The sequence below is a fragment of the Anolis carolinensis genome, unplaced genomic scaffold (genome assembly GCF_035594765.1).
Source record: "Anolis carolinensis isolate JA03-04 unplaced genomic scaffold, rAnoCar3.1.pri scaffold_10, whole genome shotgun sequence".
In the NCBI taxonomy this organism is placed as follows: Eukaryota; Metazoa; Chordata; class Lepidosauria; order Squamata; family Dactyloidae; genus Anolis; species Anolis carolinensis.
Genome location: NW_026943821.1, coordinates 6,932,213 through 7,004,301, shown reverse-complemented (window position 1 = coordinate 7,004,301; position 72,089 = coordinate 6,932,213). Strand labels below are relative to the sequence as shown.

The window sequence follows — 72,089 nt, the reverse complement described above, 5'->3', positions numbered from 1 at the left end:
ATGAGGTCTCTTCCAACTCTACTATTCTATGATTCTATGATCCCTGTCTTTACTTAGAACCACAACAGACATGTTCCATAAGTACAACCTCCATGTTGAGAATCCCTTTTCTAAAATGTTTTGGATTCTGGATTCCCCGCCCTCAGATTTCGGCATACCTGTAATTGTATATCATGAGCAATATTGGAGATGGGAACCAAGTCCAAACATGCAATTAATTTATGCTCTTTAGTAAAGATAAAGGTTTTCCCCTGAAGTTAAGTCCAGTCGTGTCTGACTCTGGGGGTTGGTGCTGATCTCCACCTCTAAGCCAAAGAGCTGGCATTGTCCATAGACACCTCCAAGGTCATGTGGCCGGCATGACTACATGGAGCACTGTTACCTTCCCACCGGAGTGGTACCTATTGATCTACTCACATTTGCATGTTTTCGAACTGCTAGGTTGGCAGAAGCTGGGGCTAACAACGGGAGCTCATCCCGCTCTGGATTCGAACCTGCGACCTTTTGGTCCACAAGTTCAGCAGCTCAGCGCTTTAACACACTGCACCATCAGGGGCTCTTTTATGTTCCATAGACATCTTATACACGTACGCCAGGAGGTAGTTTTCCTTCCAAGTACTAACCAGGGCTGATGCTACTTAGCTTCTGTGATCAGATGGGATCTAGTGTTTTCAGGGTATTTTGCACAAGACAGTGATGGAAGCAGGAGGGAGACAGCCTGGAGATCGTGTTCCTTTTGCCAATTGAAAATGTCTTGCGTTTAATTATTAATTATGATGATTAATTATTGTAGGTTCGAACTATCTGCCCACTCAACAATAGGATACTTTGCCATTATTACCTTGCACTTTATTGACTACTTTAGCTGTGAAACTACCTCTCCCATTTTGAAATCTTCTGCATTTTGGCCCAGATCTGTGTTTTAGTCTCCCGTTTTTAAGATTTTATGCTGTATGTTGATTTTTTATGACTGTTTTATGATGTTGATGTTTTTATTATGGGATATTTGTTCATTGTTTTATTGCTGTTGTGTCGGGCAAGGCCCCATGTAAGCCGCTCCGAGTCCCTCTGGGGAGATGGGGTGGGGTATAAAAATAAAATTATTATTATTATTATTATTATTATTATTATTATTATTATTATTATTATTATTATTTAAGGAATTGGATCAATGGATATAAATCAACAGGAGAATTATTCACGCCTGTTTGTATTGATGTTGACCTCATCTTATCTCGACCTAAATGCTAAAAGGGGAAAGGAGCAGTTAGATATGCGAAGGCTGCTTGTTATTCTCACTGCGGAGCACAAAACGCTCTGTACGCGGCCAGAATATATTTCCAGAAGACAAACACCGTACTGCGTCTTATCTCCAGCCCTATTAAAATACCACGTTCCGCCTTCCAATTGAATATTCAGGGACGATTGGGGTCTCTTACCCTTTGCTTTCTGGGGGAATGAATCCTTCCAGCAGGACCCATGACTCCGGTGCAAGGCCCAGCGGAATAGGCCTGTTAAGTGGCAGCTCCTGCATTGGATAAAAATAAAACAGGTAGACACCTTCGCCCATTGAATTTCATGGCAACGTTTGAATCCATCTGGTTGAATCATCCGTCAAATCCACAGTAGGCTTTTTCCCCGGTGCTTAAATCAATTTGTCCCAAGTAACAGGCTTCGAAACACACTTGGCAAGACGGCCTTTTCACCTGTCAAGCAGGTATGATCATCCGTGTTTCCTAACCCAAGGTATCCATCCACCCCAGCCCAAGCTTGCATTCCCTGGATTGCACAAGGTTTTAAAACATCCATCATCGGATTTGGAAGGTTCTTTGAATCCCATGCCATCCCCGAAGTGACACATCAAGGCTATGTGACAGCTTGCAATTTTAGGAAGGTGTGGCCTTTCTGAGGAATACTTTGGATAATCTGTGATGGACTAGTTGGTTTTGGAAGAAAAAAATCTGATGAATAATTAAACAGTGCCAAATGGTTTCGGTTCCGCCAAAAATTCCCATTGAAAGGACACGCTCGTCCTGAATAAAGTCTTATTGTGGGATTTAAAGGCTAGTTAAAGTCAATTGATTACATTTTACTCTGTTTTTTAAACCTTAATCTACACCGAATTATGTAATTGTTACTGAATTTCTGTATTGCGCTTTTTCAAACTACAACCTGAGTGTGGGATTATTAGCCGCCTTGAGTCCCCATGAGGAGAAAGGCAAGGTCTAACATTAATAATAATAATAATAATAATAATAATAATAATAATAATAATAATAATAATAATAATAATAATATACTGTTGAAAGGAATGAATTTTGGAAGAAGTTTTGGCATGGTCTCTTGAAAGTTCAAAATGTTTTTGTTTTCCTTATGGAAGACTTTCCTGACATCCCATATTGTTAGTTTTGGCTGAAGCCTCTGCTCAAAGCACGTTGAACTGCTATTCCTTAGGGTAATATATAGGACTTATCCCTATTCCTGATATTTTGCCTTGGGTACCGTTTTCTGACTAAGAAGCATTGTTTAGGATTATATCTACATTATTTACTAAGGTGTTATCCCTAGAGTAATAACTAGTACCTGGTATGTGTAAGACCAAGCCTGAATTTCTTGATGGGAAAACTTAATTTGTTAGAGATGGCGGTAGTAGTGAATATACAAGGCCTGAGATTCCTATTTGTGTTTAATTCTTGGATTATAATTGCAATGGAGCCCCTGATGGTGCAGTGGATTAAACTGCTGAGCTGTTGAACTTACTGACCGAAAGGTTGGCAGTTCAAATCTGGGGAGCGAAGTGAGCTCCCCATGTTAGCCCCAGCTTCTGCCAACCTAGCAGTTCTAAAACATGCAAACGTGAGTAGATCAATAGTGAAGGGAAGGCGCTCCATGCAGTCACGCCGGCCACATGACCTTGGAGGTGTCTACGGACAACGCCGGCTCTTCAGCTTAGAAATTGAAATGAGCACCAACTCCCAAAGTTTGACACGAATAGACTTAATGTCAAGGGGAAATCTTAACCTTTACTATAATTGCAATAATCCCAGAATCAGTCAACATGGGCCGATAAATCTTGTACAAGCATCCCCAGGGTTTTGGGGGTAGGGGGTTGACAATTTGTTTTTGGACATTCCACTATTTTGACTGATTTACATTAGAGCCCTGTTCTGTTTTCTTCCCAGTCGTCTCGGCACCATCTAGTGTTCATTTTTGCATCTGCAAGCTAAACAAACTGGGTTCCACTCTTCAACCCATTCCAAGTTCACGTTCACTTTATTTATTTATTTACAGCATTTACATTCCGCCCTTCTCACCCCGAAGGGGACTCAGGGCGGATCACATTACACATATAAGGCAAACATTCAATGCCTTAACATAGAACAAAGACAAGACAAACACGGGGCTCCGAGCTGGCCTCGAACTCATGACCTCTTGGTCAGAGTGATTTGTTGCAGCTGGCTGCAGCTGACTGCTCACCAGCCTGCGCCACATCCCAGAGTGGTCAATGAACAGCTCGAGGGAAGAGGGACATAGTCCCGTACAAGCATATCAGAGTTAAGGGTTAAGAGATCTACAACTTTAAGTGTATCATTGTTAGGACATTAAGAGAATTAACTTAAGAATCTAAGCTAAAAGCCAAAGGTAAAGGTAAAGGTCTTCCCCTGACTTTAAGCCTAGTCGTGTCTGACTCATCTCCATTTCTAAGCCGAAGAGCCGGCATTGTCCGTAGACACCTCCAAGGTCATGTGGCCACTGGCATGACTGCATGGACTGCTGGTGCCTTCCTGCCAGAGCGGTACCTATTGATCTACTCACATTGTCATGTTTTCGAACTGTTCGGTTGGCAGAAGCTGGGGCTGACAGTGGGTGCTCACCCCGCTCCCTGGATTCGAATCTGCACCCTTTGGGTCCGTAAGTTCAGCAGCTCAGTGCTTTAACACACTGCGCCACCTAGGACTCCAACTAAGTAAAGGTAAAGGTAAAGGTTTCCCCTGATGTTAAGTCCAGTCATGTCTGACTCTGGGGGTTGGTGCTCATCTCCATTTCTAAGCCGAAGAGCCGGCGTTGTCCGTAGACACCTCCAAGGTCATGTGGCCGGCATGACTGCATGGAGCGCCCTTACCTTCCCATCGGAGTGGTATCTATTGATCTACTCACATTGGCATGTTTTCGAACTGCTAGGTTGGCAGAAGCTGGAGCAACAGCGGGCGTTCACTCTGCTCTCGGGGTTTGAACCTGGGGCCTTTCGGTCTGCAAGTTCAGCAGCTCAGCGCTTTAACACACTTTGCCACCGAGGCTCCAACTAAATATAATACTACTAATAATAATAATAATAATAATAATAATAATAATAATAATAATAAATTATCAATATACATTGACAAAATTACGATCTGCCAACTGCAAAAGGCCACCCTACTGGGATCTGCATGCATCATCCGAAAATACATCACACAGTCCTAGACACTTGGGAAGTGTTCGACTTGTGATTTTGTGATACGAAATCCAGCATATCTATCTTGTTTGCTGTGTCATACAATAAAATAATAATAATAATAACAACAACAACAAATTGGCTGTGATCAAACTGCTGTTGAAGAAGCCATCACTGGACCCCACTCAATTGGATAACTTTCGGCCTATTTCCAATCTCCCCTATTTGGGCAAGGTCATGGAACGTGTGGTGGCCGCACAACTCCAGTCATTCTTGGTAGACACTGATTTTCTGGATCCGGCACAGTCTGGCTTCAGGCCGGGACATGGTACCGAGACAGCCTTGGTTGCCTTAGTCGATGATCTACGCCGGGACCTGGACAGGGGGAGTATGTCCCTGCTGGTTCTGCTGGACCTCTCAGCGGCCTTCGATACCATCGATCACGATATCCTTCTGGGACACCTTGCGGGAATGGGTCTTGGAGGTACTGTTTTACAGTGGCTCCGGTCCTGGAGGGTAGTTCCCAGATGGTGTCATTGGGGGACAGCTGCTCGGCCCCACAACCGTTGTCTTGTGGGGTCCCACAGGGCTCTGTTTGTCTCCCATGTTGTTCAACATCTACATGAAGCTACTGGGAGAGATCATCAGGCGTTTCGGGTTGCGGTGTCATCTGTACGCAGATGATGTCCAGCTCTGTCACTCCTTCCCACCTGTCACTAAGGAGGCTGTTCAGGTCCTGAACCGGTGTCTGGCCGCTGTGTCAGACTGGATGGGGGCCAACAAATTGAAACTGAATACAGACAAGACAGAGGTCCTCCTTGGGTTACAGCCTGTGTTGGACGGGGTCGCACTCCCCCTGAAGACACAGGTTCGCAGTCTGGGGGTGATCCTGGACTCATCGCTGAGCCTGGAGCCCCAGGTCTCGACGGTGGCCAGGGGAGCATTTGCCCGTTCCTTGGGAGGTCTGACTTGGCCACGGTGGTCCACACTCTGGTTACATCCTGTTTGGACTACTGCAACGCGCTCTATGTGGGGCTGCCTTTGAAGACGGCCCGGAAGCTTCAATTGGTACAACGAGCGGCAGCCAGGCTTATAACTGGAGCGGCGTACAGGGAGCACACCACTCCTCTGTTGCGTCAGCTCCACTGGCTGCCAGTATGCTACCGAGCCCAATTCAAAGTGCTGGTCTTGGCCTACAAAGCCCTAAACGGTTCCGGTCCAACTTACCTATCTGAACGTATCTCCTCCTATGAGCCCATGAGAACTTTAAGATCATCCGGGGAGGCCCTGCTCTCGGTCCCACCTGCCTCACAGGCGCGGCTGGAGGGGACGAGAGATAGGGCCTTCTCGGTGGTGGCTCCTCGGCTGTGGAACTCCCTCCCAAGTGACATCCAGCAGGCTCCATCCCTTCTAAGTTTTAGAAAAAAGGTGAAGACCTGGCTTTGCGAACAAGCGTTTAATGAAGGAATTATGTTGGCTTTAACTCGGTCCGGATTAAGGTTTACGTGCAAGGTTTATGTGGACGAACGGGTTAAGTATTTTTATTGTACTGTTTTAAATGTATTTATTGGATTATTTTAAATTGATTGTTTAATTGCTATGTTTTATTTTTGTACTGTATACAAATTTGCCAGATTTTGCCAGATTGTGAGCTGCCCTGAGTCCCTTCAGGTGAGAAGGGCGGCATAGAAATGATGGAAATAAATAAATAAATAAATAAAATAAGATTCCACCTGAACATCAGGAAGAACTTCCTCACTGTGAGAAAGGCTGTTCGACAGTGGAACTCTCTCCCCGGGGCCGTGGTGGAGGCTCCTTCCTTGGAGGCTTTTAAGCAGAGGCTGGATGGCCATCTGTCGGGGGTGCTTTGAATGCGATTTCCTGCTTCTTAGTGGGGGGTTGGACTGGATGGCCCATGTGGTCTCTTCCAACTCTACTATTCTATGATTCTATGATTCTATGAAAACAAATTTCTATATGAACACTGAAGGCCAAAATAACTTTTCAAAATATGTGGAAGGGAGCCATATATGTACCATCCTCACTGGCTTGGTAGAAATACATTTATCTCGATTGAGATACAAATATAACAACAATTCAGCCACTAAAATGAAAATAATATTTGTATCCACCTATTTGTTCTATTTTGACAGCTAGAGCTCACTCTGCTCCCCGGATTTGAACCACCAACCTTTCCATCAGCAAATTTAGCAGCTCAGCTAAATGTATCTATCCATCGTCCCCCAAGACCCTTTTTAAATGGTTCTCAATGGCCCTGAAGTCTAAGGATCTACCTGGCACCAAAGGGCAGTTAGGAAGTGCCGTATCTTTCGTACCCAGGACTTAGGTCCTTAGCCAAGGAACGGAGGAGTGGTTTGGAGAGATAGCAGTTTCTGATTCACCGCCCACCTTTCTCTGGGTATCATTTGGGACCTGCCCTTTGGTTTCCCTTCCTTTTGGAGGCAAAGAGGCTGCTCGGGTGCCCTCGTTGCGGTCCTTATGGGTGGCGTGCCCATATATTAGCACTGCAAACCAGTTTTGGAACCAGTTTCTCACTGCTCCCATAGCTGAGAAGAGCCTATGTTTGTATTGTTTTCCATAGAGAACAGGCCTGGGCAAACTTGGGCCCTTCAGTTGTTTTGGACTTCAATTCCCACAATTCCTAACAGCCAGCAGTTAGAATCATATTGAACTGCAACTCCCAGTATCCCCAGTTAGCATAAAGCAAAAGAATACTGGGTGGGCCTCTAATAACCTATGGACGGCTTCCTGTTTCCTATTTCCACCAATGCCTCCAGACCAAAAAAGTCAAAATGTCAATATCACCATTGCAATTACACTAAAGTCTCACTTATCCAACACTCGCTTATCCAACATTCTGGATTATCCAACGCATTTTTGTAGTCAATGTTTTCAATACATCATGATATTTTGGTGCTAAATTCGTAAATACAGTAATTACTACATAGCATTAATGTGTAATGAACTACTTTTTCTGTCCTTTAAAACTCTTTACGGCCAAGGCCCATCGTACCTTAGGGACCGTCTCTCCTTCTCCCATCATCGGAGGTCGCAACGACCATCCCAACAAGACTTACTTTATGCGTATTGAACTACAGTAGAGTCTCACTTATCCAACATAAATGGGCCGGAAGAATGTTGGATAAGTGAATATGTTGGATAATAAGGAGGCATTAAGAAAAAGCCTATTAAACATCAAATGTTATGATTTTACAAATGAAGCACCAAAACATCATGTTAGACAACAAATTTGGCAGAAAAAGTAGTTCAATACGCAGTAATGCTATGTAGTAATTACTGTATTTATGAATTTAGCACCAAAATATCACGATATATTGAAAACATTGACTGCAAAAATGCGTTGGATAATCCAGAACATTGGATAAGTGAGACTCTACTGTACTTTTTCTGTCAAATTTGTTGTATAACATGATGTCTTGGTGCTTAATTTGTAAAATCATAACCTAATTTGATGTTTAATAGGCTTTTCCTTAATGCCTCCTTATTATCCAACATATTTGCTTATCCAACATTCTGACGGCCCGTTTATGTTGGATAGATAAGTGAGACTCTACTGTATAGTATGACCCTCTCAGTCCAAAGCATCTCTACATTCACTTCTGGTTGAAATTGTTCATTTCAATAAGAGTTCACCCTTATCCACATTTTCCTATTTCCACGGTTTCAGAAACATTCCCCATGGCTAGGATTGTATTTGATTATAATAAAATACTTAACTAAATCAGTGTAACAAATTAATATCTCTGCTGAGCACAACTCTCCGGTCAGTCCACCTTAAGATCCAGCAGCCAGACTGGGCAAAAGAGGTCCATTCAATTGAGCTGCAGGGAAAGGCTGGTCATAAAATTATTATTATTATTATTATTATTATTATTATTATTATTATTATTATTATTATTATTGACACAAAGACACAGTATGACACGGCAAATGAGATATATATGCTGGATTTCGTATCACAAAATCACAAGCTGAACGCCTCCCAAGTGTTTAGGACTGTGTGATGTATTTTCGGATTATTATTATTATTATTATTATTATTATTATTATTATAGCCCCCGGTGGCCCAGTGAGTTAAACTGCTGAGCTCCTGAACTTGCTGACCAGAAGGTTGGCGGTTCAAATCCGGGGAATGGGGTGAGCTCCCGCTATTAGCCCCAGCTTCTGCCAACCTAGCAGTTCGAAAACATGCAAATTTGAGTAGATCAATAGGTACCGCTTCAGTGGGAAGGTAACGGTACTCCATGCAGTCATGACCTTGGAGGTGTCTATGGACAATGCCGGCTTTTTAGTTTAGAAATGGAGATGAGCACCAACCCCCAGACTAGACATAATGTCAGGGGGAAACCTTTACCATTATTATTATTATTATTATTATTATTATTATTATTATTATTATTATTATTATATTGTATGACACAACAAACAAGATAGACATGCTGGATTTCGTATCACAAAATCACAAGTCGAACACTTCCCAAGTGTCTAGGACTGTGTGATGTATTTTTGGATGATGCGCTCAGATCCTAGTAGGGTGGCCTTTTGCGGTTGGCAGATCGTAATTTTGTCAATGTCTATTGTTTCCAAATGCTGGCTGAGATCTTTTGGGATGGCACCCAATGTGCCGATCACCACTGGGACCACCTGCACTGGTTTCTGCCAGAGTCTTTGCAGTTCAATCTTGAGGTCCTTATAGCGGCTGAGTTTTTCCTGTTGTTTTTCGTCAATGCGATTGTCACCTGGGATGGCGACATCAATGATCCAAACCTTTTTCTTTTCCACAACTGTTGTTGTTGTTGTTGTTGTTGTTATTATTATTTTATTATGACACAGCAAACAAAATAGACATGCTGGATTTCGTATCACAAAATCACAAGTCGAACACTTCCCAAGTGTCTAGGACTGTGTGATGTATTTTCGGATGATGCGCGCAGATCCCAGCAGGGTGGCCTTTTGCAGTTGGAAGATTGTGATTTTGTCAATGTCTATTGTTTCCAAATGCCGGCTGAGATCTTTTGGCACAGCACCCTATTATTATTATTATTATTATTATTATTATTATTATTATTATTATTATTATTATTATTATTATTACAGGCGTCTTTCTCCTATCATAAAGCCTTTAACAATCAGAAGAAGGATCCCAGTCTTCCATCCTTGTCATAGGCTTCTTTCTTGTAAAAAAGGAGGACTGAAACAATGTGCACTGATGGGAAGTTAGAGCTGACCTTCATCCAATGCAGAAGCTGAAGCTATTAGGGAGGCATTAATATAAATTCCCTATGAGACGATGTACACAAACCAGTTGTGGATCCATAGCTCTAGGTGACATATCTGCATGTGTTCGGCATTGAACCCCAGCCTCCCTCCTCCTCTCTCATACTCACCAGTGACTCCCATACTATCGACATCTCTGTTGTGCCTTGGCAGGAGGAGGAGACACCCACAAACCAGCATCTCCAGTGGGGCGGCAATGCCTTTTTATAGAGGTTGAGAGGCCACGGCGTGGCTTGTGGGCCACCGTCCAAGCCACTCCACCCTCGGGAGCTGAGTCAGGCCTCCCCATGTGCCTGATGTCACCAATGCATCTCCAGGGAAATACCGCATCCTCAGCATCACGGCAAGGCACGTCTCCATCTCTCCTCTGTGGTGAGCCAATACCCAGAGGCAGATCGGTTGGGCAACAAAGGGAAGTGCAATGGGTCAGGATGTGTTTCTTCAGAAATTTCAGGGAGTCTTCTTCTTCAAAGGAATGCTAGACTCAGTTCAACGGAACTCAAGCAACGGGCATAATTATTATTATTATTATTATTATTATTATTATTATTATTATTATTATAGAGGGAGACTCATTGTCCCCTCTGCTTTTTATTATTGCCATGATCCCTTTGTCAACAATCTTACAAAAAACAAATCTCGGCTATCAAACATCTAAGAATTCTCACAAAATTTCCCATCTGATGTACATGGATGACCTGAAGCTGTATGGGAAAACAGAAACTGAAATCCAGTCTCTGACCAACACTGTCCGGATTTTTAGCACTGATATCAGCATGGAGTTTGGTTTGGACAAATGTTCGACAGTGGCATTGAAGAAGGAAAAATCATTGAAAGTGAGGGCATAAATATGCCCAATGGCCAAAACGATAAAGTGTCACCAGCCAGAGGCCTATAAATATTTGGGCATACTACAGCTGGACAACATCAAGCATGAACATGTGAAGACTGTGTTCAGTAAAGAATACACACAAAGGGTCAGAAAAATTCTCAAAAGCAAGCTCAATGGAGGCAACACCATCAAGGCCATAAACACCTGGGCCATACCTGTCATAAGATATACTGCTGGCATCATAAACTGGACTCAGGCGAACTGGACAATTTGGACAGAAAAACAAGAAAACTCATGACCATTCATCATTCCCTGCACCCTCGCAGTGATGTTGACCAGCTATATCTGCCTAGAAGATCAGGTGGCAGAGGACTCTTACAAGACAAGCAAGCAGTCAAAGAAGAAGAACATGCCCTGGCAGAATATGTAAAGCAAAGTGAAGAACCTGCTTTGATTGAAGTAAAAAATCAGAAACTTCTCAAACCACAGCAGACAAAAAACCAGTACAAGAAAACCGCACTACAAACTAGAGCTGACAGCTGGCACAACAAAACATTGCATGGAAAGTTCCTTGACAAAATTGAAGGAAAAGCTGATAAGGAGAAGACCTGGCTCTGGCTCACGAATGGGACCCTGAAGAAGGAGACAGAAGGCCTGATCCTTGCAGCCCAGGAGCAAGACATCAGAACAAAGGCAATTAAGGCCAAGATCGAAAAATCAGCTGATGACCCCAAATGCAGACTCTGCAAGGAAACCGACGAAACCATTGATCATATCCTCAGCTGCTGTAAGAAAATCGCACAGACAGACTACAAACAGAGGCACAAGTATGTGGCCCAAATGATTCATTGGAACTTATGCCTCAAGTACCACCTCCCAGCAGTAAAGAACTGGTGGGATCACAAACCTGCAAAAGTATTGGAAAATGAGCACGCAAAGATACTGTGGGACTTCCGAATCCAGACTGACAAAGTTCTGGAGCACAACATACCAGACATCACAGTTGTGGAAAAGAAAAAGGTTTGGATCATTGATGTCGCCATCCCAGGTGACAGTCGCATTGACGAAAAACAACAGGAAAAACTCAGCCGCTATCAGGACCTCAAGATTGAACTTCAAAGACTCTGGCAGAAACCAGTGCAGGTGGTCCTGGTGGGTGCCGTGCCTAAAGATCTCAGCCGGCATTTGGAAACAATAGACATTGACAAAATTACGATCTGCCAACTGCAAAAGGCCACCCTGCTGGGATCTGCGCGCATCATCCGAAAATACATCACACGGTCCTAGATACTTGGGAAGTGTTCGACTTGTGATTTTGTGAAACGAAATCCAGCATATCTAACTTGTTTGCTGTGTCATCATAAAATAATAATAATAATACCTTTAAAATTGAAATCACAAAAATTTTAAAAGAAAAAACATGAAAGTAGGAAAGGATTAAGGGAGAGGCAGTGGGAATTCCACATCAATGGAGAGAGTAAGAAACACTGGGATGTCTGTGGTGGAGGAAACACACTAAATCTAGGATGAATGTGTCCCCATGTGAAAGCCTTCACTTATTCTCTATGAATTGACACTCAAAAGTGTCTAACACTAAAAACTATAATAATGTGTGAATTAAAACCTAACACATAAACGTTAACATAGAATTATATTACAAATACGTATTTAGGTCTATTTTTAATAGTAACTCTCAAGCAACCAGAAATACATTTATCCATTTGCCAATGCCCGTCAGTGCCGATTAATTGAGGGTGTATCCACACTGTAAAATGAATGCAGTTTGAAACCACTTTCACTCGATGCTATGGAATCACGGGAGTTATAGTTTTACAAACTACATTATTTCTAGAGCGTGGATTCACCCTGTTGCTTCCATACTCTCCCACCGCCTTGGATGGGAATGGTCTCAATTAACCCTTTGTCGTCCCATTTCTTCAGCCGCTTTTAAAATGTCCCGGTTTCCCTCTTTGCCTCCCACCTTCCCGCTTTGTTGTTTCCGTCCTTCAACTGCTGCAAACTGAATTCAAAATGTCAAATCGCCTTTTGAATTGAGCTCAGCAAAAGGGCATTGAAGGTAAGGCTGGGAGGTGGCGAGATCGGGTCCTGACCCATGAATCACTTACAGTTCTTGTTCAAAGTAGTAGCTCATTACTTGTGAAATAAAGGAATCTATTTATTTATTTGTGGATTAACCTGTTTACTCAGAAGAGCAAGATAATGGGCGTCTGTTATGATATATTGATTAATGTCCTGACAGGGAATATTGCGTAGGAGCCAACACATCGGTTAAGAAGTCACTGGTTGAGATCTTGCCCTGAATGCCTTCAATGAGCCATTCAATGAGCTGTCCAGCAATGGAATAGGCTGCCTATGAGTTTGGCAGAATCTGCTTCTCTGGATGGACATCTGTTGGGAGGGATCAAGTTGTGTTTTTCCCACCTGGCAGCATGGGGTTGGACTGGATGGCCTTTGGGGGTCTCTTCCCACTCTAGGATTCTATCGCTCCATCTTATTATTATTATTATTATTATTATTATTATTATTATTATTATTATTAGGTAGAGACTGGATAGCCATCTGTTGGGAGGGCTTTGATTGTGCTTCTCCTGCCTGGCAGAACGGGGTTGGACTGGATGGCCTTTGGGGATCTCTCCCAACTCCAGGATTCTATGGCTCCATATTGTTATTGTTGTTGTTGTTGTTATTGTTTCTGTTGTTGTTAGGCAGACTGGATAGCCATCTGTCGGGAGGGCTTTGATTGTGCTTCTACTGCCTGGCAGAAGGGGGTTGGACTGGATGGCCTTTGGAGATCTCTTCCAACTCTAGGATTCTATCGCTCCATCATCATCATCATATTATTATTATTATTAATAATAATAATAATAATAATAATAATAATAATAGGCAGAGACTGGATGGCCATCTGTTGGGAGGGCTTTGATTGTGCTTTTCCTGCCTGGCAGAAGGGGGTTGGACTGGATGGCCTTTGGGGGTCTCTCCCAACTTCAGGATTCTATGGCCCCATATTGTTGTTGTTGTTATTGTTGCCGTTGTTGTTAGGCAGACTGGATGGCCATCTGTTGGGAGGGCTTTGATTGTGCTTCTACTGCCTGGCAGAAGGGGGTTGGACTGGATGGCCTTTGGGGATCTCTTCCAACTCTAGGATTCTATCGCTCCTTATTATTATTATTATTATTATTATTATTATTATTATTATTAGGCAGAGACTGGATGGCTATCTGTTGGGAGGGCTTTGATTGTGCTTTTCCTGCCTGGTAGAAGGGGATTGGACTGGATGGCCTTTGGGGGTCTATTCTAACTCTAGGATTCTATGGTAACATATTGTTGTTGTTGTTTTTGCCGTTGTTGTTCGGCAGAAACTGGATGGCCATCTGTCAGGAGGGCTTTGTGCTTTTCCTGCCTGGCAGAAGAGTGTTGGACTGGATAGCCTTTGGGGGTCTATTCTAACTCTAGGATTCTATGGCTCCATATTGTTGTTGTTGTTGTTGCCGTTGTTGTTAGGCAAAGACTGGATGGCCATCTGTCGGGAGGGCTTTGGTTGTGCTTTTCCTGCCTGGCAGAAGGGGGTTGGACTGGATGGCCTTTGGGGGTCTCTTCCAACTCCAGGATTCTATGGCTCCATATTGTTGTTGTTGTAACTATTTATTATTATTATATAATAGGACTTAGACTGGGATTTTTGGGGAAAGTATTTGACTGGCAAATATTTCAGCAAGCTTTGCGGAGAGACAGGAGATATGTCTACACTGTAAAATTAATGCAGTTTGACACCGCTTTCACTGCCATGGTTCAGTGCTATGGAACCCAGTTAAAGTGGTGTCAAAACGCTATTAATTCTACAGTGTAGATGCACCCCAGGGCCTTGGGACATGGCATTTGGAAAGTCAGAGCAAACTTCTTCTCCCGGAAGGAAGATAAATGCTAAAGAGTTGTATAATTAAATGTATTTATTGCCAGGAAGGAGGTGAAATAGGGATCTGGCGCCTGGGAATTAAAGGGGAACTAGGTGTGTCCTGAAAAGGGAAGGGGAAGTTTATCATATTTGAACCTGACTACCTTGCAATTTTAGTTCTAAATGTCCTTGCCATGGGGCTTACAAAATATAATGAAGGAATCAGCCTTCTGTGAGCATGGAGAGAGACAAGATGTCTGCTGTAAGAGAGATACAGAGCTCCTGTTAACGGTCTTATCTAGCAATGTCGTTGTTTGAATAAGGTCTTTTTATAACTTTCAAAGCTTGACTTGCTCCTGAATTGCTTAGTAAGTACAATTACTCTACTGATGGAACTAGATTTCTTCTGATCTGGTAATAGTAGAGGGTAGTACAGTAGAGTCTCACTTATCCAACGTAAACGGGCCGGCAGAACATATAATACATATATCAATACACATAATATTGATAAAAAATATTATAATGTTATACAATATAATACTAATAACAATACCATATAATAATATTAATTATATGTTATATATTACATTATTTCCAAAAAAAGAGGTTGATTTATTTTTTTCCCTTTTCATCCTCTTTTCTTACTATAGAATTGGAAACGCAAAGGCGAAGATGAAAGTCAATTTATATATATATATACTAGCTGTGCCCGACCACGTGTTGCTGTGGCAAAGTATGGTGGTATGGGAAATAAAGTATTGAGGAATTGGTGGTCGTTAAGGTAAAGGGTAAACATTTTACCTTACATTAAGTCCATTATAAATGGGTTATATAGCTGTGTGGAAGGGCTTTGAGTCTACACTGCCATATAATCCAGTTCAAATCAGATAATCTGTATTTTATAGGCAACTAGCTGTGCCCAGCCACGCGTTGCTGTGGCAAAGTGGTGGTGGTATTGGTTAAAAATTGTTGTGTAATTTTTATTTGATGCTATTTGTATTTTTTAATTAATTTTATTGTAAGTTATCTTTTTATTTATTATATTTTATTATTTTCTTGTATTATTTTAGTTATTTTCTGTTATTATAGTATTTTATTGTATTTTTTATGTTTTTAATTATTTTTTTAGTATTTTTAATTATTTTTTATTGGGTTGCTAGGACACCAAGTTGGAGGAGCTTAGCCTTCTAACTGGCAGCAATTGGATAAAAGCAATTATTCCTCTCCCTCTAATTAGGACTTTGTTTTTCTTTTCTTTTTGTTGTATCAACCTAGAGCCGTGGATGATGGGTTGTGTTGTCAAATTTCGAGGTTGGGGGGCCTGTAGTTTTGTTGTTTTGTCTGGTGCCGCGATTCCATCACTCTTTTATATATATAGATGTGCAAGAGACCTAGGTGAGGCCTAACTCTGCCTGTCCCCTGGGCTGAGTGGGTTGCTAGGAGACCAAGTGGGCAGAGCTCAGCCTTCTAACTGGCAGCAATTGCATAAAAACAATTCTTCCTCTCCCTCTAATTAGGACTTTATTTATCTTTTCTTTTTGTTGTATGAACGTAGAGGCATGGATGAGGGGTTGTGCTGCCAAGTTTAGTGTTTCTGGGATGTGTAGTTTTGTTGTTTTGTCCTAGGCCGAAATTTCATTACCCGTTTATATATATACTAGCTGTGCCCGGCCACGCGTTGCTGTGTCTGAGTCTGGTGGTGTTGGTCAGTCTACATTAGGTTGTATTGATGCTGTGACCTCCACCCTTCTTCATACTCACATTAGTAGTAGTATTTGAAGTCTGTTACCTTCTTCAATTTTTGTGTTGATTGATAATTGCTTGAGATCCCTGTTGTCTTTGGTTTGTTGTTAATTGTAATGTCTGATTCTGCTGAGTGCGGTTTATATTTTTATTGTGGTACAATAGTCTTTTTTTTTTGTTTTGCCTGTGTAGGTGTTTATTATTATTGTTGTTGTAGTGATTGTGAAGGTTGGATGTTAGATGCTACTGTATTGTTTTTTGGAGGCCCAGTTTAGCACTGACTGGCCTCTCAGCCTCAGTGCCTGGCTGTTTCTTGCCTGTGATGGTGTTGATTCTTATTGTTGTTGTTGTTGTCATTGTTATTATTGTAATTGTTTTTTTGGAGGCCAAGTGTGAATGTAGGGATTGGGGAGGTGGATGAGTTGTGTTGTCAAATGTTGCATTTGTTATAGTCACAATGCGTTGTTGTGAGTTTTGTGGGTCTGGATTGTGGTTTTGTGGTGTGGTTGTGTTGTTACAACTGAGAGGCAAGGCTTTTGTGTTGCGAAGTTTTGTATTTCTGGGTCGTTTAGTTGTGTGCCAAGTTTTGTATTTCTGGGTCGTTTAGTTGTGTTGTTATAGTCACGATGCATTGTTGTGAGTTTTGTGGGTCCGGATTGTGGTTTTGTGGTATGGTTGTGTTGTTACAATCGGGAGGGAATGCTTTTGTGTTGTGTTGCCAAGTTTCGTATTACTGGGGCGTTTAGTTGTGTTGTTATAGTCATGATGCGTTGTTGTGAGTTTTGTGGGTCCGGTGTGGTTTTGTGGTGTGGTTGTGTTGTTACAACCGGGAGGCAAGGCTTTTGCATTGTTTTGCCAGGTTTTGTATTTCTGGGGCGTTTAGTTGTGTTGTTATAGTCATGATGCGTTGTTGTGAGTTTTGTGGGTCCGGATTGTGGTTTTGTGTTGTGGTTGTGTTCTGACAACTGGGAGGCAAGGCTTTTGCATTGTGTTGTCAAATTTTGTATTTCTGGGGCATTTTGTTGTGTTATAGTCACGATGCGTTGTTGTGAGTTTTGTGGGTCCGGATTGTGGTTTTGTGGTGTAGTTGTGTTGTTACAACCGGGAGGCAAGGTTTTTGCGTTGTGTTGTCAAGTTTTATATTTCTGGGGCGTTTAGTTGTGTGCCAAGTTTCGTATTTCTGGGACGTTTAGTTATGTTGTTATAGTCACGATGCATTGTTGTGAGTTTTATGGGTCCGGATTGTGGTTTTGTGGTGTGGTTGTGTTGTTACAACCTGGAGGGAAGGCTTTTGCGTTGTGTTGCCAAGTTTCGTATTTCTGGGGCGTTAGTTGTGTTGTTATAGTCACGATGCGTTGTTGTGAGTTTTGTGGGTCCTGTGTGGTTTTGTGGTGTGGTTGTGTTGTTACAACTGGGAGGCAAGGCTTTTGCATTGTGTTGCCAAGTTTTGTATTTCTGGGGCGTTTAGTTGTGTTGTTATCGCATGATGCGTTGTTGTGAGTGTTGTGGGTCTGGATTGTGGTTTTGTGGTGTGGTTGTGTTGTTGTAACCTGGAGGCAAGCCTTTTGCATTGTGTTGCCAAATTTCGTATTTCTGGGATGTTTAGTTTTGTTGTTATAGTCACTGCGCAAACAACTTTATCATTTTATATATATAGATAGATTTGGGTTTGTTTGTTTTTTTAAAAAGAATCCTTTTTCTTTTTCTTTTTTGCCCTCTTCTTTATGTCTTTTTCCCATTCCTACACTCCTTCTTTTTCTTTTTTCTCTTCAAAGTAGATTCTTTAATTTTCTTTTTTTCTTCACTTTCTATAAACAAACATTGTTCTCACTCTTTCGTTGTATTTAATTCTCATATATACCAATAAAAAATAATTTTAAAAATGAGTCTTGGAATAAAAGGATTTATTGAAGCTGCCGTTTAAAATGACATTTCGGTCTCCAGGCAAAGGCGAAAACCTTTCTCTTCTCCGTCCCATTCTCTGTTTTTTAGGACTGGACATAAGAGAGCATCACATCGCCGTCGATCTCGAGGGTGTTAATATGCTGGAAGTTATGGAAACGATGCTTATAGTTGAACAGGGGCTGGCCATCGATGAAGATTTTGAACTGTTGGTTGCCGCATCGGATGGAGAGCTGTTTTAGGGGGAAAGGCATTGAAAGTCCAGACAAAGCTGTAAATACTATTTGCACAAACTAGACTCCTAGCTAGCTTTAATCATCCTGCCCGCCATTGGAAAATACCTGAATTAGAAAGAATAAGCATCCCAAATTGATTAGAATACATCTGAAAAGAGACCGGTAAAGTTGCCTAATAATAATAATAATTATTATTATTATTATTAATTTTATTTTAATTTTAAATATAGTATATAAATATATAAATATTTTAATAATAAATATTATTATGTCAATAATAAGAATAATTTAGCCGATATAGGAGTTTTAGATATGAACAATATTGAATATTTCACTTTCTGCATGGTAGAAAGTGAGTCCCCTTTGGGGAGATGAAGCTGAATATAAATATAATAATAATAATAATAATAATAATAATAATAATAATAATAATAATAATAATAATAATAGATAAAGGTAAAGGTTTCCCCCTGACATTAAGTCTTGTCATGTCCGACTCCAGCGGTTGGTGCTCATCTCCATGTCCATAGGCGTCTCCAAGTTCATGACTGCATGGAGTGACGTTGCCTTCCTGCCGGAGCAGTACCTATTGATCTACTCACATTTGCATGTTTTCAAACTACTAGGTTGACAGAAGCTGGGGCCAACAGCACAAGCTCACCCCTCTCTCTGGATTTGAACCGCTGACCTTTCGGTCAGCAAGTTCAACAGCACAGCGGTTTAATCCACTGCGCCACCTGGGGCTCCAATAATAATGATAATAATACAAAAATAATCTGTATTTTCAAAGAGGTGCAATACTGAGCACCTCCACTAGAGGGAAGCAGAGAATCCTGCTCCTATACTATACTATACTATTGCATTTCCTTGTCTTTTTGTGCTGGATTTGAACTCAGCTCCCACTCACGTCAAAGTACTGCCCGCGCTGGAAAGGGTTGACTGACAGCTCCCGCTCCTCAGGACCCCAGCGCCCTCCCAGGAAGCTGTTCCGCACCACAACACGCTCGTCCAGGCGGGGGTTGATGTGCAAAGCGATCTCCTGGCCGGCTTTGAAATTGATGCAGAATCTGAGAGAGAGAGGAAGAGACAAGCGCATGGCATCAAATTGCCATCCAATGCATACAGTGCTCAGATGCAGCCACAAGAGGGCAGCATATATATAGAAAGCTAATGGACTCTAGGTATGTATGTATGCAGTGCTCAGATGCAACCACAAGAGGGTAGTATAGAAAGGATTAACTATTGGCCTTGAAATATGTATTTATTCAGTGCTCAGATGCAGCCACAAGAGGGCAAAACATAGAAAGGATTAGCTATTGGCATCTAGGTATATATATATACAGTGCTCTGATAAAACCGCAAGAGGGCAGCATATCGATAGAAAAGATTACCGTATATACTCGAGTATAAGCCGACCCGAATATAAGCCGAGGCACCTCATTTTACCACAAAAAAACTGGGAAAACATTGACTCCAGTATAAGCCAAGATACCAATAAAATTACCGTATATACTCGAGTATAAGCCGACCCGAATACAAGCCGAGGCACCTCATTTTACCACCAAAAAACTGGGAAAACATTGACTCCGGTATAAGCCGAGGGTGGTAAATTTCAGAAATAAAAATAGATACCAATAAAATTACATTAATTGAGGGATCCGTAGGTTAAATGTTTTTGAATATTTACATAAAGCTCAAATTTAAGATAAGACTGTCCAACTCTGATCAAATCATGATTCTCATCTTCTTCAGTGTAAATGTGCTTAATAATAATAATAGAGTAAAATAATACATGTAATAATAATAATAATAATAAATACAGGAAAAGAATACATGTAATAATAATAAATTCAGTAATAATAATCATAAGATCAGAGTGAAATAATAGATGTATTAATAATAATAATAAAAAATAGAGTAAAATAAATGCAATAGTAGCAACAATAATAAATGTAATAATACCAATAATAATAGAGATAAATAATAAATGTACAATATATTCTCGAGTATAAGCTGACCCAAATAAAAACCAACCAGGACCCTCACCCGAGTATAAGCCAAGCTGGGCTTTTTCAGTCTTAAAAAAAGGGCTGAAAAACTAGGCTTATACTCGAGTATATACAGTATATTAGCCTCTAGGCATGAATTTATGCAGTGCTCTGATGAAGCCACAAGAGGGCAGTATATATATAGAGAGGATTAGCTACTGGCCTCTTGGTATGAATGTATGCAGTGCTCAGATGAAGCCACAAGAGGGCAGCACATAGAAAGGATTAATAACTAGCCTCTAATGTATACAGTGCTCGGATACAGCCACAAGAGAACAGCACATAGAAAGGATTAGCTCCTTGCCTCTAGCTATGTATGTATGCAGTACTTAGATGCAGATTGATAGAAAGGATTAGCTATTGGCCTCAAGTTATATATGTGTGCAGCACTCAGATGCAACCACAAGAGGGCAGCACATAGAAGGGAATGGCTATTGGCCTCTAGGTATGAATGTATGCAGTGCTCAGGTGCAGCCACAAGAGGGCAGCATATAGATAGAAAGAATTAGCTATTGGTTTTTGGGTATGAATGTGTGCAATGGTGTGAATGTGTGTGGTTTTGGGTATGAATGTGTGAAATGCTCAGATGCAGCCATAAGAGGGCAGCATATATAAAGTATTACCTATTGGCCTCTAGATATATATGTATGCAGCCACCAGAGGGCAGCACATAGAAAGTATTAGCTATTGGCCTCTAGGTATGTATTTAAATAGTGCTCAAGTGCAGCCACAAGAGGGCAACATATACGAGGGCTATCCACAAAGTAGGTTATGTTTTGGATTTTAAAAAGGACAAGGTATAGCAGAAATCATTTACCATATGGAGATGAAAGACACATCCCAATACTACAATCTCGTGTAATCCCCATTGAAATCTAGGCACGTGTCATATAGATAAATGAGTTTGAAAAGTACTGCTCCAATAAATTCCCCGCTTGTGTCCTCAGCACTTCCCCCTTCTCCCTTCCTGCAGCGTAGCCGAAACGCTGCACTGCCAGTCACACCCGTATTGTTGGAAACAGAGGAGAGAGGCGGCAAATTTACTGGGGCAGACCTTTTCAAACTATCTATATGAGACGTGCCTAGATTTCAATGGGGATTACGTGAGATTGTAGTATTGGGATGTGTCTTTCCGCTGCATATGGTAAATGATTTTTCCTATACTTTGTCCTTTTTAAAATCCAAAACGTAACCTACTTTGTGGATAGCCCTCATAGGTAGAAAGAATTAGCTATTGGCCTCTAGGTATGAATGTGTACAATGCTTAGATACAGCCACAAGAGGGCAGCATATAGAGAGGATTACCTATTGGCCTCTAGATATATATGTATGCAATGCCCAGATGCAACCACCAGAGGGCAGCTCATAGAAAGGATTAGCTATTGGCCTCTAGGCATGTATTTATGCAGTGCTCAGATACAGCCACAAGAGGGCAGCACATAAAAAAGGATTAGCTCCTTGCCTCTAGATATGTATGTATCCGGTACACAGATGCAGATAGATAGAAAGGATTAGCTATTGGCCTCAAGTTATATATGTGTGGAGCACTCAGATGCAGCCACAAGAGGGCAGCATATAGAGAGGATTACCTATTGGCCTCTAGATATATATGTATGCAATGCCCAGATGCAACCACCAGAGGGCAGCTCATAGAAAGGATTAGCTATTAGTCTCTAGGCATGTATTTATGCAGTGCTCAGATACAGCCACAAGAGGGCAGCACATAGAGAGGATTACCTATTGGCCTCTAGATATATATGTATGCAATGCCCAGATGCAACCACCAGAGGGCAGCTCATAGAAAGGATTAGCTATTGGCCTCTAGGCATGTATTTATGCAGTGCTCAGATACAGCCACAAGAGGGCAGCACATAGAGAGGATTACCTATTGGCCTCTAGATATATATGTATGCAATGCCCAGATGCAACCACCAGAGGGCAGCTCATAGAAAGGATTAGCTATTGGCCTCTAGGCATGTATTTATGCAGTGCTCAGATATAGCCACAAGAGGGCAGCACATAGAGAGGATTACCTATTGGCCTCTAGATATATATGTATGCAATGCCCAGATGCAACCACCAGAGGGCAGCTCATAGAAAGGATTAGCTATTGGCCTCTAGGCATGTATTTATGCAGTGCTCAGATACAGCCACAAGAGGGCAACACATAAAAAAAAGATTAGCTCCTTGCCTCTAGATATGTATGTATCCAGTAGATAGATGCAGATAGATAGAAAGGATTAGCTATTGGCCTCAAGTTATATATGTGTGGAGCACTCAGATGCAACCACAAGAGGGCAGTATATAGATAGAAATGATTAGCACTTGGCCTCTTAGGTATGTATGTATCCCAGCCAAACGTTCAGACAGAAAAATATAATTTCAAATGCTACCTCTTAGCGTCTTGCGGGATGAATCCTCTCACCACAATGGTTTTCTTGGCTCCCAGTCCTCCAGGGAGGTTGCCCACATACGGCACTTGCTAAAATAAAGAGTTTACAATCAGATTCGGAAGAAACGGGGAAGGAAGGAAGGAAAAAATTGGCCCTTTTTAAAAAATGACGAATGATACAGGGCCAAGCTGGGAACTGAGGCTATTCCAGAATATATATCATATATCACATATCACATTAATCAAAAAAATCTGAGATATACTGGACACTTACAGCATTTTAAAAATCCTTTTATTTCACATCTCACTTTCTATTTTGGGATCCACAGTGAAAACGGATTACTGTATTTACTCAAGTATAATGCACCATCAACTCCAATGCACACCTTGATTTTGACTTGCAATTTACCCAAAAAAAGGTGTGTGTTAGACTAGAGTAAATATGATATAATACTGGCATTATTATATATCAAAAATACTAGAGGTTTAATTGCTACTAAGACGCCTTTCCATAAGTTAGCACTTAAGAGAACTACTTTAACAGGACACAGCTATTATTACCGTATTTATTAGAGTACTAGCTGTCCCCAGCCACATGTTGCTGTGGCAAAGTATGGGAAATAAAGTATTGAGGAACACAACTGAGGGGGTTGCTAGGACACGAAGTGAGTGAGGCCTAAAGGGGGAGGGGCCTACCCTTCTGACTGGCAGCCAGGGGGAGAGCGGCTCTTCCTTGTCCTCTATAATTTGGACTTTATTTTTTTTACTTTTTTATTGAAAGACATAGATTGGATGTGTATGTCTTTTGTAGCCAAATTTGGTGTGGTTTGGTTCAGTGGTTTTGTTGTTTACCCCATGGGAAAAATGCACATTACATTTTTATATATATAGATAATGCGCCATCAAATCTAATGCCCACCTCAGTTTTGGCTATGTAGTTTTGCGACACAAGGTGTATATTGGACTGGTAAATATGGAAAGCTGTGTGACTACCAAGAAATTGTGCCATGTGAACTTTGCATTATTATTATTATTATTATTATTATTATTATTATTATTATCCCTGTTTCTTTCTCTTTCCTCTCTTGATCAAGACCCAAAGTGGATCGAAACCACTTGTGAGGGTTGCCAGATATAATTATGATTATTACAATTGTGATTATTACAATTATTATGACTATTATTGACACAATGACATAGTATGACACAGCAGACTTATTATTATTATTATTATTATTATTATTATTATTATTATTATTATTATTATTATTATTATTATTATTATTATTGGAACAGGAACCCTCTCCACTTTTCAATATGACAACCCAATTAAAAGACAGGAAGGTTCAGAAAGAATATAGAAGTCCTTTGGTACTTACTGGGTGGTAAGCAGCTGGATTAGACATCATCTATGGAGGAGAGAAAACAAATAGGTTTATTTAATAATAATAATAATAATAATAATAATAATAATAATAATAATAATAATAATAATAATATATTAATAATAATATCAGCTTATTAGGCATACCATCACTTGAGACAAATTGCTAAATTAAGACACACCCAGAACCTCATCTCAGTTCATCCTCAGATTAAGAATCCTTTAATTTGCCCAAAGAGACTATTGAACCCAGATATTTTACGTATATTCCAAAACAACCCCATAACCTCCTAGATTCAGAATAGGCAAAAGGAAACTAGTAACTTTACATAATACTATTTTTGGGTTGCTGTGAGTTTTACGGGCTGTATCGACATATTCCAGAAGCACTCTCTCCTGACGTTTCGCCCACATCTATGGCAGGCATTCTCAAAGGTTGTGAAGTCTGTTGGAAACTAGGCAAGTGGGGTGTATATATCTGTGGAATGATGTCCAGGGTGGGAGAAAGAGCTCTTGTCTCTTTGAGGCAAGTGTGAATTGGCCACCTTGATTAGCATCGAATGGCCTTGCAGCTTCAAAGCCTGGCTGCTCCCTGCCTGTGGGAATCCTTTGTTGGGAGGTGTTAGCTGGCCCTGATTCCAGGAACAAAAATCGTGTTACATAGTGTTGTTGTTGTTGTTGTTGTTGTTGTTGTTGTTGTTGTTGTTGTTATAGCTGAATACTTACAGGAAGGTTTGAAGGCGGGTAGCCTGGTCCCATGCCCTAAAGAAAGAAAGAATGAGAAAGATATATTAAGGTGGGGAAGACTGGACTACAAGCAGAGGTTAGGGGGTGCATCTACACCGCAGAGTTAATGCAGTTTGAGACCTCTTTAACTCCCCTTTGCATGACTCACCGGGATCGCCATGGGCTGCTGGCCTGGCATCCCCTAAAATCAAGAAGATAAAACAGAAATTAATAGATATGTTAAGTCTTGAGATCTGGTAATTCGGTAAAGCTCTCAAGATTCAGCAATAGGTCTCCACGGTTTAAGTGTCGTAAAGTGCATCTACATGGCAGAGTTAACACAGTTTGATACCACTTGAACTGCCATGGGATTGTGGGAGTTGTAGCTCAATGAGGCACCAGGTCTATTGTGAAACTACAACTCCCAGGACTCCATAGCATTTAACTATAGCAGTTAAAGTGGTGTCAATGTGCATTAATTAATTCTACAGTGTAGAACACTACTGATGGCAAAAAGGACAACAAATCCCATCCGGTCCTTGCTGCCCTTTTCCAGATCTGGGCCATACTCACTCCCATCATGCCTCCTCCCAAGACGGTCACGGATTGCAGGTCCAGGTCTCCGTCCGCACTCACAACTTGCACCCGCTCTGGAGGGATCCTATGGTTATAGTTGCAAAAGGGGTTTCGGTTCACCAGGATCTAGAGAAGGAAGCAAAGGCAGGCATCAATGGAGACTTTGGAGACATGCATCCTTTCGCAACACGGTCATTCGGTTTTACGAGCAAACAGGAGGTTAAACCAACTCCTTATAAGAGTTCCAAACAATAAATTATAATATACTAGCTTTGCCCAGCCACGCATTGCTGTGGCTTATGGGAATCCTTTGTTGGCCAGGTGGAATAGCAGTGAATAGCCTTGCAATCTCAAAGCTTGGCCGTTTTCTGGAGTAGCTGGAGCTTTTTGTTGTATGAACGTAGAGGCATGGATGAGGGGTTGTGCTGCCAAGTTTAGTGCTTCTGAGATGTGTAGTTTTGTTGTTTTGTCCTAGGCCGAAATTTCATTACCCTTTTATATATACCGTGTTTCCCAAAAAATAAGACAGTGTCTTATATTATTTTTTACTCCCAAAGATGCACTAGGTCTTATTTTCAGGGATGTCCTATTTTCCCATGAAGATGAATTCACATTTATTGTTGAACAAAAAATTGAACATTTATTCTATACTGTACAGTAGTTGTCATCACAATTTATTTATTTATTTATTTATGTACAGTATTTATATTCCGCCCTTCTCACCCCGAAGGGGACTCAGGGCGGATCACATTATAACACACATAGGGCAAACATTCAATGCCCATAAACACATCAAACAGAGACTGAGAGACACACGCAGAAGCAAGTTAACCTTCTCCTGAGGGGATGTTCAATTCTGGCCACAGGGGGGAGCAGCTGCTTCATCATCCACTCTGACGGCACTTCCTCATTCCAGGTCGTAAATTAGTTAATCTTGCCTCCCCACTTTATAAGTGGTACCTTATCTCCTACTTGATAGATGCAACTATCTTTCGGGTTGCTAGGTCAGCAACGAGCAGGGGCTATTTTTTATTTTTTATTGACGGGTGCTCACCCCGCCACGGGCTGGCCTCGAACTCATGACCTCATGGTCAGAGTGATTTAAGGCAGCTGCTCAACAGCTGCGCCACAGCCCGGCCCAACATAACCTAACCAGACAAACTGTGACTTCTGTCAAGAATTTCTTGTTACTACCATTATTTCCATATACAATTGGTACATTTACCAATCCTGCATGCTCTGGTGTTTTGTTTGTTGGGCGCCAGGCATGCTTCCAAACAAAAACTTTGCTAGGTCTTACTTTCGGGGGAGGCCTTATATTTAGCAATTCAGCAAAACTTCTACTAGGTCTTATTTTGGGGGGATGTCTTATTTTAGGGGAAACAGGGTATAGATGATATTGTATTGGCCATCTGTTGGGAGGGCTTTGACTGTGTCTTCCTGCCTGGATGAAGGGGGTTGGACTAAATGCCCTCTTCCAATTGCATTTTAATACAAACTGCCTGGGAATCCAATCAAGTCCCCTACTCTGGAGGTTTTTGAACTAAGGCTGGATGGCTTTAATTGTGTCTTCCTACATGGCTGAAGTAGGTGGCTGTACGAACACAGCACTTTATGGCTGATTCTGGGAGTTGCAGTCCATAAAGGGAATTATTATTACAGTAGAGTCGCACTTATCCAACATAAATGGGCCGGCAAAAGCTTGGATAAGCAAATATGTTGGATAATAAGGAGGCATTAAGGAAAAGCCTATTACACATCAAATTAGGTTATGATTTTATAAATTAAGCACCAAAACATCAGGTTATACAACAAATTTGGCAGAAAAAGTAGTTCAATATGCAGTAATGTTATGTTGTAATTACTGTATTTACGAATTTAGCACTAAAATATCACGATGTATTGAAAACATTGACTACAAAAATGCATTGGATAATCCAGAATGTTGGATAAGCGAGTGTTGGATAAGTGACACTCTACTGTATTATTATTATTATTATTATTATTATTATTATTATTATTATTATTATTATTATTTATTGTATGACACAGCAAACAAGATAGATATGCTGGATTTCATATCACAAAATCACAAGTCGAACACTTCCCAAGTGTCTAGGACTGTGTGATGTATTTTCGGATGATGCGTGCAGATCCCAGTAGGGTGACCTTTTGCAGTTGGCAGATCGTAATTTTGTCAATGTCTATTGTTTCCAAATGCCGGCTGAGATCTTTTGGCACGGCACCCAGTGTGCCGATCACCACCGGGACCACCTGCACTGGTTTCTGCCAGAGTCTTTGAAGTTCAATCTTGAGGTCCTGATAGCGACTGAGTTTTTCCTGTTGTTTTTCGTCAATGCGACTGTCACCTGGGATGGCAACATCCATGATCCAAACCTTTTTATTTTCCACAACTGTGATGTCTGGTGTGTTGTGCTCCAGAACTTTGTCAGTCTGGATTCGGAAGTCCCACAGTATCTTTGCATGTTCATTTTCCAATACTTTTGCAGGTTTGTGATCCCACCAGTTCTTTGCTGCTGGCAGGTGGTACTTGAGGCATAAGTTCCAATGAATAATTTGGGCCACATAGTTGTGCCTCTGTTTGTAGTCTGTCTGTGCAATTTTCTTACAGCAGCTGAGGATATGATCAATGGTTTCGTCGGTTTCCTTGCAGAGTCTGCATTTTGGGTCATCAGCTGATTTTTCGATCTTGGCCTTGATTGCCTTTGTCCTGATGTCTTGCTCCTGGGCTGCAAGGATCAGGCCTTCTGTCTCCTTCTTCAGGGTCCCATTCGTGAGCCAGAGCCAGGTCTTCTCCTTGTCAGCTTTTCCTTAAATTTTGTCAAGGAATTTTCCATGCAATGTTTTGTTGTGCCAGCTGTCAGCTCTAGTTTGTAGTGCGGCTTTCTTGTACTGGTTTTTTGTCTGCTGTGCTTTGAGGAGTTTCTGATGTTTGACTTCAATCAAAGCAGGTTCTTCACTTTGCTTTACATATTCTTTACATATTCTGCCAGGGCGGCATTATTATTATTATTATTATTATTATTATTATTATTATTATTATTATTATTATTACACTATAGAATTGAATATGAACAATATTACAAAATACACTTAAACCTATTCCAGGTTATCTTTGGGTCTGGTTCTGATATATGGGTCCACCCGGACAAACCTGGTATCCCGAGTTATTGACGATGAAGACGATTTCGAAGTGCTGGTCCTTGTGGAGAGGCATGCTCTGGTGCTCCTCTTTCCCCCATTTCCCGCCATGGAAGGTGTTCAAGACCACCTTATCCTTGCCGTCGAAGCGGGGATTGAAATGCAGGGCGATGTCGGCCCCTTCGTGCGGAGCGCAGGCGAAATTCACACGGAATCTGGAAGACAAAGACGTTGACGGTAAATCAGGTAATAATAATATACGGTTATTGTATACTTCTGATATATATTGTCATTGGGCAATTAATCCTGTGCCTTCCTATTGTGAAAATTGAGGTGCGCATTAGATTTGATACGGCAATTGCCCTCTGAACTACATTCTGATGTTGCTTCCTCTGAAATGTGTGCAAGATAAATTACTATATTTTTGCCTTGTTAATATGTCCCATCCTGGTCCAGAACTGGGCATACTGAAATAGATCTACACGATAGAATTAATGCAGTTTTACGCCACTTTGACTGCTGTGGGACCGTGAGAGATATAGTTTGGTGAGACAGCAGCACAGTTTAGCAATGAAGGCTAAAGACATCGCAGAACTACAACTCCCAGGATTTCACAGTATTGAGCCACGGCAGTTCAAGAGTCAAGTGTCTATTTTTACAGTGTCAAGGCACCCATTGAGACTTCTACAAGAATCCTTTCAGTGAAATGCTGATCAAAAGGTTGGCAGTTCAAGCCCGGGTCAGGGTGAGCACCCGCTGTCAGCCCCAGCTCTCTGCCCAGCTAGCAGATCGAAAACAGAAATGTGAGTAGGTAAATAGGTACTGCTTTAAGAGGGGAAGTAATAAAAGGTGCCCATAAGGACATACATGAGTCGAACACAGCCTCCAGATGCCGGAAATGGAAAAGATGGGAAAGCCTTTACCTCTGTTTATGTATTGTCTGTCTTTGTATAACGGCATTGAATGTTTGCTGTATATGTGTTCTGTAATCTGCCCTGAGTCCCCTCAGGGAGATAGAGTGGAATACAAATAAAGTACATTATTTTATTATTAATGCTACAACAGAAGATCTCTATATATAAAAGGGTAATGAAATTTCAGCCTAGGACAAAACAACAAAACTACACATCCCAGAAACACTAAACTCAGCAGCACAACCCCTCGTCCATGCCTCTACATTCATACAACAAAAAGAAAAGAAAAATAAAGTCCTAATTAGAGGGAGAGGAATAATTGTATTTATCCAATTGCTGCCAGTTAGAAGGCTAAGCTCTGCCCACTTGGTCTCCTAGCAACCCACCCAGCCCTGGGGACAGGCAGAGTTAGGCCTCACTTAGGCCTCTTCCACACTGCCTATAAAATACAGATTATCTGATTTGAACTGGATTATATGGCAGTGCAGACTCAAGGCCCTTCCACACAGCTATATAACCCATTTATAATGGACTTAATGTAAGGTAAAACCTTTACCCTTAACCTTAACGACCACCAATTCCTCAATAGTTTATTTCCCATACCACCAGACTTCACCACAGCAACGCGTGGCCGGGCACAGCTAGTAAGGTTATATAGGTTGTAAATGATGTCTTGGATTGTACACAACAGAGAAGCATTTTTGTCCTTTTTGGGGTCCAGTGTTTCATCACAATTAAGGGTAGAACGGGGTCCCCAAATTAATCAATATCTGAAAAAATCAATATCCGCAATTACCCATTTCTTATTGTTATGATTTGCCTTTAAGTCGAGTTTATCAATCCAGTGGAAATCCACTGGGTGACCTTTGGTGGCTCACACTCTCTCAGCCTCATTTAAACTCCTTCAGGTCACTGAGTCAGAAATGACGTGAAGGCACACAACAACAACAACAACAACAACAACACAATGGTCACTTTACCTCTTGGTGTGGTGTGGCACCTTCCCCTGGACATAGATGGACATCCCGGGACGGAGACCACCGGGGATCGGCTGATTATAAGGCAGCACCTGAAAACGAAGGGATCAAAACATCAAACCAGATCCCATTTATCAAAGCCCTCCAACATTTGAGAAATGGAAACCGGGACAAGCAGCTTAGCTTGGAGAGGGTTGGCTGGCCATCTGTTGGGAGTGCTTTGATTGTGTCTTTCTACGGAGCAGAATGGGGTTGGAATGGATGGCCCTTGGGGTCTCTTCCAACTCTAGGGTTCTATGGAAGTCTTTACACAGAGGCTGGATGGCCATCTGTCAGGAGGGCTTTGATGTGTCTTCATCATATTTGCAGTTCTCTCGTTTCCGAGATTACACAACTGAACAGGGATCAATTGTGAATCAATAACCCAGGTTTCGAGTGCTTTCATGCGCAATGTTTCCTTCCTTATCAGATCTCTGCATGCACCAAAACATAAAAGTCAAGGAAGGAGAAAAATTGCACCCGGAGTTGGATCGGTCTGGTTTGATCAGGATTATCCTGCAAATAGGAATGATTGAAACCATATTTATAGGGTCATGTTAAGGAGAAAAGCTCAACTCCTTTAACTCTAGCAAATCTAGTTTTCCATGGATTAACTGTGGATGCAGAATTTGTGGATACATAGGGCCAATCTTGAGGATCTAATGCAAAGGAGACCCTGTTTCTACCCCAATACCTCCTTGTTCATTTGCCATTGCTGTACTGCAGAATTAAAGCAGTATTGACCCCACGTTCACTGCCTTCGAATCCTGGGATTTGTAGTTTGGTGAGCCACTAGTCCTCTTGGGCAGAGAAAGTTGCACAAATTCAACTTCTGTTAATCTATGGTATTTAATGCTGTATTTTGGGCTTGGTCCCCATGTGAGCCGCCCCAAGTCCCTCCAGGGAGATGGGGCGGGATATAAGGATAAAGTTATTATTATTATTATTATTATTATTATTATTATTATTATTATTATTATTATTACGACATAGCAAACAAGATAGATATGCTGGATTTCGTATCACAAAATCACAAGTCGAACACTTCCCAAGCGTCTAGGACTGTGTGATGTATTTTCGGATGATGCGTGCAGATCCCAGCAGGGTGTCCTTTTGCAGTTGGCAGATCGTAATTTTGTCAATGTTTATTGTTTCCAAATGCTGGCTGAGATCTTTTGGCACGGCACCCAATGTGCCGATCACCACCGGGACCACCTGCACTGGTTTCTGCCAGAGTCTTTGAAGTTCAAAGTTGTTATTATTATTATTATTATTATTATTATTATTATTATTATTATTATTATTATTTGAAACTCAACAAGATTAGTTCACAGCAGACACTCTGTTGGCTGTTGTATTGGATCACACGTCGGACACTTCCCAAGCGTCTAGGACTGTGTGATGTATCGGCGAACAATGCGTGCAGATCCCAGTAAGGTGGCCTTCTGCAGCTGGCAGGTGGTGATTTTGTCAGCGCCGATTGTGTTTAAGTGCAGGCCAAGGTCTTTAGGTACTGCACCCAGTGTGCCGATCACCACTGGGACCACCTTGACTGGCTTGTGCCAGAGTCTTTGCAATTTGATCTTTAAATCCTCATATCGTGTCAGCTTTTCTAGTTGTTTTTCTTCAATCCTGCTGTCCCCTGGGGATTGCAACATCGACAATCCGTACTTTGTTTTTTAACATTATTATTATTATTATTTTATTTTATTATGACACAGCAAACAAGATAGGTATGCTGGATTTCGTATCACAAAATCACAAGTCAAACACTTCCCAAGTGTCTAGGACTGTGTGATGTATTTTCAGATGATTTGTGCAGATCTCAGCAGGGTGACCTTTTGCAGTTGACAGATCGTAATTTTGTCAATGTCTATTGTTTCCAAATGCCGGCTGAGATCTTTTGGCATGGCACCCAGTGTGCCCATCACCACCGGGACAACCTGTACTAGTTTCTGCTAGAGTCTTTGAAGTTTAATAATAATAATAATAATAATAATAATAATAATAATAATAATAATAATAATGGGATGTCGCCATGCCAGGTGACAGTCCCATTGACGAAAAACAACAAGAAAAACTCAGCCGCCTTCAGGACCTCAAGATTGAACTTCAAAGACTCTGGCAGAAACCAGTGCAAGTGGTCCCGGTGGTGATGGGCACATTGGGTGCCGTGCCAAAAGATCTCAGCTGGCATTTGGAAACAATAGACATTGACAAAATTACGATCTGCCAGCTGCAAAAGGCCACCCTGCTGGGATCTGCGCACATCATCTGAAAATACGTCACACAGTCCTAGACACTTGGGAAGTGTTCGACACGTGATTTTGTGATATAAAATCCAGCATATCTATCTAGTTTGCTGTGTCATAATATTATAATAATAATAATAATAATAATAATAATAATAATAATAATAATAATAATAATAATAATACAGTAGAGTCTCACTTATCCAACATTCTGGATTATCCAATGCATTTTTGTAGTCAATGTTTTCAATACATTGTGATATTTTGGTGCTAAATTCATATATACAGTAATTACTACATAGCATTACAGTGTATTCAACTACTTCTTCTGTCAAATTTGTTGTATAACATGATGTTTTGGTGCTTAATTTATAAAATCATAACCTAATTTGATGTGTAATAGGCTTTTCCTTAATCTCTCCTTATTATCCAACATATTTGCTTGGGAAGTGTTCGACTTGTGATTTTGTGATATGAAATCCAGCATATCTATGTCATAATAAAATAATAATAATAATAATAATAATAATAATAATAATAATAATAATAATAATAATGGCATTGACCATGGTTAACAACTACAACACCAACTATGTTGATGCTATCCAATGCTATGGAACCAGGGGAGTTGTAGTTTTGCAAAAGCTTTAAGCCTTCTTTGCCAAACTACAACTCCCAGGATCCCATAGTATTAAGTTTCGAGTTGCCTTATATGGCACGATAGATACGGCACTACCTGATAAGGTTCCAATATTTATTTTCCTCCAAATAAGGCGAAGGCACAGACACTCACCGGGTTGAATGCTGGCATATAGCCGGGCGCCGGGACGTAAGACATGGCGTTGCAGTGGTCGTGCTTTTGCGCTGGGTCAAGAAGAGATGCAGGGGGAAAAACAGGAAAAATATGACTTAGTACTTTTATAGCCCAGGGGATGTAGGCGGGCATTGGCTGGGCATTGGCTGGGCATCGGTCCAAGTGTCTCGGCAGGTAGAAAGTTCAACACCTTGCCTACCAAGCTCCCCACCCCAGCCTCTCCCCATAGAGACAACAGGGACGTACCCACCGTCCCGTCCCTTGATCTAAAGTCCAGGGATTGCTGTGAAGCATCATGGTTGCAGTTGGGGATGTACAGGTTTAAGTCATTATTTTAACAGTTTTGAGTGTTAAAATAATAAAATAGGTTTGTTCTATTTTTTATAATACAGTGAAACTGGGTTAAATTGAGTAGAGCCTGCCTTTGTTGTAACATGCTTCTAATTACTGTATTTCACTATTAGTATCAATACAGAATTGATGATATAGTGTAGTATGGGGCAAAGTACTGTATTACTTTTTAGGAACCCCGGTGGTGAAGTGTGTTAAAGCACTGAGCTGCTGAACTTGCAGACCGAAAGGTCCCAGGTTCAAACCTGAGTGGCGTGAGCACCCGCTGTTAGCCCCAGCTTCTGCCAACCTAGCAGTTCGAAAACATGCCAATGTGAGTAGATCAATAGGTACTGCTCCGGCAGGAAGGTAACGCCCTCCATGCAATCATGCCAGCCACATGACCTTGGAGGTGTCTACGGACAATGCCGGCTCTTCGGCTTAGAAATGGAGATGAGCACCAACCCCCAGAGTCAGACATGACTGGACTTAACGTCAGGGAAAACCTTTACCTTATTACTTTTTAATAGTACAGTAGAGTCTCACTTATCCAACATATATGGGCCGGCAGAACGTTGGATAAGCGAATATGTTGGATAACAAGGAGGCATTAAGGAAAAGCTTATTGAACATTAAATTAGGTTATGATTTTACAAATGAAGCACCAAAACATCATGTTATACAACAAATTGGATAGAAAAAGTAGTTCAATATGCAGGAATGCTACATAGTAATTACTGTATTTACGAATTTAGCACCAAAATATCACAATGTATTGAAAACACTGACTACAAAAATGCGTTGGATAATCCAGAACGTTGGATAAGCGAGTGTTGGATAAGTGAGACTCTACTGTATTACTTTTTAGGAGCCCCGGTGGTGAAGTGTGTTAAAGCACTGAGCTGCTGAACTTGCAGACCAAAAGGTCCCAGGTTCAAACCCCGGGAGCGGCATGAGCACCCGCTGTTAGCTCCAGCTTCTGCCAACCTAGCAGTTCGAAAACATGCCAATGTGAGTAGATCAATAGGTACCGCTCCGGCGAGAAGGTAACTGCGCTCCATGCAGTCATGCCGGCCACATGACTTTGGAGGTGTCTACGGACAACGCCGGCTCTTCGGCTTAGAAATTGAGATGAGCGCCAACCCCCAGAGTCAGACATGACTGGACTTAACGTCAGGAGAAACCTTTACCTTATTACAGTAGAGTCTCACTTATCCAATGTAAACGGGCCGGCAAAACGTTGGATAAGTGAATATGTTGGATAATAAGGAGGGATTAAGGAGAAGCCTATTAAACATCAAATTAGGTTATGATTTTACAAATTAAGCACCAAAACATCATGTTATACAACAAATTTGACAAAAAAAAGTAGTTCAATATGCAGGAATACTACATAGTAATTACTGTATTTACGAATTTAGCACCAAAATATCACAATGTATTGAAAACACTTACTACAAAAATGCGTTGGATAATCCAGAACGTTGGATAAGCGAGTGTTGGATAAGTGAGACTCTACTGTATTACTTTTTAGGAACCCCGGTGGTTTTTTTTTTTTCGTGTCAGGAGCAACCGGAGTTGCTTCTGGAGTGAGAGAATTGGCCGTCTGCAAGGACGTTGCCCAGGGGACACCCGGATGTTTTGATGTTTTTACCATCCTTGTGGGAGGCTTCTCTCATGTCCCCGCATGGAGCTGGAGCTGATAGAGGGAGCTCATCCACACTCTCCCCAGGTGGGATTCGAACCTGGCAGCTTTCAGGTCAGCAACCCAACCTTCAAGTCACTTAGTCCACTACGCCATGTGGGGGCTCCACCCCCGTGGTGAAGTGTGTTAAAGCGCTGAGCTGCTAAACTTGCAGACCAAAAGGTCCCAGGTTCAAATCCTGGGAGCGGCGTGAGCGCCCGCTGTTAGCTCCAGCTTCTGCCAACCTAGCAGTTCAAAAACATGCCAATGTGAGTAGATCAATAGGTACCGCTCCGGCGGGAAGGTAATGGCGTTCCATGCAGTCATGCCAGTGGCCACATGACCTTGGAGGCGTCTACGGACAACGCCGGCTCTTCGGCTTAGAAATGGAGATGAGCACCAACCCCCGGAGTCAGACATGACTGGACTTAACGTCAGGGGAAACCTTTACTTTTTAATAGTAATTCTCAAGCAACTCGGAAACTACATGTATCCGGCATCTACCGATCCCTGTGGGTGGAAAGTGTTTACTGAGAACTTGGCACACATCCCTGATATGCCGAAATTTGATTACTGAAGGGGTTTGGGGGGAACTGACCTTCCTTTCTGGGAATTGTAGTTCACCCACAACCTGGAAAACGGTGACGTCCACCGATGATGGATCTGGACCAAACTTGGCACACCGAACTCCCATGATTAACTCAACCTACTGGAGGGGTTTGAGGGGACTGAGTCACCATAGTGGGAGTTGTAGTTCACCCTGCAACCAGAGAGAACACTGAACCCCACCAATGATGAATCTAGAGCAAACTTGCCCAACACAACAAACTTTAAGTACTGATGGAGTTTCTTGGGGTTCACCTGGCATGATGTGAATTGTAGTTCACCCACAACCTTATGCATTTTGTACAATTAAAAAACTTTTTCAAATAACCCTGGCAACACTGGGTACCCAATCTAATTTTTAAATAATAAGTAAGAAGAGGTATTTTATGATGGTGGAACCAGCGTGGTATAGTTGTTTGAGTGCAGGGTTCGAATCCTCCATCAGCCATAGAAAAATTACTGAGTTAAGTCACATACTCTCAGCCCAGAAACCTGTGATAAGGTCACCAAAATCAGAAGCAGCTTGAAGGCACATACAGTAGAGTCTCACTTATCCAACACTCACTTATCCAAAGTTCTGGATTATCCAACACATTTTTGTAGTCAATCTTTTCAATACATTTTGATATTTTGGTGCTAAATTACTACATAAATACAGTAATTACTACATAGCATTACTGTGTATTGAACTACTTTTTCTGTCAAATTTGTTGTATAACATGACGTTTTGGTGCTTAATTTGTAAAATCATAACCTAATGGCTGTTTTTAAATTGCTTAGATTTTAGCTGTTTTTTGTAAGCCACTCCGAGCCCTGGGGGAGTGTTTTTAAGATTTTTTTAAAAGATATTTTAAAGATGTTTTTAAATTGTTAGATTTTAGCCTTTCTTTTAAGCCGCCCCGAACCCTAGGGGAGTGGCGGCATATAAGTTTAAATAATAAATAAATAAATAAATAAATTTATGTTTAATAGGCTTTTCCATAATCCCTCCTTATTATCCAACATATTTATTTATTTATTTATTATTTACAGCATTTATATTCCGCTCTTCTCACCCCGAAGGGGACTCAGGGCGGATCACATTACACATAAAAGCAAACATTCAATGCCTTTTAACATAGAACAAAGACAAGACAAACATAGGCTCCGAGCAGGCCTCGAACTCATGACCTCCTGGTCAGAGTGATTCATTGCAGCTGGTTACAGCTGGCTTGCTCTCCTGCCTGCGCCACAGCTCGGGCCCAACGTTCTGCTGGTCCGTTTATGTTGGATAAGTGAGACTCTACTGCAGGGGTCTCCAAACTAAGGCCCGGGGGCCGGATGCGGCCCTCCAATATCATTTACCTGGCCCCTGCCCTCAGTTTTATAATATAATGTTTTTATATAATATAATATATTGTATATACATATAATATTGATAATAATATTATCATGTTATACAATATAATACTAATAATACCATATAATAATATTAATTATATGTTATATATTACATATAATATTACAGTATAGTGGTATAGTTCAATATGATGATATATAATGCTAATATTGTGCTATGCTAATAATATAATATATTTATGTACATACAGCTGCTCCGAGTCCCCTTCGGGGTGAGAAGGGCGGGATATAAATGTAGTAAATAAATGTAGTAAATGAATAAATAAATCATTTTTGACTTAGGCTCGCCCAAAGTCTATGACTTGAAGGCACACAACAACAACAACAACAACAACAACAACTTAACTTGACTAATTAACTTGACTATCTCATTGGCCAGAAGCAGAACCACACTTCCCATTGAAATCCTGATAAATGTATGTTGGTAAAACTGTTTTTATTTTTAAAAATTGTATTGTTCTTTCATTGTTGTTGTTGTTGTTTTTGCACTGCCAATAAGACATGTGCAGTGTGCATCGGAATTTGTTTTTATTTTATTTTTCAAATGATAATCCGGCCCCTCAACAGTCTGAAGGATTGTGGACCGGCCCTCAGCTTTAAAAGTTTGAGGACCCCTGCTCTACTGTAATAACAGATATAGGGCACCAGATCACTACAATGTCAAGTGTGGATCTACACGGTAGAATTAATCAGCACTTGAACTACCCAGGCTCAGTGCTATGGAATCCTAGGAAATGCAGCCAAATCCTTGTAAAACTACAACTCCCTGGATGCCACAGCATTGGGCTTTCAGGTTCAGCCACCTTGGGATTGAGCCGCAAGGCGTGGGATCGGTTTGGGGCAATAAAGGGATAGCAAATAGGGCCGCTCCCCAAAGAAAACAAGCACATACCCCAGTCTTTATTCGATCACACCTGATGTTTAGCAAAACCAACACCCTCTGAACCCAAGCCCTCTGTTTGCCTATTTGCCTTAAGACCTGTCCCCAGGTGAGCCCTGCGGGAGAGAACATCCTGTCGGAAACAGGGAACGTCCCAAAGCCGACTCCCCCGAAGGCCCTGTTATTTTACTGTATGTATGGTGGGTGGGTAGAAGAAGGAGGTAATAATAGGGCGTGCTATTTGCCAAGGCTGGGCTGGGCATCAGAATGACATTGACAGCAAACAAACCCCAGGGCCTGGGATTGTGGGGCAGGGGCCGAGGCGGTGGGTCTCGATGGAAACCAGTTTGGGTTGGGAGGCTTCATATGTTGGGCAGAGGGCACCGGATGGGGCCGTGGAAGAGAAGGAGAAGCACTTGGGACAAACAATGAGCACATTCAGGTCTCGCAAGGGAGGCAACGCCCTGCCAGTTGGGACTTTGCCCCCAGTAACAGCAGGGAGATGGAGCAGAGACAGCGGGTCTGGGAGGAAACATGGCACCACCTTGCGTGGGTGCCCTCATAGACATCCATAGGTTTCTCTCTCGCCCAGTCCCGATCACCAGGTGTGCTCCTTTTAAATCTAGAAACAAGTTGGAAGGGACCCCAAAGCCACCCAGTCCAATCCCATTCTGCCATGCAGGAATATGCAAAGCACTCCCAACAGATGGCCATCCATTCTGCCTGGAAACCTCCAAAGGAGAAGACTCCACCAGACTCTAAAGCAGAAGACTATTCCAACGGAAACAGTTCTTAACACAGGAAGTCCTTTCTAATCTTTAACTCAGCCATATTTCTCAACCATATTTCTGATGGTCTAAGGAGCCCCTTTGGCAGAGAAGGCTGAAGATCTCTCTGCCTATCGTTGGTGGGGTTCAAGGGGCTCTTTCATTGTCCGCTCCCGCAGGGCTCACCTGGGGACATGTCTTAAGGCAGATTGGAGGAGGGCAAATGTGGTCCCTATCTCCAAGAAGGGAAAAAAGAACGACCCAAACAATTACTGCCCGGTCAGCCTCACGTCAATACCAGGCAAGATTCTGGGAAATATCATTAAGGAAGTGGTCTGCGAACACTTAGAAACAGATGCAGTCATTGCTAATAGCCAACATGGATTTACCAAAAACAAGTCATGCCAGACTAATCTGATCTCTTTTTTCGATAGTGTGACAAGCTGGGTAGATGCAGGGAATGCTGTGGATGTAGCCTACCGAGATTTCAGTAAGGCCTTCGACAAAGTCCCCCACGACCTTCTGGCAAACAAACTAGTAAAATGTGGGCTAGACAAAACTACGGTTAGGTGGATCTGTAATTGGCTAAGCGAACGAACCCAAAGGGTGCTCACCAATGCGTCGTCTTCATCTTGGAAAGAAGTCACGAGTGGAGTGCCACAAGCAGGGCTCCGTCCTGGGCCCGGTTCTGTTCAACATCTTTATTAACGACTTAGACGAAGGGTTAGAAGGCACGATCATCAAGTTTGCAGACGACACCAAACTGGGAGGGAGAGCCAACACTCCAGAAGACAGGAGCAGAATTCAAAGCGATCTTGACAGACTAGAGAGATGGGCCGAAACTAACAAAATGAAGTTCAACAGGGACAAATGCGAGATATTCCACTTTGGCAGAAAAAATGGAAATCAAAGATACAGAATGGGGGACGCCTGGCTTGACAGCGGTGTGTGCGAAAAAGACCTTGGAGTCCTTGTGGACAACAAGTTAAACATGAGCCAACAATGTGATGCGGCTGCTAAAAAAGCCAATGGGATTCTGGCCTGCATCAATAGGGGAATAACGTCTAGATCCAGGGAAGTTATGTTCCCCATGCTCTATTCTGCCTTGGTCAGACCACACCTGGAATCACACTGTGTCCAATTCTGGGCACCACAGTTGAAGGGAGATGTTGACAAGCTAGAAAGCGTCCAGAGGAGGGCGACTAAAATGATTAAGGGTCTGGAGAACAAGCCTTATGAGGAGCGGCTTAAAGAGCTGGGCATGTTTAGCCTGCAGAAGAGAAGGCTGAGAGGAGACATGATAGCCATGTACAAATACGTGAAGGGAAGTCATAGGGAGGAGGGAGCAAGCTTGGTTTCTGCTGCCCTGCAGACTAGGACACAAGGGAACAAGGGCTTCAAACTACAGGAAAGGAGATTCCACCTGAACATCAGGAAGAACTTCCTCACAGTGAGAAAGGCTGTTCGACAGTGGAACTCTCTGACTGTGGTGGAGGCGCCTTCCTTAGAGGGGCTTTTAAGCAGAGGCTGGATGGCCATCTGTCGGGGGTGCTTTGAACGTGATTTCCTGCTACTTGGCAGGGGGTTGGACTGGATGGCCCATGAGGTCTCTTCCAATTCTACTATTCTATGATTCTATGATTGCAGGTGAACTATAAATCCTAGCAACTATAACTCCCAAATATCAAGGTCTGTTTCCCCCAAACTCCACCAATGTTCACATTTGGGCATATTGAGTATTCATGCCAAGTTTGGTCCAGATCTATCATTATTTGAGTCCACAGTGCTCTCTGGATGTAGGTGAACTATAACTCTTAAACTCAAGATTAGTGGCCACCAAACCCAGTATTTCTGTTGGGCATGGGAGTTCTGTGTGCCAAGTTTGGTTCAATTCCATCGTTGGTGGAGTTCAGAATGGGCTTTGATTGTAGGTGAACTATAAATCCCAGCAACTACAACTCCCAAATGACAAAATCAACCCCATCAGTATTCAAATTTGGGCGTATTGGGTATTTGTGCCAAATTTGGTCCAGTGGATGAAAATACATTCTGCATATCAGATATTTTCATTACGATTCCTAACGGTAGCAAAATTACAGTTATGAAGTAGCAATTGAAATATTTTTATGTTTGGGGGTCATCACAACTTGAGGAACTGTATTAAGGGGTCGTGGCATTAGGAAGGTTGAGAACCACTGCTTTAAGTGGAATTTCAATTTTCAGTAGTTTGAATTTGTTGCTCCATGTTTAGTTATTTAAACCTACCAAGTCCCCTCTTAACCTTCTTTCCTTCAAGATAAACATATTCAGCTCACTAAGCTCAAAGGAACTCATGGCTTTCAAACCTTTGATAATCTCGGTCACCCTTCAACATTTGCTGTCCATCTCCTACTGAATTATTATCCCAGGTGAGCCCTGACCAAAGCAGAAGAGTGGGACTATTGTTTATCAATCTAGTAGACACTATATTCCTATTGGATACAACCTAGAATCACAATGGCTTTATTAGCTGCTGCATCACAGTGGAGTGCAATATTGGAAAATCCAAGCTAAAATCTCCTTTTCGCTATAGCTTTCGGATTGACCCATCACAAAGGATTGTGTAAATAAACCAACTGGAGGTAAGCCGTATACTTTGAAACTCTTTGGAAGAAAGATGAATTAGAATGTAGCTCATGTACAAGTCGAGGGCAGGTTTGGGAGCCAAAATTATGAATGTGGACGTGACATGTGGATAAGTCGAGGGTCATTCTGCAGAGAGGGGAAAGCATCAGCAAAGTCACTTTGCCATGCATTGGCTCATAAACACACCCACGGCTTCTGCTCCCAGGTAGGAAGCTGTGACCAGGAAAAAAAGAAGTTGCCCTTTGTCCTTAACAGCCCAATCTTTACAGCTGTTTGCTAAGCTCCCTTATCAGCAAACCCGTACCTGCTGATTTCGATCGGTTGGCAGAGCAGCCAACCATAGCTTGGAATCTGCCCAGGTGGTTTTCAGCCTGGCCGCTCAATACTCTTTTAATGGAAAATACCTCTGTTTCCTACTGCAGCCCCTTGCAAAACGGAAGTAACAGCACTTCCTTTTGCCATTTTGAGAAGGATCACAAAAACATATTTGGGGGAAATACAGGGCTTTAGGCCACATATTGGGGTTTATTGTGTGGGGAGATGCGGAGACTGCCTCCGATACTGATTAAACTGCCTAATTATTATTATTAGATACACAATAAGATCACTATACTGGCTTTTGTATTGCATCACACATCTGGCACTTCCCAAGTGTCTAGGACTATGTGATGTATTGGCAATGTATTATTATTATTATTATTATTATTATTATTATTATTATTATTATTATTATTATTATTATTATTACACAGCAAAGATAGACATGCTGGATTTCGTATCACAAAATCACAAGTTTAACACTTCCAAGTGTCTAGGACTGTGTGATATATTTTCGGATGATGAGTGCAGATTCCAGCAGGGAGGCCTTTTGCAGTTGGCAGATCGTGATTTTGTCAATGCCTATTGTTTCCAAATGCCGGCTGAGGTCTTTTGGCACAGCACCCAGTGTGCCGATCACCATTGGGACCACCTGTATTGGTTTCTGCCAGCGTCTTTGAAGTTCAATCTTGAGGTTCTGATAGCGACTGAGTTTTTCCTGTTGTTTTTCGTCAATGCGACTGTCACCTGGGATGGCGACATCAATGATCCAAACCTTTTTCCTTTCCACAACTGTGATGTCTGGTGTGTGGTGTTCCAGAACTTTGTCAGTCTGGATTCGGAAGTCCCACAGTATATTATTATTGTATGACACAGCAAACAAGATAGATATGCTGGATTTCGTATCACAAAATCACAAGTCGAACACTTCCCAAGTGTCTAGGACTGTGTGATGTATTTTCAGATGATGCGTGCAGATCCCAGTAGGGTGGCTTTTTGCAGCTGGCAGATCGTGATTTTGTCAATGTCTATTGTTTCCAAATGCCGGCTGAGATCTTTTGGCACGGCACCCAAATTATTATTATTATTATTATTATTATTATTATGACACAGCAAACAAGATAGATATGCTGGATTTCATATCACAAAATCACAAGTCGGACCCTGCCTTTCTCTCCATGGGGACACGCTGATGAAAATGCCCATTTATTGTTATTATATAATTATTTCATACACAATAAGATGAGTACACATCAAACAAGATGATTATCCTGGCTGTTGTATTGGATCACATGTCGGACACATCCCAAGTGTCTAGGACTATATGATGTATCGGTGGATAATGTGTGCAGATCCGAGTAGGGTGGCCTTTTGCAGCTGACAGGTGGTAATTTTATCAGCGCTGATCGTTTTCAAGTGCTGGCCAACGTCTTGAGGCACTGCACCCAGTGTGGCGATCATTACCTTTACTGACTTGTGCCAATCTTTGCAGTTACATCTTTAAATCCTTGTATTGGTAAGCTTTTCCAGTTGCCTCTCGTCGATTCTGCTATTGCCTGGGATTGCAGCATCAATGATCCATACTTTGTTTTTTCCCACAATCATGAGGTCAGGAGTATTATGCTCTGTCAGTCTGAATTCAGAAGTCCCAGGGTAGTTTGACGTGTTCATTTTGTTTAACTTTTTCAGACTTGTGATCCCACCAGGTTTTTTCCACAAGCAGGTGGTATTTGTGGCATAAGTTCCAATGGATCATCTCAGCAACGGTATTCTGCCTCTGCTTGTAGTCTGTCTGCACAATCTTCTTGCAGCAGCTGAGGATGTGATCCATCGTTTTGTCTGCTTACTTGCAGAGCCTACACTTGGGATTTGTCATCGACTTTTCAATTCTGGCTTTGATGGCCTTTGTTCTAATTGCTTGCTCCTGGGCTGCAAGAATCGGGACCTCTGTCTTCTTTTTCGAAGTTACATTTGTGAGCCACATCCATGTTTTTTTCTTGTCAATTTTGCTCTCAATTTTTCCCAGGAACTGTCCATGGAGAGCCTCTTTTGCCAGTTTTTTCTTTTGCTCTGCATTGTATTTTTACGGTATTCGCTCTTTGTCTTTTGCACTTTAAGCAGTTTTCTACTATTGACGTCCATCCATGTTGGTTCTTGACTGTCTTTCCCATAATCTGCCAGTGCATGTTTCTCTTCCTCTGCCATTTGTTTCACTTGCAGAAGCCTTCTGCCTCCTGATTTTCTGGGCAGGTCAAGTCTGTCGGCATCCTTACGTGGGTGTCATGACTAGTGGATTGTCGTCAGTTTTCTTGTTTTTCTGTCCAGATCATCTAGCTCTGCTTGCATCCAGTTCACAATTCCAGCAGTGCATCTGATGACGGAGATGGCCCAGGTGTTGATAGCCTTGATTGTATTTCCGCCATTTAATTTGCTCTTTTTTTTACCCTTTGGACATATTTTTTACCCTTTACCACATTTTTCATACTTCTATGCATATTGTCCAGCCGTAGAGTGCCTAGATATTTATAGTCTTCAGCCTGATTGCATTTTATAGTTTGTCCATTTGGCATCTCTATGCCCTCGCTATGAGTAATTCTCCCTTTCTTTAATGCCACTGTGGCATATTATTAATTATTATTATTACCTTGCTTTTCTTCCTGCGGGAGCTCGCCAATGAAACTGTCTTATTATTATTATTATTATTATTATTATTATTATTACTGTATTAACAACTTTATTTATACCCTGCAGGGTCTCCCCATGGGGACTCAAGGTGGCTAACAATCCCACATTAGACAAGTTTAAAAAGTGCAATACAAAGTTTTTAAAAACAATAAAATAGTAAGTGTGGTAAAAACACAATCACAATAAATGCACTTAAAATGGCCTTTAAAACTCATTAATTTAATCAGTTGCATTAGGACCAATGCGACATAGGTTCATCTTCGCCCATCCTAAAATTTAATATCCCGAGGGAGAGACAGTCATACCTTCTTCGAAAAGCTTGTCTGGTTTGGCTCTGCATTTCTGTTGCAAGCCTTGTATGTTATTGCATTTACTTGTGTGTCAGATGTTGGACATGTTTTGGAAAGCATCAACAAGCAAAGCAGTAAAAGACCATCATAACTCACCTTTAGAATGTAATTAAAAATAGTCTTTAATCTGTCCACTGAATCTCCTTTCCACAAATGGTTGCGTATGCTTAACATTTCTTTCTCTTCTATAGCACATCCACATTTTCCCCAAAAAAGACTTCGCCCTCCTGCTCATGTAAAGATTAAACAATCACTGAAAGTGCAGCTCTTGGAATGAAACCGACAGTGGGGCCAGCCGTGGTAAGGCACCGATCCCTGTTTTGATAGCACAGCGGGCCTGGAGTCCAGCTAAGACGAATTGACCCAAATGCCTGCCATGGACATCAGCTGCCTCCCCCAAAAAAGGAGAGAGCAGCTAGAGCTTGGAGTATGTGATCTGCTTGGGGGTCTTCTTTTCCATCGCAGCTTGGGCTGACTTCACAATGTCCTCCGTCTGCAACATGCTCATGTTCCAAGTGGCCTGAAGGACAGAAGAAGACGGGAGTCAGAGCGGAGAAGGATAGTTGGAAGGGACCATAAAGGCCATCCAGTTCAACCCCTTGCCATGCAGGAAAAGCATAATCAAAGCCCCCCTGACAGATGGCCATCCAGCCTGTTCTTACGTGACTTCTGAGTCATTTCTGATTTATGGCAACCCACCAGTGGCATTAGACTGGGACTCTAGAGACCAGGTTTTAAATCCTTTGGGTGACCACTCTCTCAGCCTCAGAGGAAGGCAAAAGTAAATCCTCTATGAAGAAAACTTACCAAGGAAGATTTGGCTTAAGATCAGCCTTTAATGAGGTATAGTTTGAAGGCAACAAAAGTGACCCTATCACAGGGATTTTATGACAGATTATGTTCAGAAAATAATAATAATCTATATATATAAAAGAGTAATGAAATTTTGGCCTAGGACAAAACAACAAAATTACACATCCCAGAAACACTAAACTTGGCAGCAAAACCCCTCATCCATGCCTCTACGTTCATACAACAAAAAGAAAATAAAAATAAAGTCCTAATTAGAGGGAGAGGATTTTATGTCCAGCCATGTAAGATCTCAGCCAGTATTAAGCACAAATTTTAAATGATTGTCCTGTTTTAATCTCTGTCCTGTGTATTTAATATGTATTTTCTACAAACACATTTCAGTTTGTATATTTACTAGAACTATATTTTAATATGTGTGTTTTTAGGATTTTTACAATGTTTGTGTGTTTGACTGTGCTGTGAACTGCCTTGAGCCTCAAGGAGAGGCGGGTAAGAAATATAATAATAGTAATAATAATAATAACAATAATAATCAGTTCCATTATTATTATTATTATTATTATTATTATTATTATTATTATTATTATTAACATATGTCATACTATGCCTATGTGTAAATAATAATAATAATAATAATAATAATAATAATAATAATAATAATAATAATAATGATGGATTGGTCATCAATGATCCAAACCCTTTTCTTTTCCACAACTGTGATGTCTGGTGTGTTGTGTTCCAGAACTTTGTCAGTCTGGATTCGGAAGTCCCACAGTATCTTTGCGTGCTCATTTTCCAATATTTTTTGCAGGTTTGTGATCCCACCAGTTCTTTGCTGCTGGGAGGTGGTACTTGAGGCATAAGTTCCAATTAATCATTTGGGCCACATAGTTGTGCCTTTGTTTGTAGTCTGTCTGTGCGATTTTCTTACAGCAGCTGAGAATATGATGATGATGATGATGATGATGATGATGATGATGATGATGATTATATGTACAGGGAAAGAAGGACCTCTGGAAAAGGCAAGTTTCAGGACCAAAAAAATGGCTTCACCTCTGTGACATTTCCTATCAGGTGCATGACCTTTTGCTGACTGCAAACCAGAATGCAGCAGCAAATTGGGGAATTTACTGCCCCAAAGGCAAGGCTGAGCTTAGAATTTGTCAGTTCAGCAGAACACATCCGTTTCCACTTCAGATAGCATATCTCGTAATTACTTTTCTTTTGGCATCAAAGATTCAGCCCGAGCAGAAGATCGAGCAGCAAGGGACTTTGCCCTAGATGGAAAAGAGGAGCGAGGGACAAACCGCAAGGAGTGGCTTCCATCCAGTTTGTCATCAAATAAATCCACGTCATGAGCTGGAGATACCGAGCGTGGGGACCCCACTCACCATGTACTTCAGGCCTTCGGGCACTGGGTGGTCTCTGGAGTAGACAAGGTTGACCTTGGTGCCTTGCACGGCCACGGGGCTCTTGCTCGCAATCTCCACGGCCAAGTCAAAGGCGCTCTCCATCATGGCCTCCTTGTCTTGGAACACGCGGCTACGGAAAACCAGATTTGTAGGTTCAAAGCCAGCGTTTAAGACACTGAGGATGACACTGTTGAGACTCAACCACATCCCGCACAAGTTTATAGTCCTCATCGAGGACTTAAGATAGGGCAGATGAATTAGTTGGCAGAGAAAAGACCCTCTGCCTGCTTGTCACTCTATTCCAGGCATGGGCAAACTTTGGCCCTCCAGGTGTTTTGGACTTCAACTCCCATCATTCCTAACAGCCTCAGGCCCCTTCCTTTTTTCCCCTCAACCGCTTAAGCGGTTCTCTCATGTCCCCGCATGGAGCTGGAGCTGATAGAGGGAGCTCATCCGCACTCTCCCCCGGTGGGATTCGAACCTGGCAGCTTTCAGGTCAGCAACCCAACCTTCAAGTCAATCCCCACAAACAGGAACAAACACAAACTCCTTTTGTTGCCCAGGAGGAAGTATTGTTATCAGTTGGTGCAGTTGAACAGTGAAGCAAAGCTTTGAGAATCACACATACCTCACCAGACCGCTGCTCTCTGCCTCTGGAGCCATCATTTTCCGGGCAGTGAATGCCAGTTCATTCACCAGGCTGGGAAAGAGAGCCAAAAAGTCAAGAAGCATATTTCCATTAAAGGGGAAAGAAGGAAGTTTCTTCCTTCTGGCTAGGAGGATCTACTTGCACGATGAAGTTTTTTATATAAGAAATCCTTCCCCTGGATGTCTTCAATTGTATGGTTGGGTTTTATTGTGATTTTACTTCTAAAATTATATTTATTCAATCACATTTTATTGATTAGCCCATCGGCCGTATCAAAACATTTAGCACATAGACATACATATCTACATAGCCAGGCTGTGGCGCAGCTGGCTAGTAACCAGCTGCTATAAATCACTACTGACCAAGAGGTCATGAGTTCGAAGCCCGGGTCGGGTTAAGCCTCCGGCCCCGGCTTGCTGTTGACCTATGCAGCCCCGAAAGACAGTTGCATCTGTCAGTTAGGGAAATTTAGGGACGCTTTATGCGGGAGGCTAATTTACAACACCATAAAACTGCCAGCAAAACACGAGGAAAGGAATGTGGAAGTACAGCCACTACTGGACGGTGAAGCAACAGCTCCCCCTGTGGCCGGAATTGTGAAGCTGGAAAAATGTTAAAAATGCCTCTGAGTCTGTCTAATGTATGTTGTTTGTCTGTTGGCATTGAATGTTTGCCATATATGTGTTCATTGTAATCCGCCCTGAGTCCCCTTCGGGGTGAGAAGGGCGGAATATAAATACTGTAAATAAATAAATACTGTAAATAAATAAATAAACATACAGCTTACAACCTGCGGTACAAAAGAAGTTAAAATAAATGTATGTATTTTTATCCTTTCCAATTTTATCTTGTAAATCGCCTTGAGCATCGTGGATGGAGGGCGATTAATAAGTAATTAAATGATGATGATGATGATGATAAACAAGCTGTTGACAAGATCCCGTTCAGGATTCTGGCCGGCCTTTTTTTTTTTTGGCATAAAGGTATAATGAAGTTTATTTGCCAAAAAATAAAAAAGAAACCCAGAACTGAAGTAAAATACATGATTGATGAAAGAAAGAGGGGAGGTCTAGCTACACCCAATTTAAAACTATACTTTGAGGCGGCAGCACTACTGTGGGCCAAAGATTGGGCAAAACTTGAAAATAGCAAAATTCTGAATCTGAAGGGAATAGACCTGAGATTAGGGTGGCACTCTTATCTCTGGTATGAAAAAAAAAGATATAAAATAATTTCGTTTTATAAGGCCCTCAATTCTTAAGATATGGGAGAAATATATAAAAAAGTTATACGAAAAAACACCATTATGGATATCACCATTAGAGGCCTCCCAAAGAAGAAGAATAGGGTGGGAAAATTGGGTTAAATATAAAGATCTATTAATAATAAAAAATGGGAATTGGGCACTAAAAACACAACAGGAAATGAATAAATTAGATAAAAATATTTCCTGGTTTCAATATTATAGCATAAGGGGGGGGGTAGATCATGATCAGGCTCGGGAGGGAGAGTCGTGCTATAAAGCAAGATTTGGGCCCATCTTAGCGTTAAAGTCTCCTCCCAAAATGACAGAAGCATTTGAGTTCTGCATTATGAGATTACCAACATACATTTCCAAATCGGATCACTGGGCTCTGATGTGTGGTTTCCTCTTCAGTGGGGGAATATATACATTAACTACCAGCAGCTTGTGATGTTGGAATTGGATCAACATTGCTATTGCAATTCGATTATACAGATTGGCAAGTGTTTTTTATAATACATTGCATTGGAATGTCTATTTGGGTAATTAATTTCAAACAGCTTGATATTTGTATTCTTCTTTCGCTATTACACTATGTAATACAGTTTTTGTTCCTGGGTCCTATTGGAAATGGCAACTTTCATCAAGCCTTCTCTAGCAATCTGTTTGCCTATGATTGTGTTGCTGTATCCTGTATGTATGTTCTGGTTTGCAGCTTCCTTTACTCTCTGGTTTCTGAGAAGTTATAAAACGGGCTGCAGACCACATGCTCTCTCCCCCATATCTCCTTCTGACTATGTGACCTGTTGATAGCTGTTTTTGTTATAAGAGAAATGCCCTGGCCGGATGGCACTGAGAATTATCTCAAACATATCTGAAACTGGACTAATATGTTTTTGTACCTGTGTATGCTGAACACATGAAGGTTGTGAGTAAAGCAAAGATGTAATTTTCATCAAAGTCTACTCCATTTTTGTCTCTTGAGTGCATGATATAAAACAAGTTGTTTTATGGGAGAGTATATATGTTTAGCGCACTGAAAAAACTTCTAAAGCTCTGCTATTTTTATGCACTGGCAAATCTTTGTTTTCCTAACAGATCAGACATAAGGTTTTTCAGTTTAACAACTGAAACCATTGCCTTGCATAATTATATCTGGTTGTATAACACAAGAGAAGATTCTGCTCCAAAAAGGTTTTGGCTCTTCTCTGAAGGGTCATGCTTTTCTTAAAAAGTTATGATCTCCAAAAGGTGTTTTTCCAAAAGGCTATAAATGTTATTTTTCCAAAAAATTCCTAATTGGTTTTATCATAAAAACATAGAACAAGTTTATTAAACTGCAAAAACTTTTGGTTTTTGTGGTATGCGCAGAAGGTTAAAAATGGCATATTGAAAAGTTAAAAATTGCAGCCATAAAAACAAAGTTTCTGGAGTAGAACAACTACTTTCAAAGTAAGTAACACACAATTAAACAGGAAATAACATTTTCAAAACATTTTCAGAATTTGTTTCAAATTTCGTTATATAGTGTTATCATTATTCCCCCCTCCCCTCTCTCTCTCTCTCTCTCACACACACACACATAATATACACATAATAAAAGTGAAAATGTGCATGTGTGTATGTGGTGGTGTGTCCACTTACACAAACAAGCTCCCATCTCCACAAAGAGCTATAGCTCCTAATACGCAGGAGACACCAATGGCCCTCCCTCCAACGACATTGCAGGTTATAGTGAGCGCCACATCCCAGTGTTCCTTTCTCTCAATCTTCATTGGTGTGGAATTTGCATGACCCTGCCCACTGCTTCTCTCTTAACCCTTTCCTACTCTTTTCAACACTATCTGCATAACAAACAGAGCAGAACTGAGCAGCAACTAAACATACTAGAGGAGTTTGGGGGATTGACTCTACATGATGGAAGTTGTAGTTCACCCTGCATCAAGACACAGCACTGTGACCCCCACTGACAATGGACCTGGACCACATTTGACAAACAGAACCCCCATGACCAACTGAACCTACTAGAGGGGTTTGGGGGGAACTGACCCACCATGGTGGGAGCTGTAGTTCATCTGGCAGCCAGAGACCACACGAGCCCCACCAATGATGCATCTAGAAAGCAAACTTGCCCAACACGACAAATTTTAACCACTGATGGGAGTTTCAGGGGATTAACCTGGCATGATGCGAGTTGTAGTTCACCCACAACTTTATGTATTTTGTAAAAAAAAACTTTTTCATATAACCCGGGAAACGCCAAGTATCCAAGCTAGAATATACATACATACAGTAGAGTCTCATTTATCCAACACTCGCTTATCCAACGTTCTGGATTATCCAACGCATTTTTGTAGTCAATGTTTTCAATACATCGTGACTCTACTGTACATATATGTCATGGAACCCAGTTACAGGGCTTTGGTAATTCAGCCCTGTAACTGGGAGTCATAACATAAACAATCCCAGGAGCACCTGGCAGAAGAAGATAGAATATGCCTGGGAACTTGGGGCCGAAAGTATAAACAATTATAATTGGTCTAGTGTGTGAAAATGGTAGTAATGTGATATTGGGGGTGGGACTTGATGATGATATTTACGTGTGGTGTTACGTAGCATTAAAAGTTATAAAAATAGTTGTATGTAAACATTGAGTCATTCCTGACTTTTCCAAAGTCATGTGTTCTTCAATAAAGATTGGATTTGAGAGCAGCCATCTCTGATCTGCGTTCAGACTGATCCTTTGAAGTGAGCAGGACAATTAAGTCAGGAATCCAGTTCTCACCCTCCTGCAAATTTGCAGTGAAGTGATAATGAGCAGGGAAGGAGATCAAAGCCATGACGGAGCAAAGGGGCCTCCGCTGGGAGCTCTGCCGTTGGCAGAAGAGACATTGCAAGCAATAGCTTCCTCTACGGGGTACCCCAAGCCGGACGGCGTGACCCAGAGGATTCCCAGAGGGGGAAGAGGCGTTCCGGCGGCGGCAGAAACCAGTTGGGGATCTGGAGGAAGCATGCCGGAGACCGTGGCCCTGCGGTTATCCATCCTGGAAACTCATTTATCCAGGCTGTCGGATACCGTGGGGAGAATAGTGCCAATATTGGAAGAGAATCTCCAAAAAGAGCACATCCAATATGGCGCCGAGAGAGAGCCAAGCAAAGGAGGCGATTGGAGCCAGAGGGGACAGCGAGCTTCAACGCAGAGTCCCGCGGCGGCAAGGGACGAGGGAGACGAGGAATATTGGCAAGAGCTGGAGTTCCGGGACAGAATGGCGCGCGAAGTGGAGCGCCAGCAAGCTCTGGGAATTCTGAGGCCGCCAACCCCAACAGAGCTCCCAACCCCCCGAATGGGCGTCGGAGTAGAAAGACCACTGGGGCCAGGGATCGGGTCCAGTGGATTAGCAGACGAAGGCGGAGAGGAGCAGGAGATCCAGGAAGAGGAGGAGGATGTGCCGTACGACGGGGAAAGGCGAGATGCGGGGGCTACAGCGAGGCCAGTATGCGGATGGGGGGAAGGACCGACAGCGGCGGCAGGATTTCGGGAGCCGCGCAGAATGACCACCGGAGTGGGGCGCGGCGTGATCCAAGGAAACCCGATGCAACCCTTCCCCATGCCTCCCAGACAGCATCAACGGGCCGCTGAATGGATGCCAAGAAGGGAAGATCTCAAGCTAGAATACGGAGGGGAATCAGCCGAACTGAACTTTTTTCTAATTAGCATCAGGGGATACATGGAAGACAATGCACACACATTCCCCTCCGAAGCAAGCAGGGTTCGGGCCATCGGCAACACACTGAAGAGAGGAGCGGCCAGCTGGTATGTGCAACTACATGCCAGACAGGACCCATGCCTGAGGTCAGTGCCCCGCTTCCTCGCCGCACTGGAAAACCGGTTCAGAGACCGGCTAGAGCAATTGAGGGCTCGAGACCAGCTGAAAGGAATAAAGCAGAGGGACAAAACGGTACCCGAGTACGCAGAGGAATTCCTCCACCTCGCGGAAAGGGTACCAGAGTGGTCTGAAGTGACCAAAGTGGAATTATTTAAAGAGGGACTACACCCCGAGATTTTCAGCTGGGCAGCGCACAGAGATGACCCCGAAACGCTCCAGGGATGGATTCAACTAGCGGGGCGCGTTGAATCCACCCTGGCCCAAGTAAAGCGCTTCAGGAGCAGCGGCGGCCAGCAAAGACCGGTGGCGAGAGGTCGAGGAGAAACGAGGAAGCAGGAAAGACCCGGAGGGAGGCCGGGGATTCCCTCCAGAGGAGACGACAACAAACCTAAACCGGGATGCTTTGTATGTGGGAAGACGGGCCATCGAGCAGCAGAATGCTGGGCACGGAAGGGGGAGCCGCCAAAACCCTCAAAGCCCAAGCCAGCAACCGGGAGGCGTGCGGAGGAGGAGGTGCAAGCCCCAGAATCTTCAGAAAAATTGGTGAGTCGGGACAAACGCATGATAGTAGTGCCAATCTGCCTCTCGGGGCTAGAGAATCGGGCCACCTGCAAGGCATTTGTGGATTGTGGTTGTTCCAGGAATATTATAACTCCAGAATTAGCAGGAGCGTTGAAATGCCAGCAGATGGCGCTTGACTCCCCAATTGCGTTTTCGCAGCTAGACGGATCAGTTGCTACTGGGGAAGTATCTACAAAGGAAATACGGGAGGTCCCATGTAAAATAGGCAAATGGGAAGGAAGAATATCCTTTGTGATAGCCCCTATTGCCACATACCACGTAATATTAGGGATACCATGGCTCGAACAGGCAAATCCCGAAGTAGATTGGAGAGGAAAGAGCCTAGCATTTAAAGAACAGCAGACGCAATGGGAGATAAGCAAGATTGCAGAAGAGGAGGACGAGGGAGATGAAGAAGGTGAAATAGACCCACTGCTATTGCCACCTGAATACAGAGACTTTGTGGATGTGTTCGATCAGAAAGAGGCAAGTAAATTACCTCCCAAAAGGAATATAGAAGTAGAAATTGAAATAACCCCCGGAGCAAACTTACCAAAACCAAAAGTGTATCCCATGTCTGTGCAGGAGAAGGAGGAATTGAGGAAATACATTGATAAAAACCTGGCGCGGGGCTTCATTAAGCCATCCAATTCTCCTCTCGGGGCCCCAGTGTTATTCAGGAGAAAGAAAGACAACTCCCTAAGACTGTGCATTGATTATCGAAATTTAAATGCAATTACTAAGGACAATAAATACCCTATGCCCTTAGTAAAGGATTTAATTACCGTATTGAAAAAAGGGAGCATATTTACTAAACTTGATTTAATTGAAGCGTATCATAAATTAAGAATAAAACCGGAGGATACTTGGAAAACTGCATTTTCCTGCGCATTCGGCCATTTTGAATATAAAATTTTGCCTTTCGGTTTAAAAAATGGAGGCGGTTGCTTTATGCAGCTTATAAATGAAATACTACACCCATTGTTGTACAGAGGGGTATTCATATTCCTTGATGATATCTTGATCGTGAGTGAAGATAAGGAAAAGCACGTAAAATTGGTCCGGGAAGTTTTGCAGAGACTAAGGGAAGCAAAGCTGTACGCAAAACTGTCCAAATGTGAATTTAATAAAACTCAAATTGACTTTCTGGGGTATCGGATATCTCCAGAAGGGCTAGCTATGGATCCAGCTAAAGTATCAGATGTGAAAGAATGGGGAGTGCCTCAAACAAGGAGGCAATTGCAATCATTTCTGGGGTTTGCAAATTTTTACAGACCCTTCATAAAAGGCTTCGCGCAAATAACCGCACCCCTTACTGAACTTTTAAAAACAAAAGGGAAAGGGGAGACAGCAAAAGTAAAAGCTCCTGGCGCCAGACTAAGTTGGACGCCAGAATGCCAAAAGGCATTCGAAACCCTAAAAGAATGCTTCACAGAAGGACCCATCCTAAAACACCCCGATATCAGGAGCCCTTTCATAATCCATTGCGATGCCTCAGACTGTGCATACGGAGCAGTACTATTGCAAAAAGATCAAAATGGGAACTTAAAACCCTGTGGATATTTGTCCCGGAAGTTCAGCGAAACTGAAAAAAGTTGGCCAATATGGGAAAAAGAGGCATTAGCCATATTAAAAGCCTTAGAATGCTGGCGACACTTCCTCGAAGGAAGCGGAATCCCATTTGAAATTTGGTCTGACCATAAGAACCTCCAGTATTTAAAGTCCCCTCGAAAATTGTCCCCCAAACAGATTAGATGGGCACAATACTTCAGCAGGTTCGATTTCCAATTAAAGTTTTTTCAAGGGAAGCAGAATGTCTTGGCAGATGCTCTTTCACGCATGCCTCAACACGAAGGAATACCCACAGCAAAAGAGGGAACAATATTCTCTGACAAACAATGGGGCTTAGCTGTCAGAACAAGAGCACAAACCCAAAAGGAGAACACTGCTATGGTTGAACTCGACGGAAAAGATAATTGGGGAAACGAGCTGAAACAGTCTTATGAAGGAGACCAGTGGATCGCGTCCAATGCAGAACAGGGGGAGCAGAAGGGGGGATTTTGGTTTGTGAACAAGAAACTGTATATCCCAGCAACATTAAGGATCAAGATTTTGCATCGTTTTCACAACAACCAGAGCGCTGGTCATACAGGAATTACAAAAACAACAAAAGCAATAGCAAAACATTGCTGGTGGCCAGGGATGAGGAAGGACATAAAAAATTATGTTGTTCAATGTGATGATTGTGCCAGAAATAAATCGAGAGGAGGGAAGCCAATGGGATTATTACAAACAGTAGCAGAACCTACCAGACCTTGGGAATGTGTAGCTATGGACTTTGTGGGGGAACTACCGGTTAGCAAAGGACATCGTTATATTTGGACAGTATTGGACCTGTTTTCTAAACAGGCCCACTTTATAGCACTGACGAAACTACCATCAGCCGAGAAACTAGCTGAATTGTACATAAACCACATTTACAAACTGCATGGATGTCCCAGTAGAGTGGTCAGTGACAGAGGAGTACAATTCACAGCAAAATTTTGGGAAAAATTCCTGGAAATGCTAGGAGCAGAAAGGAGTTTAAGTTCTGCTTTTCACCCCATGACAAATGGGGCGGTAGAACGTACTCAGCAGACACTTGGGCAGTTCCTTCGAATGTACTCTAACATGAGACAAAATGACTGGTCTCGGTGGTTGGCTTTTGCAGAACTAGCTTTTAATTCGACTATACATTCAGCAACAAATAAAACCCCCTTTGAAGTAGTTTACGGGTATGAAATACAGCCTCTGCCCCAGCTGCCAAGATGGACAGAGAATGAGGGAACAGAGGCAGGGAAATGGAAAGCGCAAATGATGGAATGCTGGAGTCAAGTGACTGCATCCTTAAAAGAAGCACATAAAAAGTATAAAGTATTCGCAGACAGAAAGAGGGTGGAAGGTGATAAATTGGAGAAAGGAGATTTAGTGTGGCTAAGTACCCAAAACATCAAACTGGGGCTACCTTCGAAAAAATTGGGCCCTAAATATATTGGACCATTTAGAATACAGGGTGTTATCAACGAGGTGACTTTCCAGTTGGCATTGCCAAAAAGTTTAGGGAAAATACACCCTGTATTCCATCGTAGCTTACTAAAAAAATATATGGGTACTTTGGACAAAATGGACACATAGAATTATTGTTTTGTTTCAGGCTTGTGATGAAAGAAGAACCGAAGAGGAGGACGAAGAAAAGGAGGGCACCATGTCATGGAACCCAGTTACAGGGCTTTGGTAATTCAGCCCTGTAACTGGGAGTCATAACATAAACAATCCCAGGAGCACCTGGCAGAAGAAGATAGAATATGCCTGGGAACTTGGGGCCGAAAGTATAAACAATTATAATTGGTCTAGTGTGTGAAAATGGTAGTAATGTGATATTGGGGGTGGGACTTGATGATGATATTTACGTGTGGTGTTACGTAGCATTAAAAGTTATAAAAATAGTTGTATGTAAACATTGAGTCATTCCTGACTTTTCCAAAGTCATGTGTTCTTCAATAAAGATTGGATTTGAGAGCAGCCATCTCTGATCTGCGTTCAGACTGATCCTTTGAAGTGAGCAGGACAATTATATATGTATAAACACACACATATATAAATATTTTATACTATGCAACCATCCTAACAAAAAACAACCATACAGTCCCATTAAGAGACAGGATAAAATAAAAAAGTAAATAAATAAATATTTCCATTAAAAATTCTGGAAACCAAGCCATTGGGGAGCTGGGTATGGAGAATGGAAAACTGAGTGGTGAAATTAAGCCATTGCTTTCTGTTGCTCCAGAAGCTAGAATATGCACCAATGGATTCAAACAACAAGGAAAAGATAATTTCACTTCAGAAAGATCATTTTTACTGCAATAACTGTTTTGAGTTCGGTGGGCTCTCCATGTTTTGGAGATCTTTAAACAGAGGTTGGATGAGTTTCCCTCAGGGATGCAGTACTTGTGCAAGGGATTGGATTGGATGACCTTTGGGGTCACAAAAAGGGAAATACGCACCGACCTGTGGTTTCCAATGATACGAGGCAACCGTTGTAGGACACCAACGTCAGCCGCTATCCCAATGTCCACTTCCTGGGAGTTAAAAAGATATATATACATCACACGACAGGGAAGAAAAAGGACGGAGACAATGGGTGAATTGTCTATATAGGTGGGGGACACAGACTGAAATAACCAAGGCTACCAAGTGAGGAAAAGCTTCCTCAAAATCACTCACTTTAACCTGAAACCAGGCATCCTGGGTACAGTAACGGATATCGCAGGCGGAGATGAGATTCATGCCTACAAAGGGAAGGAAAATCCATTAATTTAAAACATATTTATAGAGAAGAATCCACTTTCAGAACTTGCTAGGTTCTCCTATGGGAACTTCTATAGAATTTCTTAGATGAGCTAGAAAATTCCTCCATTGGACATATTTTGTTGGATGCTGGTCAGTGAACCCATGAGTACCAGGGTCACACCCAGCCAGTTTCAAGCTTGAAGTATAAACTCATGTCCTGTGTCAATCTCTGTCCTGTGTATTTTAATATGTATGTTATAAAAATGCATTTAAATAATTATCTTTTATAGAAATAAGTTATATTATACATTTATTAATATATTATCTATTAATACATATATTAATATACAGTAGAGTCTCACTTATCCAAGCTAAACAGGCCGGCAGAAGCTTGGATAAGCGAATATCTTGGATAATAAGGAGAGATTAAGGAAAAGCCTATTAAACATCAAATTAAGTTATGAGTTTACAAATTAAGCACCAAAACATCATATTATACAGCAAATTTGACAGAAAAAGTAGTTCAATATGCAGTAATGTTATGTTGTAATTACTGTATTTACGAATTTAGCACCAAAATATCATGATACATTGAAAACATTGACTACAAAAATGGCTTGGATTATCCAGAAGCTTGGATAAGCGAGGCTTGGATAAGTGAGACTACTGTATTAACAAATCTTGTCAACCAGAAGGTTGAGAGTTGACCTTTAGCCAAGCTTTTGTCATCTTAGCAGTTTGAAAACAAATGTCAATAGATAAATAGGAACCACATTAAAGTTGGGTGGTATTTAGGCTCAGTGTTTTGATCAGAAAAAGCAGGAAGTTTATGAACAAAGAAAGCTCTTCGGCAGGGAGATGAAGTGACAGCACCCCCTGGTGGCCAGAACCGACCACAGCCTCCAAAGATGCCTAAAGATGGGAAAGCCTATATATACTTATATCTGTTATCTGTCTTGTTATTGTTATAATTGGAATTGAATGTTTGCTGTATATGTGTTCTGTGATCCACTCTGAGTCCCCTTTGAGGTGAGAGCGGTGGGACATAAATACTGTAAATAAATAAATAATAAATAAATAATACTGTATGTGCAATCATAGAATTTTTACAATGTTTATGTGTTTTAATTATTCTGTAACCTGCCTCAAGCTACGAGGAGAGGCAGGTAAGAAATAAAAGACCAAGAACAAGCCACGAGAGTCAAGACAAGATCCACCCAGAGGAAAAGTGTTCTTACCATACAACAAGGGAACCAATGACCGCATAGGGAAGCTGATGAAAAAACACAGCCTACAAACTATCTACAGACCCAATAAGAAAATCCAACAAATTCTCTGTTCAGCAAAGGACAAGAGGGATCCTCTCAACTCTGCAAGTCTACCATATACCATGCAGCTGTGGGCAAGTCTACATAGGGACCAACAAACACAGCAGCATTACCCAGACACAAATCAAGGAATATGGAAGGCACTGCAGACTTAACTCAAACAGAGAAGTCAGCCATAGCAGAGCACATGATGAACCAACCTGGACACAGTGTATTATTTGAGAACACAGAAATGCTGGATCACTCCAACCACTATGTTAGACTACATAGAGAAGCCATTGAAATCCACAAGAAGCATGTGGACAATTTTAACAGAAAATCTGGCCACCAGTATTAAAAAAAACTCTAAAATCAGGACAGTAATTAAAAAACAACACTCATAAAACAAGAGAATTTCAGATAGGAATCCATCAGGGCTAGCTATCACCTCCCAACAAAGGATTCCAGGCAGGGAAGCAGTCAGGCTTTGAATCTGCAAGGCCATTCAATGATAACAAAATGGTCAATTGCAACATTCACACTTGCCTCAAGCAGACAAGAGTTCTTTCTCCCACCCTGGAGATTCCACAGATATATAAACCCCACGTGCCTAGTTCCCAACAGACCTCACAACCTGAGGATGCCTGCCATAGATGTGAGCTAAACGTGAGGAGAAAATGCTTCTGGAACACAGCCATACAGCCTGCAAAACTCACAGCAACCCAATTAAAATAATTATTTTTACTGGTATAATTATAATATTGTATATCCCACACTTTTTCTCAAGATCTGGGGGTGGTGTACAAAAAAAGCAATGAAACCAATTCAAAATAAGGAAATGTTTAAAAGCTAAAAACAGGTTGAAGTATTAGCCAATAAAAACATAATGAGGCATTTGCCACCTCCTGGACCTACAAAGGAGGGACTTCACTAATGGTCCCACATGCAAAAATGGACTGTCCCCAGGTCTGCATAGCCACAGTAAGGCGGACTAGATCATTCATGTGTTTTCAGGCTCTGAGATCACATTACACTTCAGTCATGGAAAAGGAAGGGCAGATGATGTATCAGAAAGCCTTTTTTTGCATGATTTAAGCACAATGCTGCCCTCTGAGGTTAGAGAGGTAAAATGAGCCAAGACCCAAGTCCACAGGGCAGTGCTTGGTGTGTGGCAAAATCAAGGTTTACTATTTCATTTATTTTCAAACCATGATTGCTTGTATTCATGGGTTCAAATTCTGTGGATACATATAGAAAGCCAACTGCATTTTGAAAGACACTACTTGGTTATCTCCTAACACAGTGGTTTCCGAACATTTTTCAGCCATGGAACTATAAAATCACATATTAAGTACCAAACAGGCGCAGTATCCAATTGCATGAATTCAGAGATTCAAAGAAACACAGATTCAAAGAAACATTCAAAGAAACATAGTTACAGGTAAACAATCTGTACGTCTTCTTTGTGGTCTCTGTGAATCACACCATAAGGTGATTAATACAGTAGAGTCTCACTTATCCAACATAAATGGGCCAGCAGAATGTTGGATAATAAGAGATTGAGGAAAAGCCTATTAAATGCCAAATTAGGTTATGATTTTACAAATTAAGCACCAAAACATCATGTTATACAAAAAATTTGACAGAAAAAGTAGTTTAATACTCAGTAATGCTATGTAGTAATGACTGTATTTACTAGGCTTGATCGATCCACGAAAAATTTGATTCTAAACTCGTTGCAAAAGTAGAGGGGGGCAGCGTTTCGTTTTTGAAGGTATTTCCGAATTTTGCCCCCCAAAAATTTCGAAATTAACGAAAATTCGTTATTTTCTAAATTAATTCGTTAATGGCGGACGCGCATGCGCAATTCCCAAAAACAGCACAGAGGGAGAGGACTTTACAGGACTCTCCCACCCTCATTTTTTGAGTGATCTTCTTCAAACTTGGTACAGTGGTAGAACACATTTAACACTGATAGCCCACCAAAATTTGGAACGTTTCCCTTATCCTCTGATTTTTGGCGAATTTTCATAGCTTTTATAATAAACCATTTTTTAATAATTGCAGAAATCTGTTCCTGGTTTGAAAGTCTTATTTCCTGTTAAATTGGGTTGTCTTTACTGTGAAAGTCATTGTTCTACTTCAGAAACTTTGTTTTTGTGGCTGAAACTTTGTTAAATTGGTGTGTGTGTGATATATACTGTGTATATATATAGTCCCTGCATATGTGTGTGTGTGTTTGTGTGTGTGTGTGTATAGGTAAAGGTAAAGGTATCCCTTGACGTTAAGTTCAGTCATGTCTGACTCTGGGGGTTGGTGCTCATCTCCATTTCTAAGCCCAAGAGCCAGTGTTGTCCATAGACACCTCCAAGGTCATGTGGCCGGTATGACTACATGGAGTGCCATTACCTTCCCGCCAGAGCGGTACCTATTGATCTACTCACATTGGCATGTTTTCAAGCTGCTAGGTTGGCAGAAGCTGGAGCTAACAGCGGGCACTCACTCTGCTCCCGGGATTTGAACCTGGGACCTTTCGGTCTGCAAGTTCAGCAGCTCAGTGCTTTAACACACTTCGCCATCGGGGCTCATGTATATATAATATACATACACATACACACAATGTGGAGAATATGTGGAAAGGTAGATAGATAGATAAGTTGGGAGCCACAGCGAAGGCACCTTCCTGGGAGCAAGGTCTAATAATAATAATAATAATAATAATAATAATAATAATAATGATAAAAAAATCCCTTACAATATCCAAGATGGGTACCATTATTGGCAGAGAAAGCCAAGCTGTAGGAGTTGAAATCCAATCATTTATCCTCCCTATAGAATCAATTTTATATGCATTTTTAGCTACAGAAAAGCTAAAATCAGGACAGTAAAAGAACAACACCCAGAAAATGGGAATTCCAGACAGGAAACAATCAGGGCCAGCTAATACCTCCAAACAAAGGATTCCCCCAAGTAGGAAGCAGCCAGGCTTTGAAGCTGCAAGGCTATTCAATGCTAATCAAGGTGACCAATTGCAACATTCACACTTGCCTCCCACAGACAAGAGTTCTTTCTCCCACCCTGGACCTTCCACAGATATATAAACCCCACTTGCCTAGCTTCGCACAGACGTCAAAACCTCACCGCCGGGCCCCTCTCTGTCTCTCTCTGTCTCTCCATTCCCGGCTCCATCCGCCGCCTTCCCGCCTCACAGAGAGACACCAGGTCTGAGCTGAGGCGAGGCGGCGGCAGCCATTTCCCCCCTCCGTCTTCCTCCTCCTCCTCCTCGGCCTCCTTCCCCCTCGCCCCCTCCCATTGGCTGAGCCCGTGATGCCCCTTTTGCTGAGGGGCAAAAGGAAAGGGCCTGAATGGTGGGAGTTTGGGTGATTTGCAAAAGCTTTTTTTTCCTAACGAAAAAAACGACGAAATAAGAAAAAATGGCCTCTCGCGATTCGAAACCGCGATATCCAGACGTGTGGACAATCAAGGCCGTATATTGCTTCAAAACAAACGAAAATAACGAATTAATAACGGGTAACGGGGAAATGGAATTATTTGAGCAAGCCTAGTATTTACGAATTTAGCACCAAAATATCATGATGTATTGAAAACATTGACTACAAAAATGCGTTGGATAATCCAGAACGTTGGATAAGCGAATGTTGGATAAGTGAGATTCTACTGTATGTATAATAAGGTGGTGGGAGTCATGACACCAATGTTTATAGTACAACAAAGGGTTTTATTGTCCATCAAGTAGAAAAACGTGTATAAAAAACAGCTTCAGAAACCGCTACCTGAATGTATTCATACTCCAAATTATCCTAATTTGTGATGGAGAAACACAGAAAACAGATATCATGTTAGGGACACAGCTGACTGAAACTGGCATAGGGTGTTGTGTGGTTTCTGGGCTGAATGGCTGCATTCTAGCAAGATGCCAGCCACAGATGCAGGTGAAACATCAGAAGAAAATGCTGCTAGAACATGGCCATACAGCCCAGAAACTACACAGCACCCCAGCAATTCTGGCTGTGAAAGCCTTCAACAATACATGAAACTGGCATGGCTCACCTCCTCCAATGCATCCCCCGTGGATGGCAGCGATGACGGGTTTAGGGCACTAAAATAGAGAAGAAAAGTGAGTCCGGGATGGAAGCACTCCCTTAGGAAGAGATATCCTGAGCCGTGCAGCCAGCCCCTTCCGCACCTTCTCCAGCACCGTGAAGGTCTCCTGATACTCCCGGATCTTCCGGCGGATGTTCCAAGCCTTGCGCGCCGTGTCGTCCCCTCCCACCATCACGAAAATGCTGCCCATCTCCATCAGGTCGATGCCTGTAGGGGATTATTTGGAAAAGGAGTGTCCAAACTGTGGCCAGTGGGATGCCAAGTATCCCAGCTGTGATTTGGGGGGTGCTTTCTAGGCCACACTGCTTTGCCTCACCTGACGTGAAGAGTTTCCCGGCGCCAGATATCACCACCGCATGGCATTCGGAGTCCTGAGAGATCTTGTTGAAACACTCCACCATCTCCCTAGGGCAAAGGGGGACAATAAAAAGAGCTGGTCCATTTGGGTTTGGGGGGATATCTCTCACACATTTGCAGCCTGGGAAACTCTAAAATCAGGGTGAGCTAACACCTCCCAACAAAGGATTCCCCCAGGCAGGAATCAGCCAGGCCTGGAAACTGCAAAACCTTTCAGTGCTAATCAAGGTGATTAATTGCAACAGTCACACTTGCCTCCAACAGACAAGAGTCCATATTTTATTTATTTATTTCTCACATTTATATCCCGCCCTTCTCACCCAAAGGGACTCAGGGCGGCTTACAACAGTGGCAACAATTAGATGCCCATACAAACCAATATAAAACAACACATAAAACAGTTAAAACTATTAAAATACATCATGAATTAAAAATATACATTTCAAACATAAAATCAGATCCATTCTTCCTCATGCTTTGTCCATAGTTCAGTCTGTGTCATTTTCATCATTTATTGATTAAAAGCCTGGGCACACAGCTATGTTTTTAGGGCTTTTCTGAAGCCCAACAGGGTTGGAATTTGACGCATTTCTCTTGGGAGTGTTCCACAATCGGGGAGCCACCACCGAGAAGGCCCTGCCCCTCGTTCCCACTCCGAGGCAGGTGGGACCGAGAGCAGGGCCTCTCCAGATGATCTCAGGGATCTTGCTGGCTCATAGGAGGAGATACATTCGGACAAGTAGATGAAAACAACCATACTTTCTATGGCCTGTGAATACTGCATACTCCTGTTACCTCCAGAAGGCAACATTCATGGCATTCCTTTTCTCTGGCCGGTTGAGCTCGACATGCAAGACCTTATCCCGCACTCGCTCCAGCTTCAGGGTCTCGTAGGTGTCCACAGCACTGCTCTTCTCCTGCTGCTGCTGCTGGATTGGAGTCATCCTTAAGCCACGACAGGGGACAGCACAGACCAACAAACCTGAGGATAGGAAAGCACAGTGTTAGTAGCAATGAACCACACTTTGTTTAGAAGGTAATCTAGCTTAAGGTAAGCCTGGGCAAACTTGGGCCCTCCAGGTGTTTTGGACGTCAACTCCCACAACTGGCTGTTAGGAATTGCGGGAGTTGAAGTCCAAAACACCTCGAGGGCCCAAGTTTACCCAGACCTCCCCTAATGCATGATTTCCTTGACAGGATTTGTAGAGGAGTTTTACCTTTGCCTTTATCTGAGGCTGAGAGAGTGTGAATTGCCCAGTGATTTTCAGGGCTGCACAGGGACTACGACTCTGCTCTTTACAGCTGGGGCCAAATGCTCAAACCATTACACCACACTACCTCTGCATCAATGGGAATTTGAGCCAGGTAATATCTTCCTTCTTTATCAACTGAAGAGATGAAGCCTTCCATGGGTTCACGTCAAGGTCCAGAGTGCAAAAGTCACTTCACCCCTGGTGACAGAAATCCCCCAATGCAATTTGGTCCCTGCCTTATCAGTAAAAAAACAAAATCGTAAAGAATAGAAAAACTAAATTGACAAGTTAATCATTAGGATCTTTCCGTAATATCAACCTCACACTAACCACAGGCCTGTCTCTGTTAATAAAAAAACCAGTAAGGACAGAATTGGGTTGTATGGAGTAGAATAAATAAAAATGCAAAGGGATAATGCCTGTCAGAATAAATGAATCAAGCAGTGGAACTCTTCACTTCACTTCACTTTATTTCTTAATTAGTCGCTCTCCACCAGAGTGCTCCGAGCGACTTATAATTTAAAATATCATTCCACAATATAAAAACATTCAACATAGAAACATTCAACAGTGACTATTTGGCAAATTAGATCTGATTTACTTAAATGCACAACCAAACAACCAAACTCTCTGCCTTGGAGTCCGGTGGAAGCTCCTTCCTTGGAGGCTTTTAAACATAGCTCATCTGTCAGGGGTGCTTTTGATTGTGCTTTTCCTACACAGCAGGGGGTTGGACTAGATGACCCATGCTGTCCCTCCAACTCTGTGATTCTCCTCTGACCCTGGGCAAGTCACATTTTCTCAGCCTCAGAGGAAATGGAAACGACTTGCAAGATGCAACAACAGCAAAGGCTAACACTGCGCAATGCAAAGAGAAGAAGCCCTGGCATTGCAAGTTCTTGCCTAGCTTGTTTTGCAACTAGGAGGGAAGGAAGGAAATATCTCAGTGGATGGCATGTTTTGGCCTATGTATCTATTTCAATGTCCTACACAAGCTAAAGTGCACAGTGTTTTTCCAAAATGAAAAACAAAATCCATTGAGCACTTGGTGATACAGTAGAGTCTCACTTATCCAAGCTAAACAGGCCAGCAGAAGCTTGGATAAGTGAATATCTTGGATAATAAGGAAGGATTAAGGAAAAGCCTATTAAACATCAAATTAGATTATGATTATACAAATGAAGCACCAAAACACCATGTTATACAACAAATTTGACAGAAAAAGTAGTTCAATACGCAGTAACGTTATGTTGTAATTACTGTATTTACGAATTTAGCACCAAAATATCATATATTGAAAACATTGACTACAAAAATGGCTTGGATTATCCAGAAGCTTGGATAAGAGAGGCTTGGATAAGTGAGACTCTACTGTAGATGTGTCTCCCTTAGCAATTTAAGGGAGAGGTTGACAAGCTGGAATGGAAGTCCAGAAGAGGGTGACGAAAAGGATCAAGGGTCAGGAGAACAAGTTCTGTGAGAAGCTGGGCAAGCTTAGCCTGCAGAACAGAAGGGTGAGAGGAGACATGATGAGGGCCATGTATAAATATGTGAGGGAGAAGGGAGCAATCTTGTTTTCTGCTGTCCTGGAGACTAGGACGCGGAGAAATGGCTTCAAACTAAAGGAAAGAAGATTCCACCTGAACATTAGGAAGAACTTCCTGCAAGAGAAAGCTGTTCAGCAGTGGAACTCCCTGCACCCGAGTGTGGTGGAGGCTCCTTCTTTGGAGGCTTTGAAACAGAGGCTGGATGGCCATCTGTCGGGAGAGCTTTGAAGGAGATTTTCCTGCTTCTTGGCAGGGGGTTGGACTGGATAGCTCATGAGGTCTCGTCCAATTCTGTGATTCTATGATTCCCTTGTTTTCCCTGTAGATTCTTTTGGGCATTCCTCCAGTATATGCTCTTTTTGTTTTGCCACTGGCCAGGTGATTAATTCACGTTGTGCAATAGTTATGAGTTTAAAAGGCCATTTTAAGTGTATTTTAATTTTGTTTCTAACACACCGTTACTAATTGTCTTGCATTTTTACACTCGTCTATTGTGGGATTGTGAGTCGCCCTGAGTCCCCATGGGAACAAAGAAAGGCAGGGTATAAATAAAGTTAATAATTATTATGATAGTAGTTTGGATAAAATGGAATAAAATCATTACAGAGTATCATCTTTTATGTACTGTATAGTCAATGTACATAGATTTGAAATATGCAATTTGGATTTTAAGAAAGATGTCTATCAGTTTGAATAATATTTTAGTTTCAGAGCTGCATGCTTTGACTTACGGTACATTTCATGTCTAACAACCATTCAGTGGAAGTGCTAATATCTCTTAATCTTTTGATTTGACATACTTTAGTATGAAATTGAGCCCCTGATGGTGCAGCAGATTAAACTGCTGAGCTGCTGAATTTGCTGACTGAAAGGTTGGCAGTTCGAATCCAGGAAGTGGGGCGAGCTCCAGCTTTTAGCCCCAGCTTCTGCCAACCTAGCAGTTCAAAAACATACAAATATGAGTAAATCAATAAGTACCGCTCTGGCGGGAAGGTAATGGTGCTCCATGTAGTCACACCGGCCACATGACTTTGGAGGTGTCTACGGACAACGTCGGCTCTTTGGCTTAGAAATGGAGATGAGCACCAACCCCCAGAGTTGGACACAATGAAACTTAATGTCAAGGAGAAAATTTACTTTTATCTTAGTAATAAATTAAATTGATGTTCCAAGTGTAAAATGTTGAGATTATAATTCAACATTCCTCCTCATAGGGATGCATAATAAAAAAATATGAGCTTTTGCCTTACTCATTAATGTCTTGGTTGTATGCGAGTAAGCAAAAACATGTGTACTCTGCATATTACCCACACTATGTTTCTGAATATAGACTTGGTTTACTTTGGGATTTGGGTGGGTTGTTATTGTATTTGTGTTTATGGCTGTTTTTAAGGCAATGAATGTTTGGCTTCATGTTTGTGTTTGCTGGAATCCGCCGAGTCCCCTTGGGAAGATAGGGCAGAATACAAATAAATTATTATTATTATTATTATTATCATCATAATTAGCCATCTTGAATCTCTATATGGGGAGGTAAAGCAGGATAAAAAGTAAATAAAACAAATAGAATAGTAATTCTAAAGTAATTGACTAGAGAATAAAGAAGAGAGAGAATTGGGGGGAAAGCAACATTTCCAAGGGAGGAGAGAGAAGCACTGAGCTATGGAAACTGAAGTGGTGTCAAACCACGTAAAGTTGACAGTGTAGACCAGGCATGGGCAAACTTGGGTCCCTCAGCCGCTTAAGCAGCTGAGGGGGGAAGGAAGGGGCCTGAGGCTGTTAGGAATTGTGGGAGTTGAAGTCCAAAACACCCGGAGGGCCCAAGTTTGCCCATGCCTGGTGTAGACGACTGAAGGGACTAAAATGGGGGGAAATATACCTCCCCAGGAAGGGTTAAATCTTGGAAAAGTGACTTTTAAGTTCCAAAACCCTCCACTGATTTGGAGGATTCTGGGTTTTGTAGTCCAAAAGGAGTAACTCTTCTGAAACAGCAAAGCTTAGGAGCTTTGTGTTGTCGAAGTCTTTCATGGCCGGGATCACAGGGTTGTTGTATGTCTTTCGGGCTATGTGGACATGTTCCAGAAGTATCTCCTGACGTTTCGCCCACATCTATGGCAGGCATCCTCAGAGGTTGTGAGGTATGGAAAAACTAAGCAAGGACTGTTTATATATATCTGTGGGAAGTCCAGAGTGAGGGAAGAACTCTTGTCAGTTGGAAGCCAGCTTAAATGTTCCAGTTAATCACCCTAATTTGCATTGAATGGCTACATCTAGCTATTTTATGTCTGGGGGCATGCTTTGTTAACTGCCTCTAGTTACCATGTCTCAGAGTGTTGCTTCTTATTTACTGTTCAGATTTTTGAGTTTTTTAATACTGGTAGCCAGATTTTGTTCATTTTCATGGTTTCCTCTTTTCTGTTGAAGTTGTCCACATGTTTGTGAATTTCAATGGCTTCTCTGTGTAGTCTTACATAAAAAGAACTATTACATAAAAAGAACCTATTTTAACTTCACCAAAACATTGAAATTCTGTTTCACAGAAAACATTGAAATGAAATATAATCATTGAGACACTTAGGGTGAACTGTTTTAAGAGTGAATATCCTGAAGGCTTCCTGTTGTTGTAGTTTGGTGCATAAATCTGTGTTTGAGGAAGAAGTAACTACCTCTAGGACTAGAACCCTGAATGATTCAGGACTACGGTTCATGTCATTGAAATGTTTATACAGGCTTGAGTCAATGGCCCGATTCATAATCTTACTCTTGTGTAGTCTGACATGATAGTTGTTGGAGTGGTCAAGCATTTCTGTGTTCTCAAATAATATACTGTGTCCAGGTTGGTTCATCAAGTGGACATCCTGATCAGCTTCGATGTGGTGTCCCTATTTACCAAGGTCCCAGTAGCTGACACCCTCACACTAATCAAACAAAACTTCCCAGAAGACATCACAGCCCTGTTTCACCATTGCCTCACCACTAGCTACTTTCAGTGGGACACTGGATTCTATGAACAGAAAGATGGGAGTGGCCATGGGGAGCCCCCTCAACCCAGTAGTAGCAAATTTCTATATGGAACACTTTGAAAAACAAGCCCTAGAAACAGCACCAAAAAAAGCCAACTGTTTGGTTCAGATACGTAGATGACACCTTCACAATTTGGAGTCATGGAGAGGAAGAACTCAGCAAGTTCCTGGACCACCTTAACAGCATCCACCCAAACATCCAATTCATCATGGAAAAAGAAAAGGAAGGAAAACTGCCATTTCTAGATGTTCTGGTCATCCGCAAACCCAATCAACAATTGGGCCACACAGTTTACAGAAAACCTACACACACAGATAGATACCTTCATAAAAACTTCAACCATCACCCAAGTCAAAAAAGAAGCACAATCAAAGCCCTGACAGACCGTGCACAAAGAATCTGTGAACCTCACCTCCTCCAAGGTGAACTAAATCACCTAAACTAGGCTCTACAGGCCAATGGAGACTCCACCACAGACATCAGAAGAGCTGCAAGGCCAAGAACAAGCCATGAGAGGAAAGACAAAGATCCACCCAGAGGAAGGTGTTCTTACCATACATCAAGGGAACCACTGACCGCATAGGCAAACTGATGAAGAAGCACAACCTACAAACCATCTACAGACCCACAAAGAAAATCCAACAAATGCTACGGTCAGCGAAAGACAAGAGGGATCCTCTCTCCTCTGCAGGAGTCTACCGGATACCATGCAGCTGTGGACAAGTCTACATAGGGACCCCCAAATGTAGCAGCATTGCCCAAACACGAGTCAAAGAACATGAAAGGCACTGCAGACTCACTCAACCAGAGAAATCAGCCATAGCAGAGCACTTGATGAACCAATGTGGACACAGTATATTATTTAAGAACACAGAAATGCTTGACCACTCCAACAACTATCATGTCAGACTACACAGAGAAGCCATTGAAATCCACAAGAAGCATGTGGACAACTTCAACAGAAAGGAGGAAACCATGAAAATGAACAAAATCTGGCTACCAGTATTAAAAAACTCAAAAATCAGAACAGTAAATAAGAAGCAACATTCTGATACATGGGAACTAGAGGCAGTTAACAAAGAATGCCCCCAGGCATAAAGTAGCTAGACGTAGCCATTCAATGCAGATTAGGGTGATTAACGGGAACATTTAAACTCGCTTCCAACTGACAAGAGTTCTTCCCTCACCCTGGACTTCCCACAGATATATATAAACCTTCCTTGCTTATTTTCTCCATACCTCACAACCTCTGAGGATGCCTGCCATAGATGTGGGCGAAACGTCAGGAGAGAATGCTTCTGGAACATGTCCACACAGCCCGAAAGACATACAACAACCTTGGGAGTCCGCTGGGGGATTCTGGGAGTTGTCGTCCAAAGAGGGAACTTCCCCACTTTTTAGAGGCGGGGAGAAGGCCTCCACTCACTTTTCCGCAGCAGCAACCCCTTCAGAGCAACACCGGCCCCGGCCATGGCTCACCTCCTCAGGAAAGTCGCAGAGCCTTGCTTGGTCATGTGACAGCCCTCAAGCTCACGTGACCCCCGGCCAAGATGGCTTCCCCAGACCAGAAGGCAGAAAATGGGGCGTGTCTATACTTAGCGCCCAGGGATGATTGACAGCAGCGTGCGCCCCCTGGTGGGCAGAAAGGCGAACTGGGCTGCAAAAGACATTCAATAGCTCAGCCACTCCCAAACTGGTCCTCCACGTGTTTTGGACTCCCAACTCCCATCAGCCTTTGGATAGGGAGATTCTGAGGTCCTATCTATATTGCCATGATTCCAGATTATTTGCTTTCAACTACAATCAGGCACGGGCAATCTTTGGCCCTCCAGTTGTTTTGGACTCCAACTCTCACAATTCCCGAGTCGATATGACAGTGTACACGCATGTAATCAAGTTCTATAGGCGCCTCCGGTGGCCTAGGGGATAAAAGCCTCCTGACTTGAAGGCTGCCAGGTTCGAATCCCATCCGGGGAGAGCGCGGATGAGCTCCCTCTATCAACTCCAGCTCCATGCGGGGACATGAGAGAAGCCTCCCACAAGGATGGTAAAAAACATCAAAACATCCGGGCAATGTCCCCTGGGCAACGTCCTTGCAAACTGCCAATTCTCTCACTCCAGTAGCAACTCCGGTTGCTCCTGACACGAAAAAACAATCAAGTTCTATGCAGATCTTTAGAAACTGGATTATATGGCAGTGTATATGGAGCCCCAGACACCTGGAGGACCAGATTTTGGGGCTCAAGACATTAGGACTTGAGGATAACAA

The 72,089-nt window shown here is 42.1% G+C and overlaps 2 protein-coding genes across 3 annotated transcripts; both read right to left on the bottom strand.

Moving 5' to 3' along the window:
- Nucleotides 1–18,134: 18,134 nt before the first annotated feature.
- Nucleotides 18,135–33,802, bottom strand: lgals4 (galectin 4). Its single transcript, XM_008122240.2, has 10 exons — nt 33,647–33,802; nt 30,566–30,654; nt 28,685–28,886; nt 25,507–25,635; nt 25,103–25,135; nt 24,934–24,969; nt 24,203–24,232; nt 22,825–22,913; nt 19,291–19,450; nt 18,135–18,380 (listed from the first exon to the last, which is right to left on the bottom strand). Exons 1-10 carry the CDS (start codon nt 33,797–33,799, stop codon nt 18,234–18,236), a joined length of 1,068 nt encoding a protein of 355 aa, XP_008120447.2. The 5' UTR covers nt 33,800–33,802; the 3' UTR covers nt 18,135–18,233.
- An 11,605-nt stretch (nt 33,803–45,407) lies between these two features.
- ech1 (enoyl-CoA hydratase 1) lies at nt 45,408–71,378 on the bottom strand. Of its 2 annotated transcripts, none has more exons than XM_003228526.4 (10): nt 71,247–71,378; nt 64,792–64,978; nt 63,956–64,044; nt 63,722–63,846; nt 63,586–63,634; nt 58,142–58,206; nt 57,926–57,996; nt 48,164–48,235; nt 47,515–47,665; nt 45,408–45,830 (listed from the first exon to the last, which is right to left on the bottom strand). In XM_003228526.4, exons 1-10 carry the CDS (start codon nt 71,290–71,292, stop codon nt 45,726–45,728), a joined length of 960 nt encoding a protein of 319 aa, XP_003228574.1. In that variant the 5' UTR covers nt 71,293–71,378; the 3' UTR covers nt 45,408–45,725. The 2 variants fall into 2 exon arrangements, with proteins under 2 accessions (XP_003228574.1, XP_008120445.1); XM_008122238.3 differs by having other exon boundaries at nt 71,300–71,376.
- Nucleotides 71,379–72,089: the final 711 nt, after the last annotated feature.

Coding starts and splice junctions, on each gene's coding strand:
- lgals4 (XM_008122240.2), bottom strand. CDS start 33,799: ATGCCCGCCTACATCCCCTGGGCTATAAAAGTACTAAGTCATATTTTT. Junction 24,233..24,933: donor ACCCGCCTTCAAACCTTCCT/GTAAGTATTCAG, acceptor TCTCCTCCATAG/ATGATGTCTAATCCAGCTGC. Junction 22,914..24,202: donor ATCCAGCTGCTTACCACCCA/GTAAGTACCAAA, acceptor TCTTTATTTTAG/CAAGTGCCGTATGTGGGCAA.
- ech1 (XM_003228526.4), bottom strand. CDS start 71,292: ATGGCCGGGGCCGGTGTTGCTCTGAAGGGGTTGCTGCTGCGGAAAA. Junction 63,847..63,955: donor CGGGAAACTCTTCACGTCAG/GTGAGGCAAAGC, acceptor AATCCCCTACAG/GCATCGACCTGATGGAGATG. Junction 47,666..48,163: donor GAGAGCAGCGGTCTGGTGAG/GTATGTGTGATT, acceptor GGTTTTCCGTAG/CCGCGTGTTCCAAGACAAGG.